At 37.3% G+C, this 72,089-nt stretch overlaps 1 protein-coding gene across 3 annotated transcripts; it reads right to left on the bottom strand.

The window, feature by feature from the left end:
- Positions 1-34,618: 34,618 nt before the first annotated feature.
- On the bottom strand, positions 34,619-64,124 carry LOC131073661 (ubiquitin carboxyl-terminal hydrolase 2). 3 transcript variants are annotated; one of them, XM_058010163.2, is made up of 8 exons: positions 64,006-64,124; positions 63,652-63,749; positions 44,416-44,462; positions 36,611-36,657; positions 36,422-36,524; positions 35,470-36,297; positions 35,106-35,158; positions 34,619-34,908 (listed from the first exon to the last, which is right to left on the bottom strand). In XM_058010163.2, exons 2-6 carry the CDS (start codon positions 63,680-63,682, stop codon positions 35,503-35,505), a joined length of 1,023 nt encoding a protein of 340 aa, XP_057866146.1. In that variant the 5' UTR covers positions 63,683-63,749; positions 64,006-64,124; the 3' UTR covers positions 34,619-34,908; positions 35,106-35,158; positions 35,470-35,502. The 3 variants fall into 3 exon arrangements, with proteins under 3 accessions (XP_057866146.1, XP_057866147.1, XP_057866145.1); XM_058010164.2 differs by having other exon boundaries at positions 63,652-63,701; positions 64,006-64,115; XM_058010162.2 differs by lacking the exon at positions 64,006-64,124 and having other exon boundaries at positions 35,070-35,158; positions 63,652-63,987.
- Positions 64,125-72,089: the final 7,965 nt, after the last annotated feature.

Raw genomic sequence — 72,089 nt, 5'->3', positions numbered from 1 at the left:
ATGCTTTTTCAACTTCTTTTCTTTACCTTTCACTGGGTGAACCACTACAATAGCTTGAGAGGCTTGAGGACCCTCGGTAGGTTGCTTGGTAGAGAAAACACTTTGCTTAGTTTCTTTAGCCTCGGTAGTGTCCTTCGGTGTCTCGATGCTTGGTGTCTCAACTGTAACATTTTCCATGCTAGAAGGTGCTTGAGAGGTTTGTTCTTGTGAAGTACCTTCTGCTGTAGACTTTTGACCTTTGGTGCCTTCATCTGTATCCTGAGGAGCTTCGGTTGTAGCAAGTTGATTGATCGGTGGGTAAGGCTGAACTTGTTCCAAAACAGATTCACTGGAGACAAGTTTTGCATAAGCATTGCCTTCTATCATTTCTTGTTCAAGTGCCTCTGCATCCATGATATCTTCATCTATTTGAATGGTGTCAGCAGGGTCTTGCTCGGTGACATCAGGCTCTTGGTCGGTGACATTGACTATTTCCACTGTAGATTGTTCACCAGCATTCTTTCTTTGAAAGATTTCCTGCCATTGCTCTTTTGTTTCCTTCTCCACTTCTATATACAAGTCATTCATCAATTTCAAGGCCTTTTGTTTTACTGTAAATTGTGTTTGGCTATTTGTCAAATGTTCTTTTATTTCATCAACCGACATATCAGGAAAAAGATGCACCAGACTTCTTTCTCTAGTTTGTTTCTCCGAGTCTAGGGCATATTGCCATCTGGTTTCAATATGTGCATATAATTCTTTAGGAATAGAATTACATACTTCTAATGGGACCACTCGGAATTTTAGAAGTGTGCAAATGATAGCTTCTTCAATTTGCCTCTTTTCATCAACAGATCTAGATTCATATTTGACAAATCTGAATCCACCAAATCTACCATATTCCTTCAGATTATTACAAAAATTTTCTACACTATGTACATCTACCTTCTTGCTTTTCACAATCTGAAATTTACTTGCATCTGCAGATTCAGTATCACTCGACTCTTTTGGCAAAATGAGTCTCCGAGCAGATTTCTTGTAAGTTCTAGTTACCTTAGGAATGACAACAGTCTTTTGTTTCTTACTCGGTGATGCAGCAGATGCCCATGTGTTAGGTCTCTTTATCGGAGGAGTTGGTAGGGCCATTGAAGTGTCCTGTTTCTTTCTCTTCAACACTTTTCCCTTAGGCAATTCGGTGCTAAGTGTTATGGTTGCTTCTTGGGCTTCTGTCTCCTCTTTGGTGATGGCTAGAATGCATTTGATAGGTGTGGAGGACTCTTCTCCGAATTTCTCAGTTAATGCCTTCCTTGTAGCTTTGGGTACTACAATGCTCATCTTTACTTTTTCTTTCACCTCTTCATAGGTTCCATACCTCAGATCGGTAGTATGCCTTGGTAATGTCAGAAATGCATCAATTTTCTATTGTGTCATATCAAAATCAACCTCGTAACCCATAGGTGGCAAAGATTGAATCCTTGGTTCCATAGCATTCACATAATAGTAATCGGTGTCGACTTCAAAACATATTTCATCTTTGTATTTTTCTACTAGCTGGGGTGGAATTCGGTACCTGTTATGCATTTTCTCTTGGAACTTGCTGAAGTAATCATCCATTATATCATTAAAGTTATCACCTAACTTCTTGATGAAGTCATTGATCTGATGGGTGATTGGTCAGTGTAGTTCCCAAACAACTTTACCGACTATTGGAAAAAACTTCTCAAAGTAGAAAAACATACATACAAGTAGTGATCCAAATTTTAGAGTATTTGCTAAGTTGTTCTTCTTCGGCTTCCTGATTGTGTTTAGATTTTCAAACAAGTTCTTCAACAATACTTCACACAAGTCAATTTTCATGCCTTTCTTAACAATTTTGTATGCTAAGTCCACTACTGCACAGGGTACACTGTTTTCCCTTGCCAATTGGAAGAAACAGTAACCAATTACTCTAATGGCAAATTTGAGTTCAGGATCAGTGACATTGTTCAACTTCAAACCTCTGCAATCAGATTCTACTCCAGTCAAACTAATCAGTTCCTTCTGTGATATCATTTTTTGTGCTCGGGCATGATCATAGATAGGATAATCGGTGATCAAATGAATGATTTCTTTAGTGATCTTAAATGGTTGCTCTTGTAGCCACATGAAATCATCATGCACTCGGCTTAGTACAAACTTGACCCACTGGGGTTTGAACACATGAGGATAGGTTAGGGCTTCAGCCAATCCCTTGATTTTGATGTGCTCATACTTGCTATCCATTTTACCATCTGTGCACAATTCATCATATGCATCTTTGATCTCAACATGACTGAGTTCTTCAACACGGCATTTGGTGAAGAATCTCACATCCTCGACTAACAAGACTCGATCCGGGATGAGTGAAAAGGCAGTTTTGTCATCCGTTTCAGATGCAATTTTGGGAGTCAAAGAGTATTTTAGTGAGGGCTTCTCTACATTCTTGACAACAATGGGGTCTTGGATCTTAGGTGCCATTTTGATTTCAGATAAAAATTGACACAAGAACCTTAGGGTTTGAGAACTTAACAAATGGCAGACGCTTCTCACTCAGCAGATAATAACAACTTAATGAGTTTGGTAAACCAGCTTAGCAATGTGATGAGATTTGATGTAAATACCTTAGATTTCACTTTGAAGATGGTTTGATCGCCTTGATTCGCTCTGCTCTGCTTCTCAAAAACTTGGGAATGAAAATGACCTCGAAGAATGCTTTAAGTACATAATAAACCTTATCGGGCTCCGTGCAAGTTAGGTCAAAGACATTAAATGCACTTGGTTCTACTTAACTTTCTTTTCCTTTTTGCGCTTTAACTGAGTAACCAAATTTCCTTCATATATCGACTTGATAGGCTTCCTGAATTCACCGACTTGACAGATTTCCTGTAAAGTGCTCCAAAAGACTTTGATAGAATTTCAAACTTACTACTACATCTTACTATGCAGATTTTGAATTCAGTACATACTTAAATAGGAACTTTTTAAGATTTAACCTTGTGAAAATGTAGTCCCTTCATACCTTTATCGATTAATTTGGAGTGGGAGCACCTAACTCGGTAGGTAAGGTGCTTTCTTTATTTGACATACTTTCCTTCTTTCTCCAAATCATCTTTAATTTCTCTTTTATTTCCTCAGTGTCTTCTCTAGGTTGATCTTTGCAATCTCCAGCCAAGTGTCCAACTTTGTGACAATGAAAACATGCCATACCAGGATTTCTCCATGATCTTCGGTTGTTCATTCCAAACCTTATAAAGTAGTTGGCACTTATATGTCCATATCTTTCACAACATTCACACCATGGATATCCTTGTATTGTAATCCCATGGTACTATAGAATATTGTCGGTAAGGATCTGTGTGAGTTCGGTAACCTTTAGTATTTGCTCGATGTGCAGACCACATGTGGTTCTTTTGCTTAAACCAACACTTATCGGTACTATGTCCATATCTATTGCAGTTTTTACAAAACCCTTTGAATTTTGCCTTCTGATAATTGTTAACAGACTTTGTCCTACATTGATTAGATGTGTGACCATATTTATTGCAATTGTAACAATAACCATTGGTCTTAGTGGCATTCGGTTGCTTACCTTTTTCTGATTTTACACATGTTGGCAGTTGTAGACGTCTAAAAATGGTCAGTGCTTGGGGAGTCATACTTTAACATTTGTGCATTGCCTTATTTTAGGGTTCTTGCGTTGCATTAACATTTCTTCTATGTTGCGCACTTGGTCTTTATCATTTGCAAGCATTGAGTCCTTCTTCTGCGTTCCTCATTTTTCTCGCTTTCGAATTAGGTCTTGTCGATAGCAATCTTGTCATTTTGTGATCAATTTGTCATCGATCCTTGTCCTTGTCAATCTCGTCATTTTTGCGATCGATTCGTCATCGATCCTTGTCCTTGTCAATCTCGTCATTTTTGCGATCGATTTGTCATCGATCCTTGTCCTTAGCAATCTCATCATTTTGCAATTGATTCATCATCGATCCTTGTCCTTGTCAATCTTGTCATTTTGCGATCGATTCGTCATCAATCCTCATCCTTTTCAATCATGTCAATTTGGATCGATTAGTCATTGTTCCTCGTCAATTGGTGCCTATCAATTTGATCTCCTTGTCAATCTTGGTCAATTTGTCATTGATTTTTGTCAACCAATTTTAATCATTTATCAACATTGGTCCTTTGTCAATCAGAATCATGATTGAAACTACATTAATTTCTTGTTGTCTTGACCTAATTCCTTGTCCTCTTATTTCTAGGGTTTTATGATTTGTTCATTTAATCCTTTTTCTTCTTCTTTGTGGGTTAAATAAATCTATTTATTTAGTCCTAGGTCTCTTTCATGAATTAATTAATGGATGAAAACCTATTAATTAATTCACCTAATTTCTATTTCATCTTTTTTTTCAATTTTCTAATTTGCTAATTTCTCCTAATTTCTAAATTTCTATTTCTATTTCAATTTTGTCATAGTTTGTCATGCATTTTGCATAGCAACTTGTCATAATTTGTCATACTCCTTGCATAGAAATTGTCATACATTTGTCATAATGTTGCCATTCTTGATTTGAATTTCCTTCCAAATCTCTTCATGCTAATCTTGTCCTCTCTCCAATTTGTCTATAAATTGGATGAGTTTCTTCAATCAAAAAAAAAATCAATCAATCACATTTTCGAGTAACCTTATGCTACCAATTTCATCTCTCAACAACTTGTTTTCCACATGCATTTTGCGCTTGTAGGTGAGACCCACATCAAATTTGAAGGTGAAAGAAGAACAATGGAGCCACATGAAGGAGATATCTGCGTCAGTTTGCTTCAATTTCATTCAATTTGAATATCTTGTCTTTATGTCTTCATTGATTGGATTAGAATTGCTTTCATTACTTTAGGTTTTGTGGTTGTCCTAATTGCTATTGTTTTGATGCTTCTCAATTTCCTGATCTACAGTAGTATGACCTTGATTTCCACAGTAGTTGCAAATAGGCTTCTTTATTTTGATGTTCTTCTTGATTCCAGCTTGCTTTGATGATTCTCCTCTCTCGGTAGTGCAGATTCCCTTCTCGGTAGAGTCTTTTCCTTTGTAACCGAGTCCTCCTTTTTTGTAGGGTTGTCTTGTATTCAGTTGCTCATCCAACAACTTTGATGCTTCATAGCTTTTCTTCAGTGTTTCCTTGGATTTCTTCTCTGTTTCAAGTTCATTGCTCAACCTTGATACTTCAAGTTTCAATGCTTGATTCTCATCATCTTTCAGATTTACTTCATGATGTACATAACCTAGTTGATCTGACAGATTTTATTGAATCCTAGTCAACCTTATGATTTCATCATCCTTATTAGATACTAAAGCTTCAAGTTGTTGTTTCTCTCTTTCTAGATCTCTTACTTTGTCCTCGGTTGTCCTCAATGCATCAAGATTTTTAGTCATCTGTGTGCTGAAATGTTCATGTTCTCTTTTCATTGCTTTTAGTTGATCAGCTAGTGCTTTGTTCTTTTCTTTCAATTGTCCAATCATTTTTTCAGTCTCTTCAGACATGTTGTTCTCAGATGATGTCTCAATTTGTTCCACTAACTCTTGAGAGTCCTGCAAATCATCAGATAATCTTCTTCTCACTTTCAGAGATTTTTGCATTTGCCTTTGCATGTCTACAATCACTTGATTAGCATGATCCAATTCTTCTTGCAGATACACAATTCTCCGAGATAGTTTGTAGCCTTCCATTGATAAGATCTTTCTCTTTAGGAAGTTAAACCATTTTCCAAGATTCAAGCTCTGATACCAATTGTTAGGCCCAATATGGAAAGCTAATGTACTGAGAGGGGAGGGGAGAATCAGTACTTCAAATCCTTTTATCAACAATATCTTTACTGTTATGCATAAACCAAAAACTGATGTAACATAACATAAAGCTAAAACAAATAAGTAACAATCATACATGATTCACTCCATAACACATATATTTTGGTTACGCAGAAACTCTTGGTTAGAGAGAAAAACTGCGATGGGGATGGCACCCACAACTTCACTACTACAATAATAAAGAGTGCTCTGTTAGAGCTACATATTTAGCTATTTCTGATAGCTTACCCTGTTAGGAGTAACAAGATTTGTTAGATCTACCTTGCTAAAGGATTTTACAACACTTTATATAAATGTTGCACCTGGTTAGAGGCTTTACATTTTATAGACTTGATTAGAGTCTTTTACCCTGTTAAAGGTTTCTCTTACAACTTCAAAATATTACAATAAGATTTTACAAATATCTGCAACTTTACATCTGAAATGTTGTAACAAATTATATGTGCTCAAAATAAGATTACCTTACCTATAGCATACCTCGGTAACTCATAAAGTAACTCGGTAAACCCTTATGTTTACTATGTTCTTTGACTGTTCTCTAAAAACCTTCTCGGTGACCTCTGTGTCTCTGTAACAGTCATAATACTTTGTGATTTCTCATGTATCACATAAGTCTTGCTTCATACACATATGCCCACGCATTTCTCTCATTCACATATATCTCTAACCCTAAATTCATGTTGTATAAATAGATTTCTTATGTCGGTGATCTGATTCATTGCTTCGATCTTACAAACATGATTTCTCGAATGAATAACCATGCAAAATATTTCATTGGTTAGATGAGCTCAAAATTATACAAAATCTATATGTGCAATTTCCAATGCGATAACGGTTCTATGTGTCTCGATCTTGTAACACGTTTTCATATGTGTGTCCAGGTTCAATGAATCTGGTAACACGTTTCACTCGGTGTATTATCTTTACTACTCAGTAGACATGAAATAACACTCGGTAGACAGCTCGGTGTATACTGGGCTTTGTGACTGTTTTCCTTCTGTAACCGACTAGACTGTTCATACCAACTTCTCTGTGTGTACCGACTGCATGATTCGGTAATGCTAACTGACTAGAATATATAGTATGACTTTGAATATAAAACTAATAGAAATTTGATAAGTAGTAACACACTTCACCCCACCTCATCTTATGATTACGTGACCATTCAGTTACTGCATTAATTTGCATGTTTCCAGGTACGTATATTATCTAATTTATTTATCCATAATGACAATTATTATGTGTGATTCGCATAATCAATTTTTCCATATAAAGATCCTTTTCTACATATGTGGACACATGTGTCACCCTAGGTTGGGGGGTTGTGTTATTAGTGAATTTATAGTTTTTAATCATTGTGTCTTGAATTTGCAATTTTTAATGATTGTGTGTCTTGTTCATGTCATGTAAGCCTATCACTTAGAGTTTGTGTTGTGAATTTAAACTTTTTGAAATCATTTTGAAGAAAGTATAGGATTGATGTGATGGCTTATAGCAAGTGCAAGTATACTTCTCCTACTGCCATTCTCTTTGCGTGGTACTGTGGGATAAGCTACAATAAATGATAGCCTATAATAAAAGTTGTTGATGAATAACGGAGAGGCATATGGTTCCTAGTTTCATTTTTTTAGTTTTGTAGATCTCCAGCATTTTGCCTATGTTGTAGCATTTTAGTAGAAACTTTATTTGCTTGAGTAGCCATGGGAGGTGCACCTATACACCATGAACCTATTATTCATGATGCTTTGTTGAATGATCAATTGTGTGAACCTTATTTCCGAAATTGTGGGTGGATAGATTATTTCTTGAAGTTAACGGATTTTAATGAAGAAATTGCGCAAGAGTTCACACAGACATTTAGTAATGGTGAAGCTATAGTTAAGGGGCTACGAGTATGGACCACGGAAGAGAGAATATTAGAGGTTACAGGGTTGCCGAGAGATGGTTAATTATTTCCTGAAACTAAAGATGCCCAAAGTGCACGTGCAGAATTTACTCGCCTAGAGGATGGACCTCTCATTGTGGACAAGCAAGGGGCAAGGAGAACATCTCTTCTAGAGACATGGCAGCTCTCAGCACTACATTTGATGAAATATCGGACATGCGAGGGTAGGTATTCCAATTGCACTCCATTCATTTTAAGTTATTAAGTCATTTACGGCATGGTTGGAGAATGAATGTGTCAAATATTTTGTACAACCTTCTTTCCATCAGTTCTGAAGAAACACAGAGAGGTAGCTCATGGTCTGTAAGTCATCATGGTTTGATTAAATTGTTGTTCAAACGTTCTTTAAGGGACGTTTCTCAAATGACCTGGGGAGAATTTGAGGATATTAGAAGATTTGGGGAAAGTGATGTCCCTGTCACAGGAGAAATTTTGGTGAAAGAAGGTGTCATTGAGGGAGCCTTGTCATCTAGGGCTTATATGGATGCAAACCCTAGGGCTTATACAGCTGCAAACCCTCTTGTTGTTGAAGACATTACACTGGTCATAGGCGAAGCCTTAGCTAAACCAAGTGTCGAACCCTCATCAACCCCAATTCAGACTAGGGTTGTCGCCCGTAAAAAGAAGAGTAAAGTGAAGCAAACTGTAGAGGAAGAAATTGTTGAGCAACCAAATGTTGTGCAAGTTGCTCCTGTGGCCAAGAAGAGGAAAGTAGATAAAGATGAATCTCCTATAGTCACACATGAACTATCACTAAGGAGAAGTCATAGGGTTAGACAAAGGTTTCCCATGAAGAAGAGTGCAGAGGTGGTTGTTTATATTGAGTCGCATGCGCAAGAACATGGCAGTCCACATGAAACTCAGCCGCAGAGGAGTCAGGGTTCTGAAGGATTGAAAAACCTAGTTAGAATTGCAAAGAAATTAACAGAGACAAGCGATAAGGTTCTAAAACCCTAGGTAATTGCTCACGGGCCTCCCTCTTCTATTACCACCCTATCTATTGCTCTTTCATTTTATAGGGAATGGGACATAGAGAAAGCTAGAATGCAGGAAATAATTGATAAACAGGAAAAGGAAATTGAGAAGAGAGATAAACAAATTGTTGAATTGCAAACTAAGGTAGATATTGTGGTAGACATAACTCTTGAATTAATGTCATGTAGGGCTCCACCGAGGGTTTATGCTTTGTATTTGAAAGAACATCACCTATATTTTAAGTTAACACATATTGTTAGAGATTTAAGTCCCTCTTTGGAGACCCCACAGGAGTTTTATCATGCTTATCAAAGTTCTTCTGCAACCATTAGAAATTTACTATGTGAATTGTATTTGCACAATTATATTGTCTCCTCTGATACTGAATGGAACCCCATGTTATACATTGGAGTTATTCATTTGAAGGCTTTAACGTCTTGCATACAAAATGAAATCAGCATGGGATAACAGTTTAGGACATAGGGAAATGGAGCTTGACTATCCACTACTGCTTAGGGTTGAGGCCAAGAATCCATGACTCTTGTACTATGATTGGCATAAATTGTATAAATCTGACATTAAGAGTCGAATTCTGCCACTCAGGGAGGAGGTGTTCCAATAATATGAGAAGATAGTTGAGACTAAAGGCCAGATTGTAGCTGGACATTTAGCACAGCAATGGAATAACCTTCTTGAAGAACTTAAATAGGCTGAGCCCCATTCCTCGCCTACTTATCATGCAGCAATATAGAGAGCCCCCAAATATATTCACTTTGGTAGAACAAAGGATAACAATTAGTTACTCTTAATCTTCCAACCGCCCATTCTAATGTGGCCACTCATGAGATGTAGGGCCATTGATAATCCCTATGATGAATCAGCAGAAGAAACCAAGTGGACCAGGTTGGAGAAAACGAAGGGATTCTACTGGAACCTAACTACAGGAGGCACAAGATAGGGTGCCATTGGTGATTTCAGAGTTAGTGCCCGTGTAAGGAATTTTCCTTCTGCGGGAGGACCAGCAAGCAATTAGGTTGGGGGACAAAATGATAAGCTGAAATAATAGCTCTTTGTGTGTCCATGTCTGTTATGTTTTTCATGGTTTAAGTTGTGTAATCAGACAATATTTAGAGTATAGGATGTGTTAGAGCTTTTTGATCCTATGCATGATGAACATTAACCGAACCTTTCGAACTTTGTATTATTTTAGCTAAATATATTCCTGCAGCTATGTGAATTACTATGATAATTTTATATGTCGAGAATGAATGTTATGGTTGATAGGAAATGGATATGTATGTGTTTGTATGCTTTAACTCATGATGCAAGAACATTTAGGTAGTTGCAGAAGGGGTCAAACCATGCCAGAAAGGAGGATCATGTCATTCAAGCCGATTAAAGCTAGAGTCAAGGAGGTTGTAAGCATTAAAAGTGATGAGCAAGGCGATAATTGAGCAGCTGAAGAATAGAAAAATAGTTCAAGATTTATTTACGGTTGTCTCCAGTAGGCAGCAATCTAGTGGGAACCATTGTGCTATATTCTTGGTTATGAATGATGAATGTCCCATAATCTTTGTGGTTGACTCTTTCTTTGTTGTAATAAAACTTATGCATGTTCTCTTGGGCATGGTTAGGTAGTTAGTAGTTTGTTATAGCTTTCCTATAAATAAAGGTTTGGACCTCCTCGTGGGGGTTAGATAGAGTTTTCAGAGTTACACAGTATTCTCTTTGTTTTCATGATATGTAACAGCTTATGAAATGATAAATAAAGTGATGACCTATTTTAAGCATAGAAGACTACTTGAATTCTGGACATGATCATCCAAGGGGACCCACTTGGCGATTAATCATGTGTCTTTTGTTACGTTAGTTTTTTTTGTTTTAGTTGTTGTTCTAGCATTTGACTATCCACTAGAACCAGAACCTGTGACTAGTCCTACAACCAAAGGCGAACAGAGTAGTTCTTGTTTGTCAACTTATAACATTAGTGGTAGTTAGTTGCTTGAATTACCTTTCAGCATTAAGATTTCCTATAACATTTTAGTCATTACATTTATGTGTGTTAATTTTAATAATTTCCTTTGCTGTAGTAGAATAGAATGGCTTTTATTGGAACTTAGTACACAAACTGTGCTGGCCCATTTCAAGTAATGTGTCCCTGGATTGACACGTAAATGAAACCTTCACCATATAAATGATAGCTATTCAAGATAGATGTCCAATCCCTGAGTTCAGGTTTTAAGTCAATTTATTGTTCCAATTAGGAAGGAAGACAGAGATCACCTCATGATATAAATTTGATTTGAGATTAAAAGGAGATTATATGGATTCAAATTGGAAAGATCAAGAAATGGTAAAAGAAAGCCTTATCTTTCCAATATAATAATGTCATGAATTTGTTGAAGGTTATCATAAATACAAGATCAGTATTTTGAAGAAAGCTTAAGGTTCAATGTTATTACAATTTTATTCCCTCTCAAGTTCTTCAAAGAATCCCCTACATTTCTCTTAGATCATATTCTCAAATTGAAGATGTAGAGGTGGTGAAAATAGGGATCCACAATTTAAGGTATGATTTTGATGAATAATGATGAACAGTAAATACTCAACAAATACTGAGAGGGGGTGGTGAATCAGTAGAGACAAAAACTTCTTTACCAACTTAAACTACAAAGACTGCACTAACTGGTAAACAGCGTCACCAATCTAAATCAGGGCAATACCGGTAAAACACAGTATGACTGTGTAAGACATAAACCGGTAACACTTAGATCTTCACTAAACCTAATATCTCATTTCCACTTCACCCATATGCTTAAACAAGCAATACATCAAAAATATAATGACCACTGCATCATCATAATTTACCACTTAACATAAAACACTAATCATCACATGAAAAAGCATCACATGACACACTTATTTTTTACGTGGAAACCCAACTGGGAAAAACCACGGTGGGGATGAATACCCACAAGTTGCTCTTTGAACTCTTCTGAAGTCTACTCTGTTAGGAGCCTAGTCCGGTTAAGGAATTTACAACAGGTTTTGCTAGGAACCGATCCTGCTAGGGATCACCCGGTTAAAAGATGGCTAAATACCTGGTTAAAGGTTAGAACCCTGTTAAAGGTTACCTCGCAAGAGGATTTGAAGAACTCAATGATTTTGAGTCACCCTGTTAAAGGATCTATAGAAAGCCTGTTAAAGCTACCCGGTAAAGGTATTTTCCAACTGCTGAAATGGTTAGAAGTCAATGGGTGATACACTGATCTGATAAAAGCACTTAATGCCAAGGTAGATCTCCTATACTTCTGTAATCACACTCTGCAGATCTCTACTCACTGCACCGGTCTGGCAAGAATCGAGTATCTCCTCACTTGGATACACACAAAACATTTGCCAACAACTTCACAATACAAATCATCATCGACCTTATAGACAACAATTAGATCGGTAGCCAAAACCTAAAACCCTAAGCATCTAGGTTAACAATACAGTCGGTCCAATCCTGATCGTTCAGTCACATTGCATAGGGTGAAACAATCTTGAACACATCTCAAGACATTCTCCATCGTTCATTCTTTGCCGCTTCTGGAAGCTGATAAACCATCACGCGCTCTCCATCGTTTACTGAGACTTCACACATTCCAGAGGTAGATAGAATCAATCTTCTTCATGCAAGATCCTCAAGGAAAGTCTTCACATGCACAAGGCTGACATGGCAACATGATCTGATCTTCATTTCAATGTTAACTCATCACAGGATGTCGTTGGTGGAATCACAAAAACTTGAAATGCATCCACCAGAAACCCTAAAGCTAAGACTACCAACCGGTAGTCATATCAAATGAAACCTCGATACAAACTTTGCATATACCGGTTCACATTCCAACATACCGGTTCACCTTTTCGCATATACTGGTTCATATCATCATACTGGTTTACTTCATACCATCATACCAGTTCACTTGACAGTTTGCTTACTTCAATATACCGGTTCATACTTCAGCATATTGACATCAATGACAACATACAATATCATCATGCCATCCAACTCTGCACATATGCCAACAATCTCCCCCTTTGGCATTGATGGAAATATACAAAGATATCCCTCCGCTTCACATCTTCTCCCCAATATCTTCCATATCATATGTCTTCAATACTGCAGATATCTTTTCTGCTTCACATCTTCTCCCCCTTTGACAACAATGCCAAAGTGGAGGCACAAACATCCATGTTCCACTATGCTACTCCCCTTGAGGAGTAGCATGCTTCAACACACCAATCCTATAAAGATTTGACAATGCAATACCTGACTAATGTGGAGCATATACCTTTAGTTCACCTCTTGAAGGGGCAACACCCCTAATTCACCTCTTAAATAGGTAAATGTAGCCTTCGGTAGAGGCTTGGTGAATATATCTGCTAACTGCTCCTTACTGGAAACATGTTCCAATGCAGCCTCTTTGTTCTGAACTTTCTTCCTCCAGAAATGATACTTGAGCTCGAAGTGCTTGGTTCTAGCATGCAATACTGGATTCTTGGAAATATTAATTGCACTTGTGTTGTCACAAAATATACTCACTAGTTCATATACAAGGACTTGAAACCACTTAATACATGCTTCATCCAAATTGTCTGAGTACAGTTCATAAACGTTGCTACATATTCTACTTCTGATGTGGACTAAGAGATACAACTCTATTTTTTGCTCATCCATGAGACTAGTCTACCATCGAGAAAGAATGCACCACCGGTTGTGCTCTTCTAGTCGTCCACATTACCAACCCAATCGGCATCAGTAAACACTTTGAGATTGAAATCATTACTGTATGGATACCACAATCTGTAATCTATAGTTCCCTTCAGATATCTAAGAATCCGCTTGACTGCTACCAAGTGGGATTCTCTTGGACTTTTCTGAAAACGTACAGCAATTCCCACTGCATGTGCAATGTCCAGTCTGTTGTGTACTATATAGTGCAACTTACCAATCATTGACCAGTAATCCTTCTCATTCACCAACGTTGAGTCATCTTCTTTTGACAATTTACAATTGGTCATCATCAGTGTACCAACCGGTTTGCTGTCTTCCATGCCAAAGGTCTTCAACACCTCTTTGACATACTTGGACTGAGTGATAAAGATACCATCTTTCATTGGTTGAATTTGTAGTCCAATAAAGAACTTAATCTCTCCGATTAGTGACATCTCAAATTCCTTCTTCATGTCATCTACAAATGCATGGCTCATCTTGTCATCTCCACCAAAAATTATGTCATCAACAAACACTTCACAATTCAGAATCGGATCTCCTTCTGACTTCAGATAGCTATTGCTATCTTCACTTGTTCTTTCAAATCCAATCTTCACAAGATGTGAGTGTAAACGTTCATACCATGCTCTAGGTGTTTGCTTCAATCCATACAAGGCTTTATGTAGCCTACACACCATATCACTGTCTTCTAATAGGGAAAACCCATCTGGTTTCTCTATATATACTTCCTCTTCAAGTATTCCATTCAGGAATGTAGATTTTACATCCATCTGATACACTTTGAATCCTTTGAAGGTTGTAAATGCAAGTAACATTCGAACACCATCTAATCTAGAAACTGGAGCAAAGGTTTCTCCATAGTCTTCTCCTTCTTCTTAAGCATATCCCTTACATACCAATCTTGCTTTGTTTCTTACCACTGTGTCATCTTCATTTAGTTTGTTTCTAAAAACCCATTTGGTGCCAATAACATTTTTGTGCTCCGGTCTAGGTACCAAAGACCATGTACCATTCATTTCTATCTGGTCAAGTTCCTCTTCCATAGCCTTAATCCAGTCTTCATCTTTATGTGCCTCTTTAAATGTTTTGGGCTCAAATTTAAAAATCATGCAAGAACTTTCTCTGACCTTTCTTCTTCTAAGAATTCCTGCATCCTTATCTCCTATGATCTGCTTTGGATCATGATGCAGCTTTACATACCTAGGAATGATCTTAACTAATTCCTCTTGCTTTTCTTCTTCATCCTCGGCTTCATCTACATCAACATCTATCGGTGTAGGAGCATTGTTACTGGTACTTGGTTGTTTTGCAACCGGTTCCCAGAAGGTTACAATTGGTTCATCTACCGCTTGCTCACTGTCGGTTTCCTCAGGTTTCTTAGAGGTTTCATCAACTCTAGCATTGATACTTTCAATAATTCTCAAAGTCCTATTGTTAAAACACTTGAGAGCTTTGCTTTTGGTGGAATACCCTAGGAATATTCCCTCATCACATTTTACATCAAACTTGCTTTGGTGTTCACTCCTCTTGATGTAACATTTGCTACCAAACACTCTAAAGTAGCTTACTACAGAAGTCTTATCAGTCCAATACTCATAAAGAGTTTTATCCTTACCTTTCTTGATGAGTACCCGATTCATAGTGTAGACTACAGTGCTCACCGCTTCTCTCCAAAAAGTGTGAGCAACCTTCCCTTGAATCAGCATCGTTCTGGCTGCTTCAACTACAGTCGAGTTGTTCCTTTCTGCTAGGTCATTCTGTTGTGGAATCCAGGGGGTAGACAGTTGCCTCTTGATGCCATTCTCTTCACAGTACTTATTGAATTCTTCAGAAGTGGACTCGCCTCCTTGATCGGTTCTAAGGCATTTGATCCTCTTATCACTTTCCTTTTCAACTAGTGCTCTGAAGGCTTTGAACTTTCCAAAAGCTTCAGACTTATCTTTCAAGAATGGGACCCACATCATTCTTGAGCAATCATTAGTAAGAATCATAAAGTACCTATCTCCCTGAACACTCCTAGTTTTCATAGGACCACCCAAATCAGTATGCACAAGATCAAGTAAATTATCTGTTGTGAAAGATTTACCTTTGAAGGTTGAGGAAGACATTTTCCCCAGTTGACATTCTCTGCACAAAGGATTCTCTGGTTTGTTCAGCATAGGCAATCCTCTAACTGCCTTGATCTTACTAGCCTTCACAATGTTATCAAAATTTACATGACAGAGTCTCCTATGCCATATCCAATTGTCATCAAACTTAGCCATTAGACATTGATTGATATGTGTATTTAACTGAAATAAGTTACCTTTGGTCTGCATACCGGTGGTCATTAGTTCACCACTCTTTCCTTTTATTTTGCACACTCCATCTTTGAATTCCAAAGTGAGTCCTTTATCATTCAACTGAGCAACACTCAAAAGGTTATGCCTAGGACCTTCTACCCAATACACATTATCAACACTGCTTTTTCCATTTAGAGAGATGGACCCTTTGCCTTTTACCATACATGGTGCATCATTACCAAATCGGACTACACCTCCATCATACTCTTCCAGAGTCAGAAACTTTCTCCGGTCACCAGTCATGTGGTGAGAACAACCACTATCAATAATCAACTCATTAGAATTATCAAAGCGGGAGACAAGAGCCTTCTTGTCTGACACTTCTTCCTTGATGGCTACAAACACTATGTCCTCACTTTCTTCATCTTCTGATTCATCATCAATGACACCTTCACCAATTGCAACAAGACAGATTCTCCTATTTCCTCCTTTGAACTTTTTGAACTTCTCTCGTTTGTCCTTATTATCACTATTAGGATATGTTGTTCATCAAAACTAATTAACCCAATTTCACTCTATAGAACACATCATGACTTGGACAACATAACATAGGACCATAATTTATCCTCCTATACTTCAGGTTCTGCTAGACCCAGGGGGGGACACCCTTTTGATGCATTAAATACAACAGTTACAGACATATGGCAGCATCAAACAATAAGCAGATAGATCATTCCACAAACCCAACCAATTAGAAACACACTACAGATTGGCTAAATCTGTATAAACCATAGATGAAAACAAAGCTTGGAATGAAAAGAACACAAACCCCTAAACATAAAGGGAAATAGATTTGTCTTTAAATTTGTAAATCTGAAACTATCCCCAAATCTTTCAAAGACTAGTACCTTGTTCATTGGGCAACAGAGTCACACACAGAACTATAAATGTGTATCCTAGCTACAAATTTGTTTTCCTTAAACAATATTCCTACATCAATACCTTATACCAATGCATTACTTGATTCATTCACAAATTATCAGATCTGGGACACATATTCCATTTATTCATGATTGATTATAGAATTTAAAACCTTCATTGAAGGATACCTACAAACAATCACACAACCTCCTTGAAATTGACAAATTCCATCCTCCTTGAGGACTCAATTTATAACAATGAAATACATGCTTAGAGACAATATTGTGTGGAATTTACTCATGCCTGACACAAGTAAGACCTGGAACTAGAAAAAACATCTCCAATATTGCACTGTAACCTCTATACCCTGAAAAGATCCATAGAATTTTATAAATTTGGGTCAAGAAATTCAGAACTGGAAGCCATGAAATCTGGAGCACTTCCTCCAAAATTATGGAACCGTTACAATTGAGAAGAAATGGGAATAAGAAGAGGAGGGAAAAATATCAGATCTGCATAACACACTGCCAAGTGTCCCCTTTCTCCAACTGAATATTTTCCTTTCTCCTTCCCATGGAAACTTCTCTCAAAATATCTCATATTTGTTAAAACAAACTTCATGATTGGATTCCTCATTCCGAGAGCTTTCTGGTGATATATAATACTTTCTATTTCGGGCAAAAATAACCTCTCAAGCGAATTAATCCTGAATATGTGCACCATCATTTAAATTTTTGGATTTTTCCCTATAGTTTCAACTATATCATTAACTTTGATTTTTCACCTTTTTAACTCCTGACGCCCTGCCACATGGTGGCTTATGATTCGCTGATGAGGTCCACTGGGTACCACCTGGGATGACACCTCACCTTTCGCCATTGGACTACCTGTTTGTCACCTCGTGCATCGCCACTTATCGGCCACATCACTGCCACCTCACTCGCCAGCGGGACCCGCAATCTGGACCTCCACTTGGCCCTGCCATGTCACCTTTCGCCATTTTGCGAAGAGTAACGGGTGTGCATCTTTGCCTCACAAAACCACGTGCACCATTGATCTTCATGGAACTTGCTCACTCATTAATCTTTCGCCATTTCGCGATGCTTAACTGATGAGCATCTCCGCTTCGCGAAACAGCGTGCGTCGTCGGATCTCCAGCAACTTGCTCACCAATTAAGTAGCCCTTTCTCTGCAAAACTCACCTACCTCATGATCCGTGTCTGCGTGGGGTCCACCTGGGTGCCACTTGGTCTCCTTGGTCACCTCGAGAAGCACACACACGTGCGTAGGGTCCACCTAGGCACCCAACCGACACCTTGTGTCAAAATCCCTTAAGGCTTTGACACTATAAATGGGTAAAGCTTTACTTTTAAATGTCACATATTTTGCTCTCACCACCAATGTGGGATAATACATTTTAGCCTGGAACTGCATGTTGAAGGCTTTCTTAGACTTTAATCTGCCACATTCCTCTGCAAGGAGGCCATACCACGCACGAGATTTCACATTAAACACCTGCCACATTGCATTTGCTTGAAAAGTTCTGCAAATTTCCTTTCCTTTCCTCGCACGTGAAGGGAGGATGTTGTTGTTTGCATTTTGCTTAATTTTTTATGGCCCTTTTACCAGCCATCACGTGCCATAGGCAGGGAGGACATTGGCACTATGCCTCACGCACAAAGGAAGTTGTTGCCAATGGCCATGAAACAAGTTTTACACCTGCCATCGTGCATTGCTTGGAAGTTTTTATTTAATTAAGAGAGTCTCTTCATCCTGATGATGGATCACAGAGTGTGATCCGAAACGTTGATGCAAAAATCTTTCACACAATCGAATCCAGAAATACTCTCTCAATTATCTCTTCATCCTAATGATGGATCACAGAGTGTGATCTGAAACTTTGATGCAAAAATCTTTCACACAATCAAATCTAGAAATACTCTCTTAATTATATGATGGATTGTGGAAATCTCTTAGAACTGAGTTTTTATTTGCTGAAGGTTTCAAAAACCTTCCCAAACGCCACTGCCAATAGGGAGATGGAGAGGCACGTGAGGGGCTCTGACTGGCATTCATTTGGTAAAAGCATTTGCTTTATTAAAGTTTCTACAGCCTTCTTCATACTACGCACAGCAGGGAAAATGCTTTATATCTGTCCATTGCATTGGCTGAAGTTTTTATTGTCTGCTTCAATACCCATCGCCTTCCATTGCATGTATTTGCTTCCAACAATCTTCTTCATGCTCTGCTGCATTGGAATTGGTGAAACACCCAACAGCCATGCCATCTGCCATTTGTTTGAAAACTTCAATAGTGGTTGCTACGCCACAAGCTAGGAGGGAGCATTGAAAAGTTTTAATACACTTCCAGACGCCACCGTAGGGAGATGGAGCTGCCAAACACTAGAATTTTTAATAGTCATGCCACTTCAGGGGAAAAGTTGGCCTCGAGCCTATTGCATTTGTTTGAAGTTACATAGCCAAACACAATAGGTGGTATGCTCTAATATGACAAGAAGAAAAACTACATTGTTTTAGTTGAAGCTTGAGAACTCAACAACAATGCCCAAATTAGCAAGGCTTCATTTACAAGTTATGGAACCTCATCATACGGGTAATGTCCTGCCTGCAAATGTATGATTGAAAACTACATAATGTACTTGGTGATCATGCCATGTCCAGAAGTTATAACCTTCTGGCTTAAATGGAAGCCTTGCCATACCTTTCATGGGTTCTTTCAGACAACACAGAAGCACATAATATAATACCAATTGCTCCAACTCCCTTCGGTGAGCTTCTATTCTGAAATGTCAGTATCATTCTAGAATTGCTCGAAGGGCCAAGTTGCTAGTAAAATCAATACTGCAAGGGCATGAGCCAGGTCGGACCCCAAAGTGGGTTCGGCTAAAAAAAAATTATTTTCATGCAACTGACCTTCAAAATGCCTCACAAACTTTAAACATACCTCTGGAATCGATCATACCATTTTCGGATCATCAAACTGAGTTTTGCAACTTTCAGGCGCCTATGCCACATTTTCGCATTTAATCGCAAAGACGTAATTTTCAAACCGGTCAAAACACCTTTCTAGACCTTGCAAACTGGCAGGCGTGTACTCTGATATATAAACATGAACTCTACCAAACGGTTTCTCAAGATGAATCCCGAGTGAAGAAATATTAATGGTCAAAGATGACCAACTGGCTTTGTTGGCACTGCGGACCTGATGAAGTCAATGCGCAGGCAACTCATGATGCCTTTCTTAAAAATATCAAACAATCTTCGTAGACCCTCAAATCTGAGGCATAGGTACCTTGAAGTACATATCAGAACTTACAATTCTCAGTTCGACCAAAAGGCTGACTGGGTGCGAATGGTGCGCTCATGAAAATAGCCACTTTAACTGATATAGCAATGAAGGTATGGAACACTGAAAAAGATGGCTCAAGAAACCCTATTGAAAACCGATCAAACGCATTGGCAGGAGCTTGAAATTTGAAACATAGCTTGTCATTTATACCAACAATAGCCCAGAAAAGACATTCTAACATGACATTCACCAAGACAACTTTTACACTTATGCAAAACAAGGCTCCGACTAGCTGCTGAAATAGGGACTTGTCAAACAACACAAACTGCAAACAGATTGAGCTTGCTAAACTGAGCAAATGGATTCATAAAGACTTGAAATTTTGCACGGAGGCATACTTTTATGCATAGAATTCAATCCATTTTGAATTTCAACATGACGAACAACAGGGCAAAATATATAGGCACTCAAAGTAGGCCACTTAATAAAATCTGCATTTGCACCTAAAATGCACTTTCAGCTCACCCCTTGAAATGGGTACCTGATAAACTAATCCAAACTGAAAACTGAGAGTTGTAGAACACTTCATAGGTCAAATAAAAGGTTTAGGACACGCTTTCCAAGCCCTACCCTTTGAAAATCAACTGGCTCCATTTTACCCTCTCTCTAACTAGGCCATTCAAACTGACTCATTTTATGATCATTTGGAAATGCAAAGAAAAATTTGGAAATGGAACTCTAAACCTAGCTCAAATTTAATGAGTCCCAACAGGACAGTTGAGAGCAATGTGTCCTATCCTATTGCAAGAAAAGCATTTCAAAGGGAGCTTACCTTTGTATTTTCTAGTTCCCTTACGAAGTCTCTTTGTCAGAAGAGCTTCAAAATCCATCAAGATCTCCTCATCATCCATATCTTTGCTTTGTCTAGGTTCATAGCTGGTACTAGCTTCTTTACCCTTTCTATATAGTGCAGCAAATGCTCTAAAGGCTGAATCAGTCTTCTGAACACTGTCATCATAACTGTTTAGCTCATATGCGGTCAACTTAGCAATGATAGAATCAAGGGATACCTTTGTCTTGTCAATAGATCTCAACTCCTGAATAGCAGCAACCCTTATTGCATAGACCGGTAATAAGGTTCTCAAAACTTTGCTAACAACTATGGAATCATCCATTGTACCTCCTGCACTCTTGATTTCTCCAACAACAATTTTAATCCTTATCCCATATTGTTGAATGGTCTCTCCTTCAACCATCCCATGTCTTCAAACTTTCCTCTAAGGATTTCTTCCTTAGCTTGCTTTACATGCTCATCACCTCCATAGATAGACTCTAGAGCATCCCATACATCTTTGGGATTGTCTTTATCTTGAACATCTATAAACTCAAAATCAGATAGACTGTTGATAAGAGCTTCCATGACTTGCCCATTCTCCTGAATTTCTCTTCTTTGATCATCGGTGAGAGTACCGGTAGGGACAACATAAGTATTCTCAACATAGTTCCAGTGTTGAGCACCCATGCTTTTAATGTATATCTTCATTCTATCCTTCCATATCTTAAAGTTATCTCTGTTGAACTTAGGACCTTCCCTCTTCATCATTAGAATAGGATCTTTTCCTCAGGCGGTTAAGCTTATAGCATAGAGGACCTGGAGGACGCTCTCATACCAATTGATGAATAATGATGAACAGTAAATACTCAACAGATACTGAGAGGGGGGGTGAATCAGTATGGACAAAAACTTCTTTACCAACTTAAACTGCAAAGACTGTACTAACTGGTAAACAACATCACCAGTCTAAATCAAGGCAATACCGATAAAACACAGTATGACTGTGAAAGACATAAACCGGTAACACTTAGATCTTCACTAAACTTAATATCTCATTTCCACTTCACCCATATGCTTAAACAAGTAATACATCAGAAATATAATGACCACGGGATCATCATGCTTTACCACTTAACAGAAAACACTAATCATCACATGAAAAAGCATCAGACATGACACACTTACTTTTTACGTGGAAACCCAACTGGGAAAAACCACAGTGGGGATTAATACCCACAAGTTGTTCTTTGAACTCTTCTGAAGTCCACTCTGTTAGGAGCCTAGTTCGGTTAAGGACTTTACAACAGGTTCTGCTAGGAACCGATCCTGCTAGGGATCACCCAGTTAAGGGATGGCTAAATACTCGGTTAAAGGTTAGAACCCTGTTAAAGGTTACCTTGCAAGAGGATTTGAAGAACTCAATATTTTGAGTCACCCTGTTAAAGGATTTACAGAAAGCCTGTTAAAGCTACCCGGTAAAGGGATTTTCCAACTGCTGAAATGGTTAGAAGTCAACAGGTAATACACTGATCTGATAAAAGCACTTAATGCCAAGGCAGATCCACTTTAGTTCCTATACTTCTGCAATCACACTCTGCAGATCTCTACTCACTGCACCGGTCTGGCAAGAATCGAGTATCTCTTCACTTGGATACACACATAACATTTGCCAACAACTTCACAATGCAAATCATCATCAACCTTATAGACAACAATTAGGTCGATAGCCAAAACCTAAAACCCTAAGCATCTAGGTTAACAATACAGTTGATCCAATCATGACCGTTCAGTCACATTGCATAGGGTGAAACAATCTTGAACACATCTCAAGACGTTCTCCATCGTTCATTCTTTGCTACTTCTGGAAGCTAATAAACCATCATGCGCTCTCCACCATTTACTAAGACTTCGCACATTCCTGAGGTAGATAGAATCAATCTTCTTCATGCAAGATCCTCAAGGAAATTATTCACGCACACAAGGCTGACGTAGCAACATGATCTGATCTTCATTTCAATGTTTACTCATCAAAGGATGTCATTGATCGAATCACACAAACTTGAAATGCATCAACTAGAAACCCTGAAGCTGAGACTATCAACCAGTAGTCATATCAAATGAAACCGCGATACAAACTTTGCATATACCGGTTCACATTCCAACATACCGGTTCACCTTTTTGCATATACCGGTTCATATCATCATATTGGTTTACTTCATACCATCATATTGGTTCTCTTGCCAATTTGCTTACTTCAATATATCGGTTCATACTTCAGCATATTGACATCAATGACAACATACAATATCATCATGCCATCCAACTCTGCACATATGCCAACAGGTTTTACTTATTTCTACACAACACATTAAAGGGAGAGTGGAACCCAATAGATCCAATATCAATTATATTGAGAAGAGGGTTGAATACTAATTAGGTTTTGTTTCCCTTTGATTAAGTTGAGGATGCAATTGCAATGATGTAATTTAAAGGGTGGATCTAGGGTAAATGATGGGAATTTGACATAAAGTGACATAAATAGCAAGCTATGGGTACAATATGCAGACACGGAGCTAGATATGAGCAGAAGGAATAATAGAGCAACTGTGACAGCAAATTCAACTCGAAAGTACAGGGTCAGGAAGTAGTTATCGACTTGGTCCTCTAGCTATTAGATGTAGACAAGTAGGAAACTTTCAGAATTAGAAATTTCTTCAGAATCTTCTAAGAAGCTCATTGGAAATTCACAGGACCAAGAAGCAATTATCGACCTGGTCCTCAGCTTTTCACTCTAGCAAAAATAGATCTAATCATCATTGAATTCTCTATTGGAATCTTCATTTGTGGCTCCTAAATATGTTGCCTTCACATAGAAAGTTGGGAAATGGTGTTGTTGATAGGGGTTTGTCTAGGTCAAACCTCGGGTTTGGAATTAACACTTGAATTGAATTGAATTTGAACTTGAAATGGAATTGGTTGGATTGGAAAAGCTTGTCTTTGAGGGCAAGGCTAAATCTGAATTGAAATGCTTGAATTGGAACTTAATACCCTGATGAATATTTTTTTGAAGTGTTTATGCATAGGTTGATGATGCTTGATTGCTTGCTCACTTGAATTTGCAAAAGTGCAATTGAATTCCAACTTAAGAGATCTTGAGAGTTTTTTTCTAAAATGAGGGGGTAAGGCTTTCTTTTAAACCTAACTACACCAAATGTGTTTGAAATTTTAGAGTAGACCAACATAGAGAATGTTTACCCACCTCTAAAATGTAATCGTTGTGGGGTCTGAATTTGGGCACCTTTTGGGAGGACCATGGTGCCCAAGGCAACCTAGTCCCGCCAATCAAGACTCAAATTTGAATAGAGCCTCACAAAGGTGCAAAAGATGTAGATTTTGGATGGATGCAAGCATAATCAATGCAGAGTCAAAGCGTGGAAGGTTGGAGATGAAGTACAAGCTAACAAGATCACCTCATGATCTAAATTTTGTTTAAGATTTGGTAGTAAACATAAGAGATGATATAATGCAAATTGGAAAGATCAAGAAATGGTAAAAGAAAGCCTTATCTTTCCAAGATAATAATGACAAAATTTGTTGAAGATGTTCATAAAAACAAGATTCAATGTGATTACAATTTTATTCCCTGTCAAGTTCTTCAAAGAATCCCCTACATTTCTCTTAGATCATATTCTCAAACTAAAGATGTAGAGGTGGTGAAAATAGGGATCCACAAGTTAGGGTATGAATTCACTTATTCCCACACAACACATTAAAGGGAGAGTAGAACCCAATAGATCCAATATCAATTATATTGAGAAGAGGGTTGAATAGTGATAAGTAACTGTTTCCCTTTGATTGTGTTGAGGATTCAATTGAAATGATGTAATTTAAAGGCCAGATATAGGGTAAATGATGTGAATTTGACATTAAATAACATAAACAACAAGTTACAAGTAAAGTATACAAACATGGAGTTAGATATGAGCAAAAGAAATAAAGGAGCATCTATGAAATCAGATTCGACTTGAAAGTACAAAGTTGGGAGGCAATTATCAACTTGGTCCTATAGCTATTAGATGTAGACAAATAGGAAACTTTTTGAATTAGAAAGTTGCTCAGAATCTTCCTAGAAGCTCAATGAAAATCCAAAAGACCAGGAGGCAAATTACAACCTAGTCCTTTGCTTTTCACTCCAACAAAACTCAAATATAATCATGTCAAATTCTCCACTGGAATCTTCATTCGTGGCTTCTAGATTTGTTGCCTTCACATGTAAAGTTGGGAAATGGTGTTGTTGATAGGGGTTTGCCTAGGTCAAACCCAGAGTTTCGGAATTAACACTTGAATTGAATTGAATTGAATTGAATTTGAACTTGAAATGGAATTGACTAAATTGGAAAAGCTTCTCTTTGAGGGCAAGGTTGAATTTGAATTGGAACTTTATACCTTGATGAATATTGCTTTGAAGTCTTTATGAATACGTTGATAATGTCATGCAGGATGTCTTCATAATGTCTTGATCATGATGCCATCATGAATGCTTGAAATATAAACTTGACCTCTCCTTCACTACCTTGATGATGCTTGATTGCTTGCTTACCTAAATTTGCAAAAGTGCAATTGAATTCCAACTTGAGAGATCTTGACAACTTTTTTTAAAATGAGGGGGTTAGGCTATCTTTTATACCTAACTACACCAAACGTGTTTAAAATTTTTGGGCAGGCCGAAACAGAGAATGTTTTCCCACCTTTGAAATATGACCATTGTGGGGTCCAAATTTGGGCCCCTTTTGGGAGAACCATGGCACCCAGGGCAACCTAGTCTTGCCAATCAAGACTCAAATTTGAACAAAGCCTCCCAAAGGTACAAAAGATGTAGATTTTGGATGGGTGTAAGAAAAATCAAAGTAGAGTCAAATTGTGGAAGGTAAGAGATGAAGTACAAGCTAACCAGTTCACCTCATGATCTAAATTTTGTTTGAGATTTGGTAGTAAACATAAGAGATGATCTGATTCAAACTGGAAAAATCAAGAAATGGTGCAAGAAAGCCTTATGTTTTCAAGATAATAATGTCATGAATTTGTTGAAGGGGTTCATAAAAACAAGATCACTATTTTGAAGAAAGCTTAAGGTTCAATGTGATTACAATTTTATTCCCTTTCAAGTTCTTCAAAGAATCCCCTACATTTCTCTTAGATCATATTCTCAAATTGAAGATGTAGAGGTGGTAAAATAGGTCTAAAGAAAAAATTTCTTTGGAATCATCTATTACCGGTAGAACAGATCCCATGGTGCAGAGGTTGGATAATGAACTGCTTGCCCTCAAAAAGAAAATAGCTCAAGGTGTATTCTCATCCCCTTACAAAGACATTCCAAGGAAGCCTTATCCAAATAATGCTTCCAATTATGCTCCAAAGAATCAGAACAAGATTCCTTCAGCATCAGAAAGGCCTGCACTAGAGGCACCACCAAGAAATGCAGTAGTGGGGAACTCTAAACTTGAACAAAGTGATCTTGCTAAACTCTTCCAAAAGGAGGAAGCATACATAGCTGGTGACTCTCATATTTGGTCAGTGCGTTATCAAGGAGTTGTTGAGCAAGATACCATGGGGAATACACAACAAGAAGATGAAAGCCACTTTGTCAAGGTGTTGGTAAAGGAGGACAATCATGTCATGAGATGTGAAAAGATGGGCATGCATGAAGGTACTAGTCAAGTTGAACAAATTGAGAAGAATGCATCTATATTTCAAGGTCATGAACTTGGACATATTGTGTATGTGGAAGATAACAAGGAACTTGATGAAGACCTTTTCACAAACATAATAAAGGAGTTTTACTTAACTCTTGACGGCAATTCTTCCAAATCTGAAGTTTGCGAACATGATGAAGCAAGTAGTGCAACCATGTTTTCACTTGGATCGCAAGAGGAAACTCATTCCACTCAGCATGAGGTTGTGGTTTAGGAATCAATTGATAAAGGCACAGTAGGCAAGAAGAGGTTAGAGTGTCATATCAAGGGGATGTCCTATAAGACATCTAGCTTGGTTGGAAGTCAACAAGACATCAAAAGTCACAGTTGTCCCTAAACATGAAGATACAGTTGAGAGTGAGGCCAACTATGCATTGGTAGTTGAGCAGGAGTAGTCTTGGTTCATTGATTCACTTTGGAGCAACAGTACATATAACCCATTAGAGGTGGCTAGTGTATTTGTTCATTTCTTCCGAGAAGTGGTGAATCATCTCATTGTACTATTGTTTGTGCTCTATCTACACCTAGTGATCTATGATCATGTCAAGCATGCCACTTTGTTGAAGAAAGGAAGCTACTTTGGAGTACTAGTTAATGGTTTCATTTGAAGAAGTTTCCATTGTTCATTAGTCTAGGTTAGTTAGTTTCCCTCTCCAATAAGTGCAGTTGCACAAAGTTGAGTCATGTTTTGTTTTAGTCAAGTTGTGTCATCCTTCTTTGTTTTCAATATCTTTTGTTTCTCAACTTTGAAGCCCAATGGATGATAAGGCACTTAAGTTCTGGATTCTACTACCCTCGACTGTCTCAATGATTGAAGGCAGTTCCCTAGTTAGAGCCAACTATTGTCTCTATTTTTTAGCTTTCAAAAAATTGACAACCCCCAAATTTTTACTCAAAATTCATAGTTTTCTTCTCTAAGGCACATTTCACAAGGTTTAAAACTCGTATTTGTTTACGTCAAACCATCAGTGGGTGTGTTTGTCATCTTTTGTCCAGGTTTGTGTCGATCTTTGTTTTCGTTTTCTAAGTTTTTTGTTCAAAATCGGGTTTTGAGTCCCTCTCTGCAAGTAGAAACTTTTTGCTCAAATTGCAAGTCAATTAGCTTTACTTGTAATCGGGTCTTAGAAAGTCGATTACAAGTTACTTGCAAGGTCGAGTCTCTGAAACACCATTACAAGTCATATTGCATTATAACTTGCAAGTCAAGTCCTAAGACCTGACATGCAAATTCGAACCTGTGACACTTTGCAATCAGGTCTTTAAGACTCGACTACAACTAAAGTCCCCTTGGTTGTGCATTTTTGTCAAAGTCAAGTGGAATTTTAAGTCCAACATTGCAAGTGTGTTGGTATTTCATACATAACTCTGTTATTAAGACTCAAATTACATTAGTTTTGTTGTTCATTGTTTTAGATCTAATCTCTAGACCCGCATTCTCTCATTCCCACAATTTCCCTTTGTAAGATCAATACTTGCAATCAGGTCTTTAGGATCTGACTAAATGGAGAAACACTTTTCTCACTTGCAATAAGGTCTTAGAGACCTGATTGCAAGGGGTCTCAATGCATGTAAGGACAGTAAGCAAAAGCCAGTGCTTTCATAAGTTGATGACAGCAGTGATGTAAAATGAAAAGAGTATGATGTCATATGCACAGAGAGGGTCAAAATATCACGAACCATGAAGCAAAGAACAATGGCCAAGTCAAGTCCTATCTAAAATCAGGGATGATGGTTCTAGTCTCGCCATTGGGAATATTTTCTTTCATTTACTAAATGTGGAGGTTAATGTCATGATAGCATCATTATGTGGTAAAAAGAGGTGACTTTCACTGTCACAATGACCAACAAAGAATATTAATTATCTTCAAGTTTAGTCGTTGATCTTCATGAGGTCATTGGCATTACCATTCATGGTCAAATGATGCAAGTTGATGTTCCTAGACAAATACTTTCATTGGTCTTGAATACTTCAAGTGCCAACATCTTGTAGTAGAATGAAGACCTCTTAGACAGAGGATGATGTAAATAGTCATGTCTCGGACACTTAGATTAGTTTCAATTATGCATTTTTAATTTCCTTTTGACAAATTACATGTAATGTCAAAAATTGCAATTGCAAGTAGTCACTTTACTTGTATTCTTATAACTTGTAATTACATGTAAACAAATTACAAGTCGAAAGATAGTAAGACTATAATTTGGAACAAGTCATAGTTAGTTGTGGAATAATTCTTAGTTAGTTGGACTTCTCCCACTTTTTGCTCTTAACCCCTTTCCTATATATTGGAGGGTGCTCTATGTAATATGGATCTTTTTGGCAAGCAAGAAAAACTCTACAAAAATTTACAGCGATAAAAACTTTGTGTTTTATACTTGTAAATTTGACTCTCGAGCGATATGAGAATACTTGAGTTTTCAGACTTTGTGTTGATACTTTGTTCATATATTCATTGTGTTCTTATGTTACAGTGATATGTTTTTCTGCATATACTTAGATTCTAGTGAGGTTGTTGAAAAGAGCTTTACTCTGATCTCTTGCAGACTTTGTGCTACAAATTGTGAGGGTTAAATTAAAATAGTTAAGTGTTCATGATAAGGAAAAGCTACAAAACTTTGTGCTTGTAATTGTTCTTGTTCACTACAGTTTAGAAGTGCTTCATATTGACAGACTTTGAGCTGTTGTATGTTGTACATTGTTACTGTAATAATATTTTTAGAAGGTTGATTGGATAATAGAAGAGCTGAAGACTTTGGGCTTCTTTTTCTATTTTCCTGTCTCGAGGAAGCGACAGAAGACTTTGTGCTTTTATGGAAACTTCGCTTTATTGTATAAGCATTTTTGTAATTGTTGAAATTTTCTAAAAGTTTCTAAATTTGTTAGTCTAAGTTGTAGTATCATCTTTCTGAAAAAGAGAAAAAGATGTTGTCTCACCCAAGTTAAATTAGTATTTATACGTTATAATTAATTTGTAATAGTTAGAAGTAGGAAAGGGGGAGTCTTCCCTTGGAATTATGAGAGTTTTTAACTCACATACTGTGCCTAAAACCTTAATTTTGCATGCCTTCCCAGGTGTATAAAATTTTCAACCAACAATGATAGGTAGGTGGAGGTTGAGAATAAGGGGCTACAACATTATGGTATGTTGGTTAAGGAGATGGTTAGGAAACAAATGGAAGGCTAACAAAAAGAGGTATGTAGTAATATTGATTAAAAGGGTTGCCCCCATGACTATCATGTGTAGGATTAGTGTTTTGTGTAGAAGTAGTCATGATAGAAGATGTATATACAGACACACTAGGCAAGGATGTAGGGATAGGAATGGAATGCTCAACTTGATTTGCAGGAATAGAGTAACCAAGAGTTTTGGCACAAATTTTTATTGGCAAAACATTGGTATCAACAAAATTATAAATGCCACGCAGCACTTCCACACCATTTTCATCACTTTGAACCATTGTCTTCAACCCTTCAATCAAGGGAATTGCCTCACTGTTTGGATGTTCTTGACCCATCCATTATTGAAGCTTATCCAACTCATGGTCAAGCTTCCCCAATTCGTCAATAATAACCCTAGTTAATAAGTCATCCTCATCATTAGATGTATGAGGGGAATTGTTCTCCATAATGTTAGGTATGACTTGTGTAGGGATTGAGGATTCACCCAAGTTCCCATGGAACAGGTTATTCAACAAAGGCTCACACACCTTAATATTTTAAATTTGGGAAGCCATAAGTCTATGATGACTTCTCACCAAAATGTTGGATGTAGGTGAAAGGGTAACAAAACTCATGCCCAAAGAAGGAAAAGCTAAGTGAATGGACTTGTGCTCGCAATACCTCTTATACAATTGAAAATGCAAGTAGAATATATGATTAAGCAATGCAATTTCCTAATAAAATGATTGATTAACCAATGAGATGCTCTAAAGAAATGGTAGATGTGATAACTAAATACTTCAAATTCTAAAAATAACATGTACCACTATTCAGATCTAAGCATAAATTTAGACAATATGCAACCCACAAGCCAATTTTATCGAAATAAACTAGGGTTATATGAATTTGAACCTCTTAAATTAATATAAATTTAATACATAAATGATATATTTAAAAAATGAATGCAAATATTGATTAAATGCATACAAATTAGATCTTGTTCACAATGCAAATATGAATTGATTAAATGCAAACACAATGTCTTGTTCACCAAAAATGTAGAAGTGGTGAAAATAAGGATCCACAATTTAAGGTATGAATTCACTTATTTCAACACAACACATCAAAGGGAGAGTATAGCCCAATAGATCCAACCTCATTTATATTGAGAAGAGGATTGAATATTGGTCAGATTTTGTTTCCCTTTGATTGAGTTGAGGATACAATTGAAATGATGTAATTTAAAGGGTAGATCTAAGGTAAATGATGGGAATTTGACATAAAACAACATAAACAAGCAGCTATAGGCACAGTATGTAGACATGGAGCTAGATATGAGCAGAAGGAACAGAGAGGCACTTGTGAAAGCAAATTTGGCTTGAAAGAGAGACAATTATCAATCTAGTCCTCTAACTATCAGAGATGTAGACAAACATGAAACTTTCAAAATCAAAATGTCACTTACAATCTATTCCCAGAAGCTCATTGAAAATTCATGGGACCGAGAGGCAATTAATGACCTGGTTCTTCGCTTTTTGCTCCTACAAAAGTCAAATCTTATCGTCATCAAATTCTCTATCAGAATCTTCGTCTGTGGCTCTTGAATTTCTTGTCTACATACAAAATGAAGGGAAATTTTGTTGTTGATAAGGGTTCGCCTAGGTCAAACCCCAGGTTTGGAATTAACCTTTGAATTGAATTAAAATTGAACTTGAAATGGAATTGACTAAATTTGAAAAGCTTGCCTTTCAAGAGCAAGGCTAAATCTGAATTAAAATGCTTGAATTGAAACTTCATACCTTGATGAATCTTGCTTTTAAGTCTTCATGCATAGGTTGATAATGTCATGTAAGATGTTTTCATAGTGTCTTGCTCATGGATGCCATCATGAATTCTTGAAATTTGAACTTGACCTCTCCTTCACTGCCTTGATTATGATTCATTGATTGCTCACTTGAAATTGCAAAAATGCAATTGAATTCCAACTTAAGAGATACTTTTTTTTTAATGCGAGGTTTAGGCTTGCTTTTATACCTAGCTACACCAAACGTGTTTGAAATTTTGGAGCAAGTCGAACAGAGAATCTTTTCTCTACTCTAAAATGTGATCCTTGCAAGGTCCAAATTTGGGCCCCTTTGCAAAGGAGCATGGTGCCCAAGGCGTCTTGGTCCTGGGACCATGGCGCCCATGACGTCCTAGTCCAACCAATCAGGACTCAAATTTGAGCAGGGCCTCATAAAGGTATAGAAGATGCAAATTTTGGATGGGTGTGAGCAAAATTAAAGCTAAGTCAAGGCATGAAAAGTTTAATTGCAGAAATGAGGCCTAAGTGAGGACGAAATCGTATAGGTATACAATCTATGACACTACAAAAGATATGCTTCTTTAATAACTTTAGCAACAAAGAGAAAACAAATAAAAGCAATGTCATATTTCAATTTCTTTCATAATAGAGAAGACCAAAAATATGAAAAAATTGCCTTGGCACAATTAGAGTGTATCAATTATTCATAGGAAAAGGATTCAAATGTTGAACCTTCACACAATTTAAGTAGGTTAAAGATACTCCACCTTTATTTTGCACTAAAGATCAAGATGATTTTGAAAATATCTAAAAACATTTTTAAAACAATGCATGATAAATCATTAATCATATCAATTTTTGTGTTGAAGGAACATTCAAATTATCTCATGCCACCAATCCCCTCATTGAACTAGTCAAGTGAATTAATGCATGCCACCAACTTCATCAGTGAACTAGTCAAGTGAATTAATGCATGCCACCAATCCCATCACTGAACTAGTCAAGTGAATTAATGCAGACAACCATATCTGCCATTGTATTCTCACACTAGATGACAACCATTGTTGAACAACACCCTTGACAATCCCAATTGAGACATTACTATTCCTATTCCAGCCATAAATCAAGCTTGGGAGCAAGCATTTGTAGAAAGGCAATTTTTATGATCTCTACAGCTAGATAAAATAGAATATTGTTCATCTTGCAAAGGAAAAAAATGGGAAATAATATTCTCTTTATTATACGGGTAAATTTATCTAACACTTTACAACGAGAAATTTGTTGGTATAGTTTCTACTACAATCAAACTAGAAATAGACAGAATGATAGAATGTCTGGAAGAGACATTTCTCATGGACTATAAATGATTGCAAGATATGCAGAAAATGGATTAGTTAAAAAATCTTTTATATAATTCAAGAAAATGCAATTGACAGGTGTAAAACTAAATTCCATAACCTTTGCTAGCATCATACTCCAATGTATGGGGCAAAGAGGTAAGAAATTTGAAAGATCCAACAAACTACTATAAGAACAAGCATATACCAGAATTAAATCGAATTAGTAGAAAGAAACTATTAATCTAATCCATTACTTTAAGTCTAATATGAATAACTTTCTTATTCTAAATCAAATGAAATTATAAATCTAAACAATGAGACTTTATTCATTTAAAAATTACAATTAGAGCAAAAGAAAGCAGATAAATGTGTAGCCTCAAGCTATTTTAACGTTATAGATTGAATGTGGTCGAAGGAGAGACGAGAGGATAAGACATGTTCACCGACCCCTCAACCCAAGTGGCTATGAATAAGAGAGCTTCTATCTTATAATAGTGAATACAAAACTGAACTTGTAGTCTACAAGTAACACCTGTAGAATTTAAGAATTAGGACACAAAAACCAAAATTGAGGTCAACTGAAGTTGGAGAACAAGTGAACACAGTCTCCGATTCATCCCTATAGCTGGAAAAAAAGATATACACAATTCTCTTCCAATTTGAAGATTCCTGCTACAAATATGTGAGTGGACATGTGTAAAAAGTTGTGACAGTTATTACAAATACTTCGACACAATTCTCCATTAAGGGTTCCTCACTAGATTTTCATTTATTCAAAAAAATGCTCAATTGTACATTTTGTTGTCTAGTTATCGACTTGCAATGATCATAAGATCAACATGTATTTATTCTAATCAAAATTTCAAGAGAAAGCCTTGACAAGCAAACAGGGCTTTGTAGGACTTAGGACTTAGGACGGAAACAAAATCTCATTTGCAGATAACTCCTTAGATGGGTTCAAAAATGGCTTATAATAAATAGGTTACAAATGATAAGCTATAGGGGAGTGATTATTTCACATTTTTTAAGCCCAGCTTTGATTCCCATATGCTCTACGACAACCTTGTAAGAGTCATTGGCACACACTATGATAAGGATCAAGCTTAGTAATTCATAGACCTAAGGCCGACCTTATATTTCCATACAAGCCCCTGGAGGTAAAGATCGACTGTAACCATATAAAACACCCAAGCCCTATTGTTTATAAGATATGCCCTGTGTCGACCATAACATTTAGCCCAGCAGGTGTAACTAAGTGCTGAGGTAGAGCAGAGGAATTACCACAATGAAACCCGGGTTCAAATCCCACCAAGAACATGCTGTACTTGCGCTGTGATAATGCAACCATGACAAAGCAGGCCAGAAAACAAGTACTCTCACCTAGGGAAGGAGACCCCGTTTGGGTCCCCATTCATGCTTGATTTCCAATTTACCAATAAAAAGAAGGATGAAGTGCTTAATATATGAAATTTGGCTTATGGTAATGAATTAGTTAGAAATAGTATAATAGATACTGACAAGAAAAGGAAGGGGATCCCTGTTACATGTAGCATAGGGAATTTGTGCTAACATTGAAATGTTGCAACCTCATAACTTCAAGAATCATATCAGTATATCTTTCTAATGCCACTGCTATGAATTACTTCCCTAGTATCCATATACCCAAAACATAAAGAAAAATTTATTTATCATCCCAAAAAGGTTATCATGCAATACAACACCACTTTAATACTAGAAAGATAACAACCAACAAAACTGGTAGACACCTTCAATGTGAGATGGAATATGACCATCATTGAAGATCCATATGGTCACAACTCATAGACTTATCTAAGCCTACAAACGATCAATTTGCTCTCTATTAAAGAGAGAATAAAAAGATCCCAATGATAAATTTAAAAGCACTAGCAGACATTCACACTCAAAGGGAGCATCTGACTGACTGTAACCTGCAGATTCGAAAATTTCAGTAAAAATTTGTAAGCAATTGCCTGTTATTTTACAATAGTTAGAAGGAAAGTAAAATCTTATAAATATTTCATTAATTTGGTGATAGTTTGATCCATGAATTGAGAACAAAAAATAAAAATTATTAATGCCAACAAATTACCAAAATTAGCTAGGAAAGGATGTCAAGCTTCCTTACATTTGATGTAATAAAAACAAATACCCTAACTCCCTCTGCATATTATTTGATGTCTGCAACACAGCATCCAAAAGAAATTGATTTCATAAAAGCATGCGGAAAATAGCAAATGAATAAGGCATGATCAGCAATCTAACTCCAGCACATATCACTAACAATTGCACTACCTTAAGACTACAGAAAACTAGGCATATATTTTTATATCAACAAGCATCAAATCTGCCAACCCGAAAAGCATATAATTGATAATTAATAAATGAAACCCTAATGACAAAAAGCAATTTTATTAAACTCACTTATCCTTTCAACACTACCAAATCTAAACTGCCAACTACAAGTCAATCAAAAGTTGAAAAAGACTAACCTCACTTGCAAATTATCTTTACACAAAGATCATTCATGTCTTTTGTCTCGCCTTTTCAATCAGAGGTTTGAGTTTGTTTCTTTCAGCCAACATTCTGAGAAAATTGAACAAGAACGGTATGTAATTATGCTTCCTACGAATATTCTCAGTCCTCCATTTCTTGAACTTTTCTTCCTCAAACAATATCTTCTCCTTGACAATATCAATGTCTGACTCTATTTCTACGAGAGACCTGTCAAGCACTTCAATGGTAGCACTATGTCTTCCTTGCCCAGAATCTACATCCATCCTGTCTTCTCCATTGCACTTTGTGGCTGCCAGCTGCTGTATAATCTGATCTTTCCTACTCTGAAGATCATTAAGTTCTGCAGTATATATATCTTTTCTATTTTTTATGATTGCCATGAGGTTGAATCTTATTTCATTTTTGGAATATTTTTCAATGCGTTCTTGAATTACTGGTTGAACCATCTTCAACCATTCTAAGCTGTCTCGTGCTCCATTGAACTGTCCAAGACTGATGGGCCCTTCCTTCAACCCGTCCAACTCATATAATATGTTATCAACAGGTATATAGCTTATGAAATGATATACATCATCATCTTTATCAGCAAGTTTCTGTTCATCAGAAACAAAGGGTTCTGGTCTAGCAAAGCTGTTGTGAGCAGTTCGAATAGCTTCACTATTGTTGATAGCAAGTCCTTTGAGCTCAGGTGGAAAATTTTTGGTAAAATCCTTTAAGTTTGACAGTTCTGGGCCAATATCAATATCTGCACAATTCATGAGAATCGAAAGAATTGCCTGAGTTGCACAAGCATTGTTGATCACCTGCAGCAAATCATGTACAACATCACCATATTGAAGTAGACACTCAAAAGAATTTCATCATCCTCAAAAAATATGTATCACATATATTCCAGATGGTCTTTTGACTGTCTAACGAGGAATTGACCTGGCTTGCAAAGAACAAATTTGGGCTATAATCTTCCAGTACTGGTCGATCATCTTTCTCTCCTGGCCTCCACTTGAAAAGGAATACTAAGCCATAAATGGGCCTGCAGTGTAATATGGTCAGAGGCCACAGCAGATATTGTAGTTCATTACAATATAAATAAATATGAAAGCTAAACAAATTGCTTACTGAAGATTGCTTAGGGATTCCAAGTCTAGTGAATATAGCTCTTCAACCTGTACAGCACAATGTAAAGATAACAATAAACAAAAAACTGTGATAAATAGCCATTATAAGAATGAAATATCTCTTCAATTCCACCTGATAGTAGAAGAAACACTAAAGAAAGCAACTCATGATCAAAACTGTTTTCTTAGAAATGTGGAAATACATGTTTCAATAGATGTGTCCTAAATAAGTGTCATTAATAGCAAGACCACAAGGTCAAAAAAAATGAACAAAAGTTGCAGTGACAAACTAGGCTTTATAGGATTGGCCTTGCTTGATTATAGGGGAAAGCAAGGACTTATATATGGAAGTCTTACTTCCCTAGCTCATGCATTCCATCTGACAATATAAGAAATGCTCAAAAAGCTACCCATGATGAAAATAGAACCCACGCAATTGATCAACCATGTAGATCAAGATTGATAATGATACTTTGGGTTGGGATTAACATGAAATAAGTGTACAGATTCAAATTTTCAATTGAGCCCTGATGCCTGTTCTTGGCAGTAACAACAAAAATATCCCAATAATCAAATTCCAGTTTAAGATAAAATATAAATGTGTAGTGCATGGAAAAAGCGTTCTGTTTGGACAAATGGTTAATTGGACCCTGTACTTATTCTCCAGAAACATGCACAGATTTTTAAGTAAACAAGCTCTACAATACCTTAAAACAATAGAATTCATGACATTAGAAAAGAGATTAAAATATCTAGTAAGAATTATGCAGGTCATCATCAATCCCAAAAAACCTAGCAAAAATCAGTCCTCACACAGGGCATATACCCATACCCGGTATGCAGGTATTGTCTGGGATGACCACATCTATCCCTCATGCACCTAAAATGTTTCAGATATTCTAGTGCTTTTCACCACAGACCACACACCCTTTTATAGACGTTACCAAGATAACATCAGATACTCCAATAATACCCTAACTTATCCAGACCCCCGTACCCATAAACATGTATCTAATACTTCATTGATAAAATCTAATTACTGACCTAGTAACATTAACTACAAATAAATAAATTATTTATTAATACCTAGCCAGTAATATAGTATTTCTACTTTGAATAGGTCAAAAACTGGCTAATCTTTGGCTAATTCCACCACACTTATAGGAATTTCTCATTTTTAACACGATTTGATTGTAATGTCCCCTTTCTAGCCAGTTAACTTATGATTTGTCGTTAGCCTATTCTTAGGTGATCATGTGGGCTAACCAGGACATTTAAGGGATCAGAGGAATATTTGGCCAAGGTAAATTCAGTTTTAAGCCATTCCGAGGTGATTTGAGATGTTTTCTGAGGAATTTACTATTTATATTAAGTCAGCTATGGGCAAGTTCAGTGACACCAGAGACTTCATGGACAATCTTCAGGTGAATAGCAATTAATTATTTTGACTGGTGTTCATTTTGTCATTTGATTATTATTTATTTAACGATAAAGTGAGATATAAAGTTAAATTAAAATATTTAACTTCATCGTTATTTAACTACATTACCCGGGGACGCGTCCCCAAGCTAAAATCCCTCGTCCCCGTACCGGAGACATTTCAGGGACTTGGAGACAGCCAAGGGATGTCCCCCTGCCGTCCCCAAAATTTCAAAATCTGTGGGAAACGTCTCGGAAACTTGGGGACAGCAGTGATTCTCAAAGAGGACATCCCCCCGTCCCCAATATGGTTGGGAACATCTATGACGTCCCCCTTTTCCCAGCACATTTTTTAAAAAAACAGACAAATGCTCAAAAAAACATTTTTAAATTTTGTTATAGATCTATAAAACTAGATTTTCACTAATATGGCAGGTAAACATGTCTGAATCACTTCCAAAAGCACTTAGAAATAATGAGCAGCAGCCTGGTTATAGATTTCACAAACACTTAGAACTCAGTAGTGCTTAAAAAAGTGGTTTGCCAGTCTGTAAAATTGGACTTTACACTGATGAAAGGTAAACAGTTAGGAATCATAGCCAAAAACACTCAGAAATATGAATAACAGCATGGTAATGAATTTCACAAACACCCAAAACTTTGTAGTGCATAAAGAAGCAGTTGTAGATCATACTAGTAATGGAAGACTATCAAAATATCCTCCCACCAAAAAGAAACAATGAACTACGTGCAAACAAGTGCTCGCATATTGACAATGAATTTTCAATTATGAATGCATATTGAGTATTGACAATGAATTCTGAATTATGAATGCATATTGAGTATTGACAATAAATTTTGAACACAAATGTGGTTTGTTAAGGTTCTATAATGTACATATAGCTTCTTTATCCATGTTTTCATATGAATATAATGTATATATACATGCTTTATCTATTTTTCACATGAACATTTAAAATTTTCCTATATATTTTAAATTTTCTTTATATTTTATATAGTCGTCCCCTTGCCATCCCCAAAATTGGCAAAAAAATTTACCATCCCGGAAACTCGTCCCGCCATCCCCATCCTGGAAACTCAGGGTAACATAGTTATTTAATTATATAAATGACTAGTGGGGACAATAAAGTAATATGTTATAAATATTAAATGTCCCCTTTCAGTAAAGTACATAGCACACATAAAGAGGAGTTAAATATTAAATAGAAGTGTTTTCTTTTATCCCACATTGACAAGATGAGTGAATGGACTCTCTTCAGAGAGTTATAAAAGAAATTCAATAGTTCTCTTTCAGGCAGGCTGGATTAAATAAGAGATTTAAGAAATTAATTGGAGAGTTCATCTTCAATGGCTCGGTGGACGAAATCCCTCTTTGCTAGCAATATTCACACTGTTGAAAGACACAGTTTGGAGATTTTGACTGAGCGTAAAATCAGTTTGTTTAATAGTTGCTTCTTCCATTGAATGTGTTGCCAATTTCCTGGGGTTCGATTCTAAGTATCAGTAGCAGGGATTCAAAAGATATTGCTATTTACATTCATACTAGCTGGTCAATCCCTTTGAAGTCTGCAATAGCAATCGCTGAGATATTTATGACTGCTGGAGTGTCGTACATGCTGAAGATGTCGTATATGCTACAGGAAGTGCCATATATGCCTAGGGACTGCAGCAACAGTAGCGTACAAGCCTGAAAACATTGGCTGGGTGTCAAATAAGCTACAGGAGTGCTGTACCAGCCTAGGGTCTGCTACAGCAACACCACACAAGTCTGAAACTGTTCCTAAGGGTGCCATACAGGTCTACCAACAGCAATATAGTGCCATACAGGTCTGAGCATGTGCTGTACCAGCCTACAGTGAATATAGGTGGCCATACTAGCTGGTAGAAGTTAATTACCAGGTCTGAACTGAAACTGGGGCAGCATTGTGGTATGCAGTCCATTGTGACAGCGAAAGTAGTACGCATTGTATTATACTTGTTGGCTAAAACTACAGCTGTACATTGAAGAAATATTGTCTCAATCTATTATTAAGAACTTCAAGTGGTTGCCATATTAGAAATTAAGTTTCATGTATGACTTATGAATGAGTTTGGTTCCATACTACGTTGATATCAGAAGTCATTGCATTTCAGTATTAGTGTGTGTTTGTTTGCTGTTGATAGTATTAGCATTACAGATACCTCTTGTTGGTTGAGTTTATATCTTACAAAACACAAAAAAAAACACACAACCAGGCAGCCTATTACATCGATGACATCCAACAAAGACTAATTAATCCGTTACAAGCAGTAAAAAATCAATACTAAAATATATTTGAAGCCATTGCAAGGTTACATATTTAAATGTATCAATAACTCTAGGAAAACAAGATGGACGGTAAAGGACTGAGAATACAAGCAAGGCATTTATGAAATGATAACGGAAAAATAAGAGAGAAAAAAGTCCAAAATGATATCACAGTCAAGTAAAATGTTCATTAGAAGTCGCAAATTGGAAAACAGTATCACAAAAAACAAAGATGAAAAGTTCAACATCCAGAGCACATGGCTATTTCTTGATTCACTCCCTCCCTTCCTCATTCCCATACAACTCCACAGAGAAGATGCAGAATATCCGTATACTCCAACCCCTTATAAGTAAGAGAATACACAAGTGTTCTATTAACTATTGCATTTAGCTATTGCGAAATGCCACTTCATTTTTTGGTCCTTGGGATTATACATGTACAATCTGCAAAATGGATACAATGAGCATTTTCCTTTCACAGAAAAATGTGGAAATTTTTAATCCGTATTCTCCCTGCTGAAAGTTTGATGACTTTTCAAACAGTTTATATACTTCTATATCATGAACCCTCAACAAGGAGATGTCGCAAATACTTCTCCTCTTTCATCTACCCAACAAAAATACTTTCTGCATCACAAACCTTTGACAATATCTGATGTTTAATTGTAATGCTCCTTCATCTACTCATCAACTCCAGTCTGAGCGTACAACATTCATTGTCCTTTCGAATGCAAAATCAACATTTAGCTCTAACCTAATGAAGTATAGCTCGGGTTAAGAAAAACATTTGTTACACTCTTTACGAGCTTAATGAGCCCAAAAGAGTCAGTCTTACCTTTTAGGCATTTCTTCAAGTCAATTACTAACTGTAGTAAACACATACATTCACTAGTTCTAATCTTTCCAATGTCTACTATAATTTCTTAATTTCTAAAAAATTTAATTAATCAAGAAATTTTCAAATTATTCCATAATACACTGATATAGATGAGTATGCGTAAGCGTGTATATGTTCATGTTATCTTAAATAGCATTAGAAAAAAAAATGGATTCAGCAACCATTAGCATAGCAGTTGGTGTACATTGCCTAGCGTAGAATATACAGTAAAAACAGCAAAACTTTATAAAATAAGATCCAAGCAGACAACATAGGCAAATTTTATACAGAAACATAAATTATTTCTAACAATGAATAAATTATCAATAGGGAAATCTAAATCAACAGAGAGAAGATCAGGGAGATTAAAAACATAAGGCTCCCTGTCCACGCCTATGTCAAGAAAAAACCATAAATACAATTATGACCAATGGGTGTGGCGATTGAGGCAAAGCAGAACCCTCTTTATGCACAGTTTTCAGCATATTTGGTGGTTGTTGGAGTTCATCAGTAGATGAGAGATTTGAAAAGGTAAAGGCTGATTTGGAGAAGTTTGGGGTCCAATCTAGAAGTATTGCTAAAGCATCTTAGGCTCCTGCTGACGCCCCACATTCATCCTCTAGACCTATAGGAACATGAAGGTTTGCCACTGTCACTACTACTCCTACCAAGCCTTTCGGACCTACACGAACCCCTCCAAGCAGAAAGAGATTTTCTACTGATGTTCCAAAAAAGTCAAAGTCTGGTGAGAAGAAGAAGCCAAGACCAAAGCAGCAAGCTAAAAGAGAAAAAATTGATCCAGTAAATGTAGAAAGTGATGAAGAAGAAGAAAAAGAAAAAGAATCTTTCAAATTAAAGAGAAAAGAAAAGAGAACATGGCAAGGACAAGAGGAAGGAAGCTCTAAAGGAAAAGGAAAGGAGAAAGGGAGGACAAAGAAGACAAAGAAGACTCCTCCAAAGTCATCTGAACAAGACCCCTTCGGTTTGGATACTATTCTCAATGCATTTGAGTGTCATGGAGCAATAGAAGAAACTACCAAGCTATATCCAAATGTGCCTTTATATAATCAAGAAGTTATTGAGCAAGCAATAATCATGTATATGATGAAGTGCAACTTAACCTTGAGTGACATTTTGGATCAGCTTCCAAAAAGCCTAGCTGATGCCTTAATGGAAAAGAGAGATGAAGCTGTCAAGTTAGAAGCGGAACTGAGAGAACAAGCTCTTAAACAGGTTGGATCCTCACTGTCCAAGGATGAAATAACAACTATCACTCGGAGACAATCTCAGGAATTGAGAACAAAGCAAAGGGTGAACAACCTAATGAGCATGAGAGAAGATGATAAGGATGAAGTGCAGAGGAAAACAGAGGAAATAACTACAAGGATCCTGAAGGAGTTGAAGAAAGGTGATGTAGTAGTTGAGGATGACCCTGATTTGGAGGAGATACCTGATGTTTCTACTGTGATGTGTCAGCTTTTGAGTTACATATGTCAGGAAGTGATGGTGATAAGAATGATGTTGTGGAAAAGGAGAGACTTCTCCTCTGGAGAAGTTTGATACAAGTGCACAAGGTGCAAGACAAGAAAGTGAAGTGAATGTCCCTCCAAAGAATACAGGGAATGTTAGTACAAAGGAGAATGCAAAGATTGGAGGTGAAGAGGAGAAGGAAGAGTATAATCCTGAGAGGGGTCGGGATGTAGCTGAAAAAACAAATGAGAAACAAGATGCTTCCTCCAAGAGACAAGATTCCTTCAAAAACCTATTAGGTCTGCAGATGCAGTTTGAGCCTATGGTGACACCACAGTTATTGAAAGATCTGATTAAGAGTTGAGCGTCTGTTTTTTCTTTCTGTCTCTGCTATTCCTGTGTCAGTGAGCAGCTGTCATTATTTTTCAGGAGAGAAGTCATTAGCAGTAGAAGAGGACTACTAAAAAGATCCTGAGAGCTGCCAAGGGATCTGCAGAAAAGTTTTTGGCACTACTTTTGTTTGGCTGATTGAGCTTTGCACTGTGGATTGATTCTTGGGATTGTCTCCTCCAAATGAGTAGTTCAAATGCCGTTCATATTCAGCAGCATCCATGTGATCTCAGAATTTATGACATCCTTGCCCCTCATTAAATTGAATTCATATAACCTCTGACTCAGCTTGATGAAGTAAATACCTCCCAAGTTGTGGCATCTCACCAACATTAATTGTGGACCTAGGGTAACTATAAGTATCTATTTTCACCAAAAAAAGGCATAAGATAATATTAACCGACAAAGAAAACATCTTTTCAATCAAGGAGATATTAATTAATGGAGGATTTTGTATGGATTCTAAAATTCAAGGGAAAAATCAAGTGACAAATTATGTCATCTTTAAGTTGGATTGCATTCAAGCACCAATAATGTTTTTAATGTACTCAAATTGTCATTGATCTCAAGCTTTTATATAGAAAAAAAGTTTTGTTCACTTTACAACTTCAAGGAAGGCTAGAGGGTTTCATAGCTTTGGTTGGCAACACTATAATTCAAAACATTTAATATTGGCTATTCATTAAAAAGCTGAATCAAACATACCTAAGGCCATATAATCTTTAAATCCACGTAGAACACCCAATAAAAGAAGTCTGGTCTCATTTTACAACTGCTTTTATGAGTAATCAATTATCTTAGTGCATGTCAGAGAAATCTAGCACCAATAATACAATTAAACATAAATTGCACCCTTGTTTAGTCAGAAAAAAGGGAACAAAATAGAACTACATCAGGCTCATACTATTTTTGGGTTGAGATAAGAAAAATCATCCAAACCCAAACCTCCATGATATATCATAGAGAATTGCATAACACTCTTCAATTGGTGATAGAAGATATATCTGCTGCTTTCATTTGGTCATTTAAGTAAAAAAGGCTAGCATCATCAACATGAAAATACATCTGTTGAGCCTAAAACTGACTTAAATTAATCCAACCACATAGCCTCTTCTATATGAGTCTGATTAGCCTACCTACTAGTTAGTTACTTACTATTGGTCCTTTTTGGTCCTAGCAGTATTTGCTTCTTGTGCTTTCTAATTGTATTATGGGAGCTGGTGCCTTTTTCATGTTAATAGAAAATTTATTTATCCAAAGAAAGATAGCCTTCTATTTAATAAATGAGTGTTTTGCCCCGTTTAAAAATAGTCATTTATGATCATAGCAAAACCATAAATACCTGAACTCCTTTGACTTGCATATGTTGAATAAGTTCTGTGAACACGCCTGAGTGTGCCATGCATCCAAAAAGCAAAAGAAATCCTCAGAAATGTTTCAATATTTTAGGAACAAGAGTAACTTACTTTTGACATATGCCACTACTAGATTCATTCCTATTCAATTTTGATTATTGATTAAAACAATGCAAATGGAACAGAAAATTGCCAAATGTACAAGAAAACACTCAACAGGTTGTAGACTCCAAACTGGACTATTGAATCATTTACACAATTTTGGCCAATAAACAAAACGAACCTTCAAATAGTCATCTATGTCACTGTTGACGTGTATTTTGTACACAATCATACACAGAATAAAATACCTAAAGGCATCTTATCCTCTCTTGAGAAAATAGTCTCTAACTGCTGAAGATTCGCGTAAAGGATCAGTTAGGTAGACTCCAAGGTTCTTTTAGTGGGGTCTCCACGTGTGGACAAGCTCCAGTGGTATGATGTGATTTGCTGGAATCACAAGGGGACTTACATTAAACTTCCGATCTGCTTTGCTGGACACAGGCTCTGACTAACTTAGATTAAAAAATGGAAAAAGGATAAGGGCGAAGAGAGGATCTAATCCTAATACTAAGAATGTAGGAGCAATGATTGATTTTTGATGAAACTCTAACTAGATCTTGTTTTGACATCAATGGAACATCTACACAAGACTAGTGCGATCTTCTAAGGGAGCTTTATGATGTTCAAATCATCACCGCAGGCATAGATACCATCCAAGTTGATGCATATCAATGAAGAGGCAACAATTTGAAATTGAGCTTAGGCTGAATGATCCAGTTGACTACGCAAGGCAAGTCTGCAATCAACAAACTGCTAGTAGTATGGATGTACGAATTCCACCATCAATCAATCACATTTCCTCCATTCATCTAATCATCTACCATCTAAGATTGAAGACTCAACAAGAAACCATGCAAATTGCAAGAAAAACGTCATATTTCACCATTACTTCAATGAAAATGGAGTTTGTTTACAATCAATGGCAACAATTTCTTGCCTTGTCCTCCTATTCTACTCTCTAACTACTTTCAACTATTTACAACTCTCTCTAATCATCTAAAAAAAATCCCCCTTTACAAAATGAAATGCCTGGGCTTATATAGTGCCCACAATACAATTTGATGGCTTAGATCAATTCAAGATCAATGGCCAAGATTTTACAATGAAAACCCTAATTAGGGTTTGTTACAACCATTACATAACATTTAATGCTTGACCAATGATAAAATTGTATTGCTTGGACACATGTCCCTTTTAGAAAAATCGACCAATGGATAGCCGGGGTAGGTACATCGGAGTTTGTGCCACCTTCCATGAGTTAAGTACATTGAATCTGGACATGCTGAGATGGACTTCACTGATTGGAGAAATGATGACTAGGACGCCACCTCATCTGACACTTGAAGCTTGCTAGATATTCAATTTGATGTCGTTGAGAGGCTATCTTTAATTAACTCTTGTTCTAACTCCTTTTGTCCTTGATGTGCAGGATGACGATGTACCTCGCCTTGGAACGCTGGATTGAAAGAGGTCGCCCATGTCTTGGCTTGATCGTCCTGGCGAAGACCGTCCTTGATCCGGCTTGATTTTCCTTGAAGAGACCTCCATTTGATGCCTACACAACATTTCAAAATTAGTACCATGATTTTGCAATACATAACATAAATTAGAGAGCAAATTTTAGGAAACTTAATGATAAGTCCTTTATTAATCATTTCCTAAAAACAACCGAGCTAAGGCAAAACAAAATTTCAAAATCCAAAATTAAGGAAATGACGATCAACGTTCAAAATCAAAACAATAAATCCATATCGTCATACCTCTTTGAGAGCTTAACTCTAAAATGCAAAATAAAGGAATTCGCCTAGGCAAAATTTGAAATTCGATAGTCTTGATGTGATCTTCAAAAGAACGTTCCTCTTATCAACTTCGCCACCCTTCAAGTCTTGGACGTGATCTCCTCTTCAAGTTAGCAATTTCGCCATCTTTGATATGTCCTTGACGTGATCTCCAATGCCTTGGACAAGTTCGCACTTCTTTGGATAGTACTAACGCCTTCCTTTGGATATAAATTCGCACCTCTTTGAACACAACTTCGCACTTCTCCCTTTGTCTTCCTTAAATCGCACTTGAGAGATGATAAATGATGATGTGAAAATGAAATAAACTACCCCTCCCTTTATAGCGCTCACACCTCTCACCACCATTTAGGCCGACTTTGTAAAAATAAAGCAATTTAAATGATTTTTAAATGAATAACAAGGGCCGACCTCCATAAAACAAATAAATACCAAGCGCTCCATTTAATTTTTTAATGAATTAATAATCAATTATTAAATGCCTTCATTTTTAATTAATAAATTCGATTTTCTTACAAGGCAAAAATAATCAATTAATACCAAGCGCTAAATTTAAATGCCATTAATTAAATATCGATTTTCCTAGCATTTAAATAAATTCAAAAATGCGTTTGAGCGCCAAAATTTTTAAAAAACATGGAAAATATGTACCTCATCGCCCTGGTCCCTGACTAAGGGACAGGAGCGATCCATCACTTGGTCTTGATTTTTTGCACTTTTGACGTTCAAAGCCTTTAACCTCACGTTGGAATTGGCATTTTCGCTAGGATTTTCAAACTTGAGTGACTTGTCTTGCAAATAAATGTCCCTTAGATGTGATATCGCCCTGGTCCCTTGAAGAGGGACAGGAGCGATCCTGAAGCTCTAGCCAAAACGTGTCATCTTTCATCCTTGGTTCCTCGTTCATTGCCTCTTAAAGGACGTCCTTGACCTTAGCTATCCTTGCATTGTCTTGATTTTGTCGGAACATGAGTGTTTTAGTAAAAATCGCCTTGGTCCTTGTCCAAAGGACAGGAGCGATATGAGTCCTTTAACTTAATTGATAACACTTTTACGTTCAAAACTCTTGCATATCATCTTCAAAAGACACCTTGTACCTTTTACCCCTTTGCAAAACCTTGACTTAACGTGATTTTTGAAGGAATTAGCAACTATAATCAATATCGCTCTGGTCCCTTCCTGAGGGACAGGAGCGAACTTCAAGTCTTTGGGTTCATGCTTGCGTTCTCCAACTTGCAATCACCATCATCGTGCAAAATAAAGTTCCTTGATCCTTCGTGATCACTTGATGCTTGATAAACTTTCAAATTTTAAGCCTTCATAAGAATTTCGCTCTGGTCCCTTGGAGAGGGACAGGAGCGATTTTAGCTCTATGGGCCTTATTTCACTTTGTCACCTTCAAAACTTATATTCAACGGGTTCGTAATGTGCTCTTCTATTCATCCATGCCTTGAGATCGGTTCAAACTGTGCAAGAAAGTCATCCACAACAAAAATCGCTCTGGTCCCTTCCTGAGGGACAGGAGCGAACTTAAGCATTTTGGTCCTTTGTTGACGTTTGATAATCTTCAATTTGTCTTCAACGGGTTCGATTGACCTCCTTTCTTGCCTTCGAACATAAAATTTGCTTGATCTTTGCCTAGATCGTACTTCACCATGCCTTTGATGTCTCGATTCGTCCAAACAAGGTCAGGAATGGCTCAACTAAGCATTTTCGCTCTGGTCCCTTGGTGAGGGACACGAGCGAAATTTGACTTGTCGCACTCTCGATCAGGACAATTTTAATGGAATATAACATTTAAGTATAAGTGACATTTCCTTCTATGTTTCTTCTTTCTTATACTTTAAGTTATATTCCATATATACTTTCAGGATGTTTGAGAGTGGTTTCAGACCTCCAGGAGTTATATTGCAAAATCTAGTTTTTGGAGGTTTTTTCAGTTTCCAGACTTAGTCAAATTCAGGATCAGGGCATTCCAGACTTAGCCAAATTTCAGGATCAGGACCTCACTCAAGCCGGACTTGCTACCCTGTTGATCTCCCCGACAGCACTTCAAGTTATATTCATTTGATAAAATGTACCTCTTTGGACCTTCTCACATCGTCAAGACGTTAAAATCTTGCAAGGACAAAGCAAAATTGGATTTGTAGCTCCGGTCCTTCACTGAGGGACAGGAGCGATTTAGGCAATTAGCACTGTTATGGACGTCCCAAAAATCTTCAATTTATATTCAACGCATTTATCTCATGTTTTTCCTTGTTTTTGAACGTAAACTTGCCTTGACCTTTGTCTGGATTTTGCATAATGAAGGAAATCGCTCTGGTCCCTGGGAGAGGGACGAGAGCTACAAGGTACCTCGCCCTGGTCCCTTGGAGAGGGACAGGAGCGATATGGTCAATATAGGTCATTCTCCTTCGTTTTTGCATATCAAATTATATTCATTTGGCAAAGTATCTTCCTTCGGACGTCCTCAAATCATTAAACTTTCAAAATCTTGCAAGGACAAGGCGAAATTGAATTTGTAGCTCCGGTCCTTCACTGAGGGACAGGAGCGATCTTCCCCCTGGAGGCATTTCTGTGCTCATGAAAATCTTCAATTTATATTCAATGGAAAGATCTCGCCGTTCTCCATCACTTCAAACGTAAAATTTGTCTGGACTCTGCAAGAATGATGAGATATTTGAAAACGAGCTCCCGTCCTTCACTGAGGGACAGGAGCGATTTTGCTCCTACAGGCCAAAATATCATGATTTTACACATTTTATCACTTCACAAGGCGAAAACAAATCATTTGAAATGCCTAGGATCAAAAATCAAAAAAGTCAAAATTTGGTCAAAATTACTCAATTGGACAAAATTCATGTTTCATCATCAACACTTAGACGAATTTAGACTCTGCGTCAACATTCCAATTGAAAATTAGACCATTCTGGCGAATTCATTTCATTCAAAATTTGCATTCTAGAAAAGGAAATTCAAAAAGCTCTCAAAACCGACTGGATTTTGGTCCGAAAAGACGATAATTAGAACCCTAAGGCTTGACCCTAAATCCAGACAACTAACAAACTAACAAAACCCTAGAAAAAGCAAAGCGGAAACGAGCAAAACGAGCAAAAAACATGGGTCCCCATTTGCAATGGGGCGATGTGTGAAAACGTCACAACATCTAGCGCCACCTTGAATAAATGTTGAAAAACATTTCAGAGATAAAGACTCAATCGACACCTAGAACCTCTGGAAAATTCAACCTAGCTCATCAAGAGATTAGAAAATGTACTCAAAGTAGAAGGAGAATCCTTAACCATATCTAGACACTTAGTCTTTGATTACCCAGGTGTGTGCAAGTGTATTCATTCCTCTCGACAAGACAACTATGACTTTCAGGTTCCCCTGTGATAGGCTACGTAGTATATCTGAACTTCAAAAGCATCCTGGATAGAGCCTCGCTGCCAGTCAGACGTCCATAGTCCCGACGAGGTTATCGCCGCAAGCTCACGAACATTGCTCCATTGCCAGCCAGGCGTCTATAGCCCCGATGGAGTTACTCGCATATTCCCTTTAGCCAATTTTGATATTTCGTTTCATTTCACTTTTCTCTTCATTTTTTTCTTTCATTTTCTCTTTTTTTTTTCTCTTTTTTCTCATTTTTTCCTTTTGATATTGCTTTTTCTCTTCGTCAATTCCTTTGGCTTGTAAGCAGTGAAGCTTACTGGGGTTTGAGGATTGCGGTGGCGCTGAAGCCAGATTTTAGATTTTTCACCAATCACAGCTTTGCCTAAAAACCATAATGACTCGGAGTCTATTAATGTGTGAAGATATAGTAATCAACAGATGTCGGCATCAAGACACAGAAAATGATTCCCTTCCAAGTCAAATACAGGTCCTGATCAGATGATAAAGCTGAAGAGGAACAACCTCGGATTCCGAGCACTTCATGAATAGATATCTAAGAAATGAGTCTAACATAAGATCCAGGATATTGCCAGCGTGCGGGCAACAACACAAACGCCCTTCTCACAAGATGGAGGCTCCCACTCAAGACACCTAAACTAAAGCAAACCGACCGACAAACCGACCCAAAGCAAACTAAACTAAAACGCACACCAAAAGAAAACAACTAAACTACCTGAGCCACACTAGATCATGAGTCAAATGACTCAAGGCAAATTAAGAACAAGGCTCAAAAGACCTCTAATCTAAAAACACAAAAAGAAAACCTACTCTAAACCTATATACAAGAGTCCTAGACTCGACACGACTCAAAGAAGCAAAATATGTACATGACTTTACATGATTTCTCAGGTTGTGCAACAGGAGCATGGCAAACGTGATGGTTCTCAATCGGGCAAATTCATCCTTAAATACAAAAAGGCAAACTCTCACCATGCACATCTCATACTCAAGCAAGTTTTCACTCAAAATGATCAACTGAGGTAATTCGTTAGGACCATGATCAATCCAGATGCAAGTTGTTTTCCCAAAATCCCCATAATCAAAATCATAATAACTTTCAAGGCTAGGACTAAGGAAAGAGACAACCTGGCGTATTTCAGGCTCAGACGACATTGTATTGTCGGAAGCGAGGTCACCAACTGCTTCAGGAGGTCGCCATTGATGACGAATCATTCCACGAGTATCCACAACATATTGATCTTGATTAGGAAATTCCTCTTGAAACAAGCTCAGCGCCCCTTCGAATAGCTCAAGATTCTCTGTTTTCACTGAGATATCTTGCATAAACCAGGCATCTTCATGAAATATTGTTAGCATATCTTCAAAAATGAGAGTCTCCTTGATAGATTGAGCTTCAAACATCTCCTCTAGTGGATCAAAGATAATCTCAGGTGACCTTTCTTCTTCAAGTATAGTCTCGGGAGGTCGAAGTTGATGATGGATCATATCACTCCCAGTAACTTGCTTATCTAGAAAAAATTTTGGCAGTGATTCCATTTGTGTTTCCTCTGCAAAATCTTTCAATGCTTCCTCAAATAGCATAATGGTGATAAAATCTTCAAGCGCCCCTTTGAATTGTTCTTCATACCTGGGCTCACTTATGATAATTTGTAGCTCTTCACTCAATATCTCAACTTGATTGTCTTCTTCAATGAGGCCATTCGAAAACTCTTGCAATTCAATTTCAAGGATCTCCTTTTGTAGCATAAGTGAGAATTCTTCAAGGAATGAGTCGTCCTTTCCTTTAGTTGCTTGTTCAACTCCTGGATCTTCCTTTATTATTGCTTGAATATTCTCAACTGATTCTTCAACTTTTGTTTCATAGTATTCCTTTTCAGGTGCAAGGCATGGCAGGCTATCCATTGTAATACATTGATCATCAGGTGCATTGGTATTGTCAACGTACACTTGATCCTTCTCACATTCAGATGTTGGAGCAATGTCCTGTTCATAGGTTCTCCTAAATTCGGCTGCGAGATGTGCACCCCAAGATCCATTCATGATACATTCTTCCTCGGACAAAGTTGGCATTCCAAACTGGTTTATGACTTGATTGATAGCCATTTCACATACTAAGCAAGTAAATTCCGAGTGAGGTGAGTTGTGAATTCTACACCACAATGGTAGCAATATGTTTTCCAGACGCATTTCACCATCCAAAACGAGTTGACTCTCGATCATCCACATGAAGCTTAGAAGAGGATCTTTAGTCTCTGGGACACTGAAGTTGCCTTCTTCCGTTTCTGGCCTTGGGACATCCCAAAAGAAGATTTTTCCCTGTGCTGCCGATTCCATCCTTGATAAGTACTTCAAGCAATGCATTTCATCATGTTCCTCTGTCTCGTGAACTCGACACTGCCCTGGTCTTGCAAACTCGGACAATCTACGTGGATAAAGTTGTGTATCTAACCTCCACCAAAGTTCAGGAAAATCAACTTGTTGCTCCTCGTGAAACTGTTGTCGCTCCATTGAGAAATCCTTCTTTTTGATTTTTTGATTTTTTGATTTTTTTGGATTTTCTATTTTTCACTTTTTTTGGATTTTCTATTTTTCGCTTTTTTTTTGGATTTTCTGGAATAAGAGAGATCTTGAATATCTCGGATTCAACTTGAACGTTCAACTGGTTCCAGCTTGATTCCTTCTTGCGTAAGTCCAACTAACGATCCAGCAGTCACCTTCCTTCGAGTGTTTGAGAAAAAGCTTTCCACTGATCTTCCTTGGATTCAAGAGTTCGTGTTCACTGTCAAGCACTCCTAATTCAATCTGTCGAGCGTGGAGGAGGGTAAAAAGTTCTTGACAAGATCGGACTTTCAAATGCTCAGCCCTCCTTCTAGCGCCAATTCTGTTGACGTGGGAGGAGGGACAAAAGCTCTTGAGATAACCTCCGTAAATTTGAAGTGATAGAATCTGGAGTTCACGTACAAGCCCTCCTTCTAGCGCCAATTCTGTTGACGAGCGCGGGAGGAGGGTGAAAAAAGTCTTAAAGATCACTCCCGCAAACATAAATTGATAGAATTTGAAGTCTGGCTGTTAAACATTGATCGCGATCAAGCCCTCCTTCTAGCGCCAATTCTGTTGACGCGGGAGGAGGGTGAAAAGGTCCTTAAGATTGCTCCTTGTAAATTATGAATTGATAAAATCTGGATTTTCAGGTGTTAGGCATTCATCGCGATCAAGCCCTCCTTCTAGCGCCAATTCTGTTGACGTGTATTTTGTACACAATCATACACAGAATAAAATACCTAAAGGCATCTTATCCTCTCTTGAGAAAATAGTCTCTAACTGCTGAAGATTCGCGTAAAGGATCAGTTAGGTAGACTCCAAGGTTCTTTTAGTGGGGTCTCCACGTGTGGACAAGCTCCAGTGGTATGATGTGATTTGCTGGAATCACAAGGGGACTTACATTAAACTTCCGATCTGCTTTGCTGGACACAGGCTCTGACTAACTTAGATTAAAAAATGGAAAAAGGATAAGGGCGAAGAGAGGATCTAATCCTAATACTAAGAATGTAGGAGCAATGATTGATTTTTGATGAAACTCTAACTAGATCTTGTTTTGACATCAATGGAACATCTACACAAGACTAGTGCGATCTTCTAAGGGAGCTTTATGATGTTCAAATCATCACCGCAGGCATAGATACCATCCAAGTTGATGCATATCAATGAAGAGGCAACAATTTGAAATTGAGCTTAGGCTGAATGATCCAGTTGACTACGCAAGGCAAGTCTGCAATCAACAAACTGCTAGTAGTATGGATGTACGAATTCCACCATCAATCAATCACATTTCCTCCATTCATCTAATCATCTACCATCTAAGATTGAAGACTCAACAAGAAACCATGCAAATTGCAAGAAAAACGTCATATTTCACCATTACTTCAATGAAAATGGAGTTTGTTTACAATCAATGGCAACAATTTCTTGCCTTGTCCTCCTATTCTACTCTCTAACTACTTTCAACTATTTACAACTCTCTCTAATCATCTAAAAAAAATCCCCCTTTACAAAATGAAATGCCTGGGCTTATATAGTGCCCACAATACAATTTGATGGCTTAGATCAATTCAAGATCAATGGCCAAGATTTTACAATGAAAACCCTAATTAGGGTTTGTTACAACCATTACATAACATTTAATGCTTGACCAATGATAAAATTGTATTGCTTGGACACATGTCCCTTTTAGAAAAATCGACCAATGGATAGCCGGGGTAGGTACATCGGAGTTTGTGCCACCTTCCATGAGTTAAGTACATTGAATCTGGACATGCTGAGATGGACTTCACTGATTGGAGAAATGATGACTAGGACGCCACCTCATCTGACACTTGAAGCTTGCTAGATATTCAATTTGATGTCGTTGAGAGGCTATCTTTAATTAACTCTTGTTCTAACTCCTTTTGTCCTTGATGTGCAGGATGACGATGTACCTCGCCTTGGAACGCTGGATTGAAAGAGGTCGCCCATGTCTTGGCTTGATCGTCCTGGCGAAGACCGTCCTTGATCCGGCTTGATTTTTCTTGAAGAGACCTCCATTTGATGCCTACACAACATTTCAAAATTAGTACCATGATTTTGCAATACATAACATAAATTAGAGAGCAAATTTTAGGAAACTTAATGATAAGTCCTTTATTAATCATTTCCTAAAAACAACCGAGCTAAGGCAAAACAAAATTTCAAAATCCAAAATTAAGGAAATGACGATCAACGTTCAAAATCAAAACAATAAATCCATATCGTCATACCTCTTTGAGAGCTTAACTCTAAAATGCAAAATAAAGGAATTCGCCTAGGCAAAATTTGAAATTCGATAGTCTTGATGTGATCTTCAAAAGAACGTTCCTCTTATCAACTTCGCCACCCTTCAAGTCTTGGACGTGATCTCCTCTTCAAGTTAGCAATTTCGCCATCTTTGATATGTCCTTGACGTGATCTCCAATGCCTTGGACAAGTTCGCACTTCTTTGGATAGTACTAACGCCTTCCTTTGGATATAAATTCGCACCTCTTTGAACACAACTTCGCACTTCTCCCTTTGTCTTCCTTAAATCGCACTTGAGAGATGATAAATGATGATGTGAAAATGAAATAAACTACCCCTCCCTTTATAGCGCTCACACCTCTCACCACCATTTAGGCCGACTTTGTAAAAATAAAGCAATTTAAATGATTTTTAAATGAATAACAAGGGCCGACCTCCATAAAACAAATAAATACCAAGCGCTCCATTTAATTTTTTAATGAATTAATAATCAATTATTAAATGCCTTCATTTTTAATTAATAAATTCGATTTTCTTACAAGGCAAAAATAATCAATTAATACCAAGCGCTAAATTTAAATGCCATTAATTAAATATCGATTTTCCTAGCATTTAAATAAATTCAAAAATGCGTTTGAGCGCCAAAATTTTTAAAAAACATGGAAAATATGTACCTCATCGCCCTGGTCCCTGACTAAGGGACAGGAGCGATCCATCACTTGGTCTTGATTTTTTGCACTTTTGACGTTCAAAGCCTTTAACCTCACGTTGGAATTGGCATTTTCGCTAGGATTTTCAAACTTGAGTGACTTGTCTTGCAAATAAATGTCCCTTAGATGTGATATCGCCCTGGTCCCTTGAAGAGGGACAGGAGCGATCCTGAAGCTCTAGCCAAAACGTGTCATCTTTCATCCTTGGTTCCTCGTTCATTGCCTCTTAAAGGACGTCCTTGACCTTAGCTATCCTTGCATTGTCTTGATTTTGTCGGAACATGAGTGTTTTAGTAAAAATCGCCTTGGTCCTTGTCCAAAGGACAGGAGCGATATGAGTCCTTTAACTTAATTGATAACACTTTTACGTTCAAAACTCTTGCATATCATCTTCAAAAGACACCTTGTACCTTTTACCCCTTTGCAAAACCTTGACTTAACGTGATTTTTGAAGGAATTAGCAACTATAATCAATATCGCTCTGGTCCCTTCCTGAGGGACAGGAGCGAACTTCAAGTCTTTGGGTTCATGCTTGCGTTCTCCAACTTGCAATCACCATCATCGTGCAAAATAAAGTTCCTTGATCCTTCGTGATCACTTGATGCTTGATAAACTTTCAAATTTTAAGCCTTCATAAGAATTTCGCTCTGGTCCCTTGGAGAGGGACAGGAGCGATTTTAGCTCTATGGGCCTTATTTCACTTTGTCACCTTCAAAACTTATATTCAACGGGTTCGTAATGTGCTCTTCTATTCATCCATGCCTTGAGATCGGTTCAAACTGTGCAAGAAAGTCATCCACAACAAAAATCGCTCTGGTCCCTTCCTGAGGGACAGGAGCGAACTTAAGCATTTTGGTCCTTTGTTGACGTTTGATAATCTTCAATTTGTCTTCAACGGGTTCGATTGACCTCCTTTCTTGCCTTCGAACATAAAATTTGCTTGATCTTTGCCTAGATCGTACTTCACCATGCCTTTGATGTCTCGATTCGTCCAAACAAGGTCAGGAATGGCTCAACTAAGCATTTTCGCTCTGGTCCCTTGGTGAGGGACACGAGCGAAATTTGACTTGTCGCACTCTCGATCAGGACAATTTTAATGGAATATAACATTTAAGTATAAGTGACATTTCCTTCTATGTTTCTTCTTTCTTATACTTTAAGTTATATTCCATATATACTTTCAGGATGTTTGAGAGTGGTTTCAGACCTCCAGGAGTTATATTGCAAAATCTAGTTTTTGGAGGTTTTTTCAGTTTCCAGACTTAGTCAAATTCAGGATCAGGGCATTCCAGACTTAGCCAAATTTCAGGATCAGGACCTCACTCAAGCCGGACTTGCTACCCTGTTGATCTCCCCGACAGCACTTCAAGTTATATTCATTTGATAAAATGTACCTCTTTGGACCTTCTCACATCGTCAAGACGTTAAAATCTTGCAAGGACAAAGCAAAATTGGATTTGTAGCTCCGGTCCTTCACTGAGGGACAGGAGCGATTTAGGCAATTAGCACTGTTATGGACGTCCCAAAAATCTTCAATTTATATTCAACGCATTTATCTCATGTTTTTCCTTGTTTTTGAACGTAAACTTGCCTTGACCTTTGTCTGGATTTTGCATAATGAAGGAAATCGCTCTGGTCCCTGGGAGAGGGACGAGAGCTACAAGGTACCTCGCCCTGGTCCCTTGGAGAGGGACAGGAGCGATATGGTCAATATAGGTCATTCTCCTTCGTTTTTGCATATCAAATTATATTCATTTGGCAAAGTATCTTCCTTCGGACGTCCTCAAATCATTAAACTTTCAAAATCTTGCAAGGACAAGGCGAAATTGAATTTGTAGCTCCGGTCCTTCACTGAGGGACAGGAGCGATCTTCCCCCTGGAGGCATTTCTGTGCTCATGAAAATCTTCAATTTATATTCAATGGAAAGATCTCGCCGTTCTCCATCACTTCAAACGTAAAATTTGTCTGGACTCTGCAAGAATGATGAGATATTTGAAAACGAGCTCCCGTCCTTCACTGAGGGACAGGAGCGATTTTGCTCCTACAGGCCAAAATATCATGATTTTACACATTTTATCACTTCACAAGGCGAAAACAAATCATTTGAAATGCCTAGGATCAAAAATCAAAAAAGTCAAAATTTGGTCAAAATTACTCAATTGGACAAAATTCATGTTTCATCATCAACACTTAGACGAATTTAGACTCTGCGTCAACATTCCAATTGAAAATTAGACCATTCTGGCGAATTCATTTCATTCAAAATTTGCATTCTAGAAAAGGAAATTCAAAAAGCTCTCAAAACCGACTGGATTTTGGTCCGAAAAGACGATAATTAGAACCCTAAGGCTTGACCCTAAATCCAGACAACTAACAAACTAACAAAACCCTAGAAAAAGCAAAGCGGAAACGAGCAAAACGAGCAAAAAACATGGGTCCCCATTTGCAATGGGGCGATGTGTGAAAACGTCACAACAGTCACCTACTCCCTAACCTTCCTCATTATAATTATAAGGCATTTATATGAATATCATGACTAGCCTATAGTTACCCAAGGACTTATACCCTGATCCACAGAATTTGTCTCCCATATGCAAAACACGTCCCTATCTCGGAGACCTATGTGGAGACATCTCCAAATTAGGAGACTTCAGATGAAGTTTCTTTACATCTCTATAAGACTTCTAGGGCATCCCTTCAAAAATGGAAAACATCCTTTATAGGTTTCTAAGAAATATCATATAAATTACATTGGGTTTTCATATAGTGCTGATATGTGGTTGACAAAAACTAAAAGATCAAATGAAATACAATAATGGGCTTGTAATTTTCTATTTTTTGCATTAAAAAATTACCAGTTTTTTGTGGTAGAAAATTTTCTTATCAAGTCCCAAAGAAGTAGTAGCACAAAGAGAATCAAGAATAAGGCTTAAGATGTTTGCATGTAATGAAATTTTATCAGTTGGTTGTAAATACAGTCATCTCCAAGCACCCTGTACCATGTTTTTATAATAATGCATTCTCCTCCCAATCTCTTTCTACCATCTCCAGGTGATCATCATTAAAAATTTTATTGTGATTATAACCACAATTCACATACTCAGACTAGGTAAACCAGAAATTTCTGACTTGGCAAAATTCAGCAATTTAAAAAAAATACTTAATTTTCTTAAAAAACACAATTTTAATGCAAGATACAATTACAAAATGTTTCAAATGACTCCATAAAATGTTGGGGAACTGTTTTCTAGTATATTTGATGTAATGTCCCCTACTAGGAGGCTACCAATTCCCAATGATTAACATACATCACTATGCCTTAAATTAATTAATTAAACTAAAGAATCACATTTATTGATAATACAATTGATATTGGTGAGATGTCCCCTATTTGAAGCTGTCATAGTTTCAAGAGTTTGTCAAACATTACGAATGCATTACCAAATTTATTGTAATCCTTAATCTAATGATCAATCCTTGTTACCACTCAATGATCAATCCTTGTTACTACTCAGCCTTAAAAGAAGAAGGGGGAGTAGTTATGTTGCAAGGGCGCTGAGAAACCAAACTACAACAGGCTCCCTCAAAGTTTACGGATGCAGACCCTTACCCCATCTTGGGATCATAGCCTCGAGGTTTACGGAATCGCTGATCTTTACCCTATCTTGGGACCACCTAGTTGGTTGGATTTAGACCGCCTCTCCCTGTGCACAAACCAGACCCCTTCTCCATAGATACTAGCAGTAATAAAAGATATTAAATCATATATAAGTTATTTTTATTAATCAATTATCTAAGGGTTCTTTTCTGAGTTCTTTTACTGAATATTTAAGAGTATTCAGTATTCGTAAGAGTTCAATTAATTTAGTAATAATATTTTCTTTCGTTCATTTTACTGACTTAATTATGCAGATTTTGGTTGTAACATTTATCAGAAAGAGTAAACAGTATTGTCACAATGAGTAGTTCAGCATACCAGGCTGTAAGGACCAGACTTGATTTATAATTGATATCCACAAATATCTTTCTTCACATTAGATGCCCTTCCTTCATCTCCAGATTCGTATTTATTTTGCCAAAGAGTCACACCCTTTCTCTTGATGAGACGTGTCCCTCATTGCTTACTTTCCTTAACTAAAACCGCAGCTTGTTACATATTATTGTTTTGATGTTTATTCCTTAACGTAATGCAATCGTTCCTTAAAATCTTTCTTGTTGATTGCTTTGTGATTATTTCCAGATGCAAACCAAAATGAATCGCTCATAAAAAATATATTAGGAGTATTTTCACAATACTGTATATATATTCGAACATCAAAATATTAAATGTAACGAAGAGAAAAATAATAATATTATAAGAACATTATTTACTTATCATTAATGAGGTGATATTGCATTTGAATGCAAATAGTTAATAGAGTTCAAAACTGCATCATCAGGCGAATACAACAGCTAGCTGATACTATTATGAATTTATGATGATTATTTTTGAAAGTCATTATCATAAATTGCATATCTAGTGATATTACAAATCACTAGATTTTAGAAAGTATGTCTGGCTTATAATGGTGAAAAACGAAGTATATTCAATGTTGAAATTGTGTTTTTCTGCATTTTTTATACATCTAGGTTTCCATTTAAGTGCGGTGAAAGTTTTTCCCTTGAACTCACCAAGTACTCACACAAGTTGAAGGACAAAACTCACCAAAAACGCATTTAGAACAATTGACAAGCAAACCTTGAAAAAACACACAATTCAGAAAAACTAGAGGTACTCAACAAGTAGTTAAACTATGATTATAATTATCAAATATCAAGATAAACAGTTCGAGACAATTGAGACAATTTGGCATAAATTATCGAAGCATTGGAAACCAAAACTGAGCATGCCAAGATGAAACTGAGGTAGTAGGATGAAGTCAAGTGCCAACTTGAAGATTTAATAAAAACAGGCATACTCTCCAAGAAGTGTGGAGAACAGCCCAAGAGGCCAAAAGTGCATCAAAAAGTGCCACTACAATCTAAATCACCAACTGAGCTCAACACCACCAACAAAAGCCAAGAAAAACCAAAACCCAACTCTCCAAGATCATTGGAGTCCCCTAATCACTACCAATTAGCCTGTGGAAATTCACAAAATAGGCTAATGATCATACCAATTGACTAGACCTACGAAGGAGAAATTATAGTCATCCCTCCCCTAAATTGCTTGTCCCTAAGAAATTGCAAATCAGGATGTTGTCAAATCTGCTCACTCTACCTAGTAGCATCCTTCACTAATAAGTTCTTCCACTTCACTAAATACTCCCTGATAGTCCTCTTCCTCAAAGTATGCTCCCTGTAATCAATAACTACCTCTAGAACCAACACAAGTTTCCCTTCCTCATCCAAAGGGAGCAACTCAGAAAAGGGAACAATGTTATATTCAAGCACCTTCTTGGGGCAAGACATGTGGAAGACATTGAGCACCTTGCTACTCTCTGGTAGCTCCAGCTCACATGCCACTTCTCCAATCCTCTTGGAGATCCTAAATGGTCAGTAAAAACGTGGTTTCAGCTTCTTTGATCCACTCTTCTTGAGATTGGATTGCCTGCAGGGTTGTAATATCAAATATACCATGCTTCCTACCTCAAATGCACACTCTACATGATATCGGTCTTCATACAACTTCTACTGATTCTGAGCATGTTGGAGGTTGTCTTTCAAATATTTCATTGTCCATACTCTGCTGCAGTAAATCCTTGGCCTTAGGCACTCTACTATCACCAAAGAGCAAATCAATGAAGCTAGGAGCTTAACACCCATACAATGCCATAAAAGGAGACATCTTGATGGATGTGTGATAGGTGGAGTTATAACAATACTCACCTAGATGTAACCACTTCACCAAGCCTTCTACTACCCTCACACATAATTACGAAGGTATCATTCTACACACTTGTTAACTATTTCCATTTTCCCATCAGTTTGTGGGTGATAGCTAGTCCTAGGAGTGAGCTTGGTGCCACTCAATCTGAATAATTCCTGCCAAAATAAACTAAAGAACTTGTTGTCCTTGTCACTTACAATGTTTTTATGCATTCCGTGCAACCTAAACACTTCTCAGAAAAAAAATCTGCCACCTGTACTGTTGTAAACACTACAAAAATAGCAAAGTGTGCAATTTTTTTCAATCTTTCAACAACATAGATGCAATCCTTATCTTGCACTTTGGGAAGCCTTGTAATGAAATCCATAGAGATACTTGACTATTTTTTATTGAGAATGGATAGGGGCTGCAACAAACCAGTAGGATAAGTATGCCCAATTTTATTTTGTTGACATGTAGGACTCTCTAATATACTTAAAGACTTCCTTTTTAAGCCCTTTCAAGAGAATCTTTTCTCAGATCTGCTTGTAAGTCTTGTAGAAACCAGGGTGGCCAGCATTAGGTGCATCATGAAATGTCCTCATAATCTTCATCTTAAGCCTCGACTCAAGTATTAAAAAGATCCTCTCATTATAAAGTATGAGTCCATTCACTACCTAGAACTAGTCATCATGCAAAGTACCATCCATAATACTATTGGCAAGTGAGTTCTTAGCATACCCTGCAAGAATTCATTCTTTCCAATTAGCTGCAATATCCATCATTGAACATAAACGTGGCCTTCTTGACAATGCATCGGCCACTACATTTCTCTTCACCTTGACATATTCAATGTCAAAATCATAAGCTTGTAACTTACCCACATCTATTGCCTATCACTAGAATCATTTTGATTTAGAAAATACTTGAGACTATTTATGTGGGAGAATTATGTTGCTAACATACCAAATCTTTAAAGGCTGGCCATTTGTATTTGCCCCAGCCCTATAGTGCTTTTGGGTGTGAATGCAATTGGAACCTATTTGAGAGCATTCACAAGAAGAAGAGAAATAGGTTGACCCAAGAGAATCTCAATGATCTTGTCTTCATTCAGTACAACCTTTGCCTTCGAACTAAAAATGTGAAGGGAATTTCACATGATTCCATCGATTTTGATGAGATTAATTCTTTTGGAGAGTGGATTGTCAATGAACAAGATGATGTCCTCTTAGCTAATGAAGATCTTGGAGAATTGAAGAGAAGCGGTAGAAGCAGTAAAATTGGATGCAATAGAGAAAACAAACACACGTTTGAAGAAATAATCTATCATCATTTTGAAACTGACTTACCTTCCACTTCGAGGCCTAAAAAATTATGTCACACTAGGAGGGGAACTAGATAGATGTAGATTCTATTTGGTTGTTTTTTTCATTTTGACATATCATCGTATATGCAAACAATTATAAACTTATAATGTTGTTATCCAGTTGAAACTATGGAATTTCAAATTTTGAGCGTTTGAGGATCATATGACATATATAATGTTTGAATTGTGACAAATTGATAGTCAAATTAGCCTTGTGTTCTCTAAATTTTTTTGCGAGTTCATGCCAAGTCCCAAGTCCAAGTCATAATTTTGGGTTACCAAGTCCGAGTCTTTAAATGAGATGCTGATAAGGGGCTGCTGCATATTTTCCATGTTTCTGTCATTTAGTAGTTAAAATTTTCAACTTTGGAGCATTTTATTGTAACTTTTATTTAATATATGCACATTAACAATGATAACAATTAAATTGTATTAATTTATTAGTCAACCCTAATGTGAAATCTCAATTCAAATCTGGTATTGTGTATTAAGATTTTATAATATCTATGATTAATACATTATCAATATTAAGATATATATATTTGAAATTTTTGAAAAAAAAAAAAAAACCCTATTTTTTTAACAGTCCTTTGCCATCCACCAAAAAATGCCCTCAAAAAAAACCATCCCTACAATATTGACCTCCATCCCCTAGTGTCTTTTTACTCAGAACTTGGTGGAACATATATATACATGTGTATATATAAATATATATTTATACATTTGTGTGTATGTATAAGTGTATATGTGTGTGAGAGTAAGTCTATATATGTAGGCACACAAATATATAGATTTGTATATACATGCATATGTAACAAATATTTCGGTTTATATATCCATTCATATGTTTTTGTGTCTTAATATGTGTGCGCATTTATTATATGTGTATGTACATGTATATATGTGTGTAAGGAGTTGTAATATACCTATCATTTTAACTAACTAGTCATTTTGTGGCATGGAGCGAAAAACCAACTATTGTAAACTTCAAATTGCTTTTTGTCAACCATGAGCAGGTACACTACAGGGTTGAAGCATCAATGGAAAACAGAAAGCCAGACATAGTTATTAAAAAAATGTATAGAGCAAAACAATTATATTCACTACCGAGGCATTCGCGATAGTATAAATTGATGCAAGATGAATAAGAACGGATGGAGAATGAAAAACTTACCAGGATCCGACTCGATAGTGCACCAAGACATCCTGAAGACTAGTCTTCGGCTGCACCAGGGAGATCACCGGCAACAATTTTTTAAACTAAGGAGAAAGCTGTTTCAAAGATGTTGAAGGGATATATCACCCTATTAAATTTAATAACGGTGCAAAACAAATTACGAAATAGGGCAGAGATACGGAGCGAGCCCTATCGCAAACTGATATTGCTATAAAATAGCATAAACCACACCACTAGTGGCGACTGGTTAATCTATAGACACTGAAAAACATGAATGAGTGTAATATAGAGGCGACCGCTTCTACGTGGTCAAGAACCAAAGGGATTTATTGAACATTCAAATAAAATTACCTGCAACAAGTGAATCCTTCTAAATTCGCATGCAAAACATTGCAAAAATGCAACCTTTTTTTTTCCCTTAAATGTTGTAGTCAATTTTCTTTTACAATCTAATAGGTATAGAATATAATAAGATAACAGAAGACTCCTATTTTTTTTATTTTTTTTTGGTATGTATTGTAGAAGATTTGGATTCAGTATCATTTAGGTACTTATAACATGGATAAGACTTCTAACTTTCATGAGAATAAGAAAAATTAATGAGATAATAGATATCGACGTTTTATCGTTATGAAGTGCTTATCTTTTGTAATTTAACTTAAAAATGAGCTTTCTTATTCTCTCAATTCATTCTTTGTTGAGGAGATCTTGAAAAGAAGTCATTCTTAAACAATTTTTGTAATCGATCGTGATGTCATTATATGCTTTGTAGCCTAGACTAAAGTGGCTTGTACTTTTCACAACCCTTGTTGTGTACAATATACAAATCCTATCTCCCAAACTTCTTTAGGTCTTTTCCACCTTTCCATTTCGCACTGAAGATGATGTGATTAGTCCTCTATTGCACAATGAGAATTTTGGCTTCCACAAGATAATGGCATTTTGTTGATGATCCATATTGGGACTTGTTGATGGGCCTTTTATACTCACCTAACATGTATGCTTCGCGAAGCGAAGCTTGTCTTGAAAAGAGTAAAGACTGGGAAATCTCCACTCTCCAAGGTCTTGTTTATTGGGTCACAACTATGCAAGGATGGTTCAGGACTCATGCGACCTGTTCGATCAAGGTGCTATGTTGGTTGCAGAAGGAACTTAAGCGAATTCACTTAGAAACAAAATGCAAAAGAGATAGGGAGTAAAGAGGAAACAAACGTAACCATACAAGATTGTTAAACTTGAAAGAAATATTTTAGATGAACAAATATTATCAATAACAAACTAGATAGCAATAAATGAGACTTTCTATCCACATGCAAGGTCTACGATCTTACATACAAAAGGAGTTGACCATCAACTTTACATATCATAATCATGAAACTCACATTACTTAGAACAACTATGCTATCCAGAATGAGAGAAGATATCATATCAAATAAATACCTACCTCAATCAACAAAGATCATGAAACATGTGATCCATGAAAGAGCTTGCATTAATTAATTAAGGAAATAATAGGTACTAGTGAGCACTGTGATAGTCCTAAAAATCACTGTGCAAAAGATTTTCATGCCTTGGTCAATTTTCTGATCATTCAGAATTAGTTTTGTTCTATGTTCCTGCCCTTAGAGTTTAGGGTTATAGGGTTTTATGCATTTCTGATTAATTTTTTGTTAAAAACCCTAAGCTAGTTATAATTTGGCGTTACCTTTTTTCACTTAAGCCAAGGGTCGGTTATCGTTGGCGGGGCCATTGTTTTTCCTAGGCATTAAGTTGTTTTCGGTCAGCCCCTTTATATTTTCCTAAGTTTGCACATAAAATTATCCTAGGCAGGTCCCATTTAACATTTTTCTGCCAGCACCTAAATTTTCCTAAGTCTAAAGTCATATATTTTTGCCAGTGACTTTATGGTAAACTGCGAGCAGATCCTACGGTTCGGGCAGCCGCGCGATTGAAAGTGCAAGGAAGATAAGGACCGCGGCATCATGAGATGATGCCACATGTCCTTGACAGGGAAGGTTAAGCCATAGGTTTGACTTTTCAAACCTTTGATGTTACCAGTTCCTAGTGGATAAAGTCTAGATTACTAAAGGTGCATGTTTCTGCACGTGGTAAAGTTGAACGATGATGTTTTAATCCTGATCCAAGAAGTCCTCGAGAGTTAGTGGTCATTGTTAAGTGATCACTGCGCCCTGCGGGTAAAGTGCGAACATATCCAACGGCCCTCGTAACCCCATGAAGGAAGATGCAAGGGGGTTAAGGATCGCAGCATCATGAGATCATGCCAAGTGTCCAAGGCGGGCCAAGAAAAGACGATGGTGGGGTCGCTGACCGAGGAGAAATAAGTGGTGAGTTGGCTATGTCATGTCATACTTTAGGTGGACCCGCTTGCCACATGTGATGGTAAATTTCATATTGACTAAAGATAATCGTGCGATGCACCATTATGGAAGATGATCGACGATTCGGTTTTAAACTTATTTCAAATGCAAGTTAGAGCCATTTTTTCACTCGCGTGAATAGTAATGGTGGATGAGACAGTGGCGTTTCATTCTAGAACAATAATAAAAGAATTCTCAAAGCTATTTTCAATTCATAAAGTGATTCATAACAATTCAAAAGGTATCCCCGGAGTTGTAGAAGATTGCAACGAGTTCTTGCAATGCAGGATTGCGATTCGCCTGGTATTTACAAAGCAATAAGTTGCTAAACATCCCTTTTGTGTTCCCTGAATGATTGAAGTGTGAATTGTGTAAGTAATTGTAGGGAAAACCTCACAAATTGTTCTAAGGTTCACAATTTGATAAGAATTCGCATATTTATGTTCTTGCATCGAATCCTAGTTTTATTTTTCTCGTGTGGTTAAGTGATAGAAACCCTAGTCTGGTAAGATGGATCCCTTGTGAAAACATTCAAGGCAGACTAAATATTTGAAGAAAAATTTGTTTGATGATTTTCTTGACCAATTAAAGCCCTCGACTAATGACAAGTACCAAGGGCAGAAATTTGTTCATGGTAAAACCCTAGGAGAAGCGTTGACTGATAAAGCATACCACTCGGCAGATACTAGGGTACCAATGAATGGGATAGGTATGTTCAAATTATGGTATGAACAAAGGAGTGTACAATTCCCATTCTCAAGTGTCTGGCAATATGATGGGTAAATTAGTGGTGTCGAATGTGTTCATGGATATCAACCTGCTCAAGGCTGTTGCAAACAGATATGACCCTGTCTTGAGGGTTATAAGGGGAAATGAAGGAGAGATTATGCTGACAATCAAGAGAGAGGAATTCCAGGAGATATTTGACTTGTATGAACCATTTTCTAACCTGGTACAAGTAGATTTAAATGAAATGAAGGCAGAGTATTACAAAATGAAAGGTTTCATTAGAACTCGCTTTCTTCCAATTCATTTGGCAAAAGCAAGACAAACAACGTACTACATTGGCCCTAGTTCAGAGGAGCCTTTTCTCATTGGTTCTTTTGCTCCTTATTTTCAGGTTACCTTTTTCTCTCTATGTCAGGTCTTGGGATTCAATCTAATTATAGTTATGCCACCTGATTTCATGTGTATGGCTATGCAAATTCAACATCTAGATTATACAGTGATTTTTTACTTTGCCCCATACCTTGAAGAGAAGATTCATGAGGGGTTGCAAGATGTTAAGAATGAAGTGTCTGGCACTCATTTCTGCTTGTACTCCTTGCTCGTGCACATGTTCTTATATCAGAATGCAGATTACTTTGAAGGCACTATGAACCTCAGAAGAACAATTGACAATAATGAAATTCCAATGCAACTTTGGAGCATGGATATGTCTTGGGATAGACAAGATGCTAGCTTTGTAAGGTTTGATAACAAATTTTCTTCTAGGTTAAGGCAAAGATTGATAGCGAACCCACCAAGGATACCCACAGAGTTGCATGATTTTTTAAGGCCTGAGGAGAGGTTGCCACTTCTAAAGATTGAGCACAATTGGGGGGATTTCATCCCTTATCCTATTAGCATTGTTATTAGAATTTATGGTTTCTCTAGTCAGCCACATGTATTGCCTTTTAATGTTCCTTTGAGAATGGGTTTTGTTGAAGTAATGTGGTAGATAAGATGCATCCATGATAAGGAATTAAAGGGAAGAGGAAAAGGAACAATTTTCCCTAATTATATTTCCATTCCATATTTTGTGATTGCAAAAGGAGGATATGAGCATTTTGACAAGTTCTTTGCACCATATCATTTAGGGGTTAGCACAGCCAGACATAGTGACCTGGAGGGATTTTGTAACATATTCAGGGCAAGAATAAAAGGAGGTTTGTTGCCTCATGAGCATAATTTCCCTGAGGATATAATAAGAAATGAGTTTGATTTCATGACTCGGGATTGGAGGAAAGAGAAATGGATAGCTTTTAGGAAGCTATGGGCTATAGTTTAGAAAATGGATCCAAGCTATGATCCAACAAAATATTTCACTCCATTTTGTGCTAAAGTTGATTTTGTTATGAACAATTTTGATGAATTGATTCTTGCATTAAAGGAGAAGAGGGTCAAACTTGAAGAAGTCCATGGTTGACAAGTTGAAAGAAGAGATGTACAACATCCAACGCCCATCACACCGAATGAATCAACCTTGATTCATCAAATGAGGATGCAACAGCTAGGCCCATGACCTCCTCTACCTCAAAGAACATATGGCCTAGTAGAAGAAAGACTTGTTTACGAGCCCTCTCAAAAGAGGGTAAGAGAAGAAAAAAGTGTGAAGAAGAGAGTGGCAGCGACAGTGAAGAATTGGTGAGGAGAAAAGCTAAAAAGATAATGAAGCCAGAACCTCCCCCAAAAGTACGAGCTAAGCATTTTAAAGGAGTCAAGATCATTGATCTTGAAGATTCACATAGATGTCCTTTGCCACCACATGTGCCCTATTCACCTTCAAGGTAGTTTGAAGAACAAGTAGAGGAAGACACTTTTATAGTAACGAGTGCAGAGATACAAATGGTATTCCTCTTGTGCCTCTTAGTTTGGAGTTGGACCTCACTCCCTTGGATATTCAGGGTAGAGATTTCAGGGATGCAAGGAAGGAGGAATGTGATGAATTTCTTAAGGATAATGCTTTTGTGAGAAGCCCGACCTTTTTGCAATTAGTATGGAAAATGAAAATAGAAGAATTTAGGAAGAGAAGTGCCGAGAGGAAAGCTCAGAGGCCATATAGGTCTAAACATGAAAGTAAGGAGGAAGTTAAGTATGAGATGATGTAAGAGTTCAAGAAAATTACTGCAGATGAGGGCAGGATGACTGTAAATCGGGCTGGAGAGCTAATTTTACCAGAATGGGATATAGCAAATTCAATGACCTTTGATGCAATTAGGAAATCAAAGGACCAAACATTAGGTTTAGAGGAAGAAGCAAGGTTGGCATTAAAAGGATCAGATTTTGTAGATGATTATGCAACCTTGGCAATATGGGCATTAGAGGAAGGATCTAGAAAGCCTAACATTAGTGACATAAATCCCAACTAAAGGGGAGGCCTTATTATAAAAAGAGCATCTGACACATCAAGTGTGGAAGCTACAAAGTTGAATATTGATGTCACCAAATTGGCTCATGAGACTTCAAAGAGGGAAACCTTGGAAAAAGCAGAGCTAATGAGAAAGTTTGACAAGCTTTTCAATGATTATAATACAGTTCAAAAGAGGTGTGTAGAGTTGCAAACCAAAGTGAGACTTCTTGAGCAGGGACAGATAAGAGTATCATCTTCTGCACTTATAGGGACATCAGCACCATCAACATCCAAATCTTCACATGCTACCCATGAAGAAGAAGCAGTTCAACCTGGCAGCAATGTTGATATCCCCAATATATCATTGGTACCAGATGATGATGACGAGCTTGAATCCACTTGATCTATTAATCCAACTAAAGCCCAGCTCTTGGAGAAGATTATTGAATTAGAAAATCAGATGAAGGAATCAAGAGATAAGTCAGCTTGGCAACAAAAGGATATAGTTAGCTCAGTTCTAACTCATTTAAATGAAAAAGTTGATAGTTAATAGCATTCATTCTTTGTATTCTTTATTATTTGATGTTGTTCAGAAATTTGATAAAGATAAGGAGGTGGAGGTTCCCTTGTTCACAAAGTGGTTGAAAAGGGGAAATGAGCTTATAATAATGTCTATGGCTTCCAAATATCATGTTGAGAGGCCACCTACACTCCAGCTAACTTATTTGTTGGTAAAATCAATGTCGGAGGCCCAAATTTTGCCAAAGAATATAGAAATAAAGATAAGAGAGCTGATGAGAAATTTCAGTGAGCTGAGTGAAACACTTTTGTCAGATATTGAGGATGAAAATTGGGCAGTTAAGCCTTTACAATTTTGGAAAGAGGAGGCAGTAAGAGTCATCAACACCCAGGTAGAGTTAATTTGTGAAGGGCTGAACATTGATATGCTGGAGGATAGAATGGACAAAATAATTGCCACGGGGACAATTTTTGAATATTTTGAAAGAGAGGCAAATCTATTAGACACAATATGCCACTAAGAGGGGGGGGTGATCAGTGGTATCTAATTTCTACCCAGTTAACACTAAGAATGATTACCGGTTAACACACTAAAGCTAATTTAACTTGTTGGTAGGATAAAGAGATATTTACACAATGCAGACACACACAAGGGCACATCACATAACACCAGATGTACGAGGAAAACCCAAGATGGGAAAAACCTCGATGAGAAATATTGTTGGAGTCTACTACTCCAATCTAGCCTCACAATAGAAATCTCATTACAATGTTTAGGGTACCAACCCCTGATTTAGGGTACCAACCCAAGGAGCACCAACCCCTGCACCAAGCTCCAACTCAGTGATCTTCAATGAACATAATCACTTACAAAAGTAATAGCCTTGTTACAAAAAGAGCTTTGTAACACTTATGAAAATGTCTCTACCGGTTCTCCTCTCTCCAATTATTTGTCGGTTCTCTGCTCACCTCTCAAATGCAACCCTATCTCTTAATGCAACTTACTCTCTACTACACCTTCACCGATTCAGTCTCTTCTTCGTCTTTGTTGGTTCTACTCTCTATCGGTTCTCTCTTCTCTCTGGTACACTGATGCTCTCCACCACCAGTCTTGATAACTTAGTCAGATGTCTACCATCTGATTCTTGTTGGTTCTCAGCTTGTCTTCTCTGCAATCTTTTATGACTCTTCTTTGTTGGTTATTTCTCCACTGGTATCCTCCTCTCACAGACTCATTTGCAGACTACTGGTTGCCTCACTCTTGTCGGTTGAACTCTTCAACCCAATTCTCTCTCACACAGTCTCTCCTCTAATACTCATTGAGCACTTGACTAATTTCTTCTATCACATGCAACAACACTATCATTCAACAACAACAACCTTATCGAATTTGACTTGCATATTTATCAACAAGTCTTCCCACCAAAAACCAATTCAAACTCCAGGCGGTTAGGGTCTCTTCATCGACCTTAAGGCAAACCAAATCCAATCAGATCTCGCTCCAGAGATTTACCTCCTGCAATAGATCAATCAAAATCGCCAATCACACTGCCTTCAACACACGTTTTCTAAATTTAGCAAACACAACTCTTTTTTGTGGTTTGCACTTGTCAAACACCTATGAAGTGATCATGCAGATAACTTCACCTACCCTGGTCAAAACCTGGACACTCGACCTTGATCATGAAGTCATCAAATCAGATCTTTGTCCTTTGATCAGTCTCGAGCCTCACTCTTCTTCTCTTCAACCCGTGAAACACGCTATCGACATTAATGTCAACCAGTTACCACCTACCTCACCGACAACACTTTCATCATCCTATGCATGCATGCCACTTCACCTCCATGTGGCCCCTTTGTCGGCATCCACCTTTGCTAGGTTGGTTATGTCAGTTTGGATAGGAACACCGACCAACCACACAACCAGTCCTTCTTTTCTGTCGGTTCTCTAACCCTGCTGGTATCTCTCACTTTGCTAGTTAACCATCATGTGTGCACTTCTCTTCATTAGGTGAGAGCCCCTAAACCGATCGACACACTTGCCAACCTACCTCATGCACATTTTTAACATATGGGATCCTTTCACTTTTGCACCTTGTTAGCTTTACCGGTGGACATACTTACCGGCAACCACCTTGATGACACCATGTCATCAACCTTCAACAAAATCCATCTTCAATCCAACAATGTCCTCTGTCTGTAGTTGTTCCAAATTTGCCTTCTTCATCATCAACCTGGACATCATCTCAACTGGTATGTTAAGGTGACTAACCCATCACTTCTTTACTTTTCTTTTTCTTTCCCGGTAGCACAACATGTCAACTCTTTATGATCCGGTACACATCTGATTTCATGTAGCTAAGGCATCTTTTTTTTCACCAGTTGATCTGGTGTGAGCCTTCAATCATTTGTCTTTAATATCTCTG

This window comes from Cryptomeria japonica, chromosome 11 (assembly GCF_030272615.1).
Source record: "Cryptomeria japonica chromosome 11, Sugi_1.0, whole genome shotgun sequence".
NCBI classification, from domain to species: domain Eukaryota; kingdom Viridiplantae; phylum Streptophyta; class Pinopsida; order Cupressales; family Cupressaceae; genus Cryptomeria; species Cryptomeria japonica.
The sequence above is the reverse complement of the archived record's forward strand: the minus strand, read 5'-3'. Positions and strand labels throughout refer to the sequence as shown.

What these genes read in the sequence shown, in the direction of transcription:
- LOC131073661 (XM_058010163.2), bottom strand. Translation starts at nt 63,682, where the DNA reads ATGTCTTGGTGCACTATCGAGTCGGATCCTG. An exon ending in CACTATCGAGTCGGATCCTG is followed by an intron (nt 44,463 to 63,651) that starts GTAAGTTTTTCA and finishes TGGCACACTCAG; the next exon opens with GCGTGTTCACAGAACTTATT. An exon ending in TGCAAGTCAAAGGAGTTCAG is followed by an intron (nt 36,658 to 44,415) that starts GTATTTATGGTT and finishes TGTGCTGTACAG; the next exon opens with GTTGAAGAGCTATATTCACT.